General features: G+C 33.7%; 2 protein-coding genes across 2 annotated transcripts; both read left to right on the forward strand.

Moving 5' to 3' along the window:
• The first annotated feature begins 17,008 nt into the window (after positions 1–17,008).
• On the forward strand, positions 17,009–39,762 carry LOC137824203 (putative FBD-associated F-box protein At5g56440). The gene is made up of 4 exons (XM_068629725.1): positions 17,009–18,069; positions 35,127–35,270; positions 35,347–35,641; positions 39,300–39,762. The coding sequence occupies exons 1-3, from the start codon at positions 17,272–17,274 to the stop codon at positions 35,623–35,625; spliced, it is 1,221 nt and encodes a 406-aa protein (XP_068485826.1). The 5' UTR covers positions 17,009–17,271; the 3' UTR covers positions 35,626–35,641; positions 39,300–39,762.
• A 10,079-nt stretch (positions 39,763–49,841) lies between these two features.
• LOC137824052 (uncharacterized) lies at positions 49,842–51,036 on the forward strand. Its single transcript, XM_068629482.1, has 4 exons — positions 49,842–49,982; positions 50,084–50,142; positions 50,485–50,588; positions 50,716–51,036. Exons 2-4 carry the CDS (start codon positions 50,137–50,139, stop codon positions 50,798–50,800), a joined length of 195 nt encoding a protein of 64 aa, XP_068485583.1. The 5' UTR covers positions 49,842–49,982; positions 50,084–50,136; the 3' UTR covers positions 50,801–51,036.
• The last annotated feature ends 21,053 nt before the right edge of the window (positions 51,037–72,089 follow it).

Genomic DNA, 72,089 nt, shown 5'->3' on the forward strand with positions numbered 1-72,089 from the left:
ATCAAGGTCACTTTCTTGGTAGTGTTGTAAGTGATCTAGGTTTGATTGCATAGTGGAATTCCTCAATGGTTTCTGCGAAGACTGGATGTAGCTCTGGGTTTAGAGTGAACCAATATAAACATCTGTGTACATTCTCTCTATCCCTAACTCTTTAAATTCAGTTTTGATTTTGTAAACTGGTATAAACAACTGATTGTTTTACTGGTGTTGTGCTTTTAACTTTGTGTTTTGAAAAACTGATTTCTCAATCAAGGTATTCTCAAAGTAATTTCATTCAAGGCTTAAAAGTTTGCGAAAACCCTCTTTAAACAATTCACCCCCCCTTTAGTTTAAAGCCATATATTCTAACATAGAGTAGGTCTCCTCCTCGTCAGTAGGGGCGGGGGCTGTGTCGACAAAGACTTTAAGCTTAAGGTCCAAAGTGGGTAACACTTGGGCAATCGCCTTCATCTTCTTGGCCCTTGCTGCCAAATCCTTCTTGTTAAGCCGACCCAACATACTATCTGTAAGAAAAGAAAAGGAAGTTCAACAATAATAAAGCAAGTCCGCATCAGTAAGAGTAAAAGAAGAAAAGATACCAATGTACACTTTTAGTCCCCCTGGGAGAACTCTTGCCTTATGAGGGTGGCCGTATCAAAAATCACCTTCAGGGTGGAGAAGGAATGGCACACTTCTTAGTCCCGCTGCGACATGCTCTCCAGGCACCGAGCACCCTAGAAGGTTGGTTTCTAGGTCCAGTATAAGGGAAACCCATCTAGAAGAGTTAGGTCTCTTTTGTTGCAGCGTACCTTCAGAAACTTGCCTTTGAAACCTTTATAAGATTGCTAGAAGAGCGATAGCAATGCTCTCCCAGCCACTCCATTAAATGAAACCCACAATTGGCGGCCTAAACGCTTGGCCTCAAAGAAATACAAGAACACTTCCACATATGACAAAATGCCAAAATGTGTACAAAGGATGGAGAAACCTCGAACAAATGCCCAGCTATTGGGATGTAGCTAGGCTGGGGCGACATTGATTTCGGTAAGAAGCTCTTTTTCAAAGTTAAACAAAGGTAAGCGAAGGAGAGCTTTTTTAAATATAGTAGTATAGAAATAACAAAAGGGACCATTAGGGTTCGAGGACTCATACAACAAACTGGCTCGTTCTCTCTACATGGAAAGGGCTCTATCGTTTTTCCTACCACAAATACATTTCTTGGGGCGTTCGCTTTTCTTATAAATCACTATTTTTCATGAGAGGTATATATGGAGGTTTCCTCTAAAAGGTTCTCAGGTGCCTAGGGGTACATAGCTTGGTAATCCATCAAACTAAGTATCTATAACAAAAAATAACAAGCAAATGCATACACACATTCAAGCATACATCCGGGCAAAGAAAATCACACTTAAAGTTGCATTTCAGATTCAAGCATAGCTATTAGTAAAGTTAACGACGAGCATACGCAGAGAAAGATAAATCCAAAAAACATGTTGAGACCTTTTTGAAATTATATGTTTTTCCAACTAAGTGAAAAACAAGATGTTGTTTTGTCGAATCAACCAGTTGTTTTGCTCCTAGAGGTTTTGATAAAGGTTGAAAGCTGTTTGACTTGGTTGACTTAATTGTCAAACCAAATCAATCGGTTGTTTCGTGGTTTCAATCGATTGTTTCTTTGAAAATCCTAACAAAATTCAGTTTTTAATGGTGAATTTGTTTTAAATGATTTCTAACTAATACACTATTTCACTAAATGTTTTAACCAATCTTTGGAAAATATAAAAAGTTTGTTATATGTTTCTGAAGTGTAAGAAACAGTTTTGAGAAATTCAGTTTGACATATTTGATCTCAAATTTTCAAGATTCACATCAAGCTTTGGATTTTCAAGTGAGAGTGGAATAGGGTTGCAATTGTATTCTTTCCAGTTGTACTTTGATCAAGTGTAATCCTTTCTCAATCTTCTGTATTTCTGTTGTTGTATTTCCAAGGAGTGTTGTGTGTTCTTGAGGTGTTCAAGGTCACTACTTTGGTGTGTGGTGTTTGTAATCTGGTTTGATTGCTTAGTGGATTACCAGTGATTTTTGGGAACTGGATGTAACTCTTGTTGTAAGAGTGAACCAGTATAAACTGCTTGTGTGCATTTCTCTTTCTCTGAAATCCTTGAAATTCTATTTTTAAGTTGTTTAAGTTTTAGCTGGTATAAACAACCGATTGTTTCGAAGAAACAACCGATTGTTTTTCTATGTTTCACTTTAAAACAGATTGTGTTCTTAACTAACTTGATTCCTCTTCTGGATTTCTTCACTGAGTTTCATTAAACCTTCAAAAGTTTTTGAAAATCTCTTATAAACAATTCAGCCCCCTCTTGTTTATGGTCATATATTTTAACAAAACAGACCTAACTCAGGCAGTAAGATCACAACAGGTATTCCAAGTAGGTTATCATGCGAACAACAAGGTAATGGTTCGAGTAAGAAAAAATACTTGGGTTCGGGGAGCAATTGAGGGTGAGGAGGTTTCCCAGGTTGAGGAATGAGGTGCAAAGAGTTTGAGAGGAGAATGAAAGCTTCGTGAGAGTGAAAGAAATGAAACAGTATGAGGCAAGGGTTTTTGAACGATAACTTTTGCAAATGAAGGAAAAGCAAACGACAACGCCATTCCACCATCGATGAAAAGGCCACGTGTACGCTCCCAGTTAAGTATGGTGAAATGTCATCTCAGAAACGCTTCGTGCGTTGTGCCACGTCTGCCCATTGTGAGATTGACACGTAAGCCACCAATGCACACGAATAGCCTTTTCGCTGAAGCAAGCGCAGCTTGAACCTGAAGGGCTTGTATGCTGAACCAGAACACTCAAAACTCAGCATTCAGTGGTCAGATCTCGGTGCATGGCAGAGGCAGGTTAGCTCGGATTACGTTTAAAAAAAATATATAATCAATTATATATATAATCAATTTTATGTTAAGTTTAAAAACATCAATTATATATATATATATATCGATTATATACGGTATTATAATATATAATTAATTATATAATATAATAAAATAATATTAATAATTACTAATATAAAAATATAATATAGCAATTTTATTTTATAAATATATTTATATATTAAATTAATTTTAATAATTTCTTTATATTATTATTATTATATATAATATAATTTATTATATAATATAATATAATTACAATAAATAATATTATTTAAAGAATAATAATAAAAATATAAAATATTACATACATTTATTTTAAAAAACTATTTTATAATATTATTAAAAAAAATAATAATAATAATCAAACTAAATTATAATATAAAAAATGTATAGTTATTTATAATAAAAATTATATAATAATAATAATAATATTACTATTTAAATTAACTACAAAACTATTTTCTAATTATATTTTATAGGTATGATTACCTTATTCGTCCCTACTTTATGGGCCAATAGTCAATTTAGTATAGTGATTTTTAAAAAAATTAATTTTGTCCCTATGTTTGTTTAAATGTATGCAAAATAATCCTTTCTGTTAAGTCGCAGCAAACGACGTCAACTTGAGCTTATAATGTAGAGAGAAGAGGTTATGGGTTTAGGGTGAGATGTGAGTTGTCAAGTGACTTGGATGGTTGGATTAATTTAGTTAAAATTGAATTGGGGGTTAGGGTTTGTCTTTCTCTTTCAATCCTGCCTTCAAGCCACTGTGTCTCTCCCTAATACTCGTGCGGTCGCGCCACCCCCGCAGCCTCCACCATTGTCGGGTGCCTATACAAAATCGATTCCACCTCCACACTACTCAGGTTCTCACCGCTGCCGTCAATCTCCATCATGCCCACCGTCCTCACTCTCTGCCTCGCCTTCAGCCGCTCCCGCTCCGCCATCGGCCGCCGGTTCCACTTCTCCTTCCACGTGCACGAAACCATTGTACAATGTGTTAGAATATATGGCCTTAAACGAGAGGGGTTGAATTGTTTAAGAGGGGTTTTTGAAAACTTTTTCAGCTAGAACAAAATCCTTTGTATGAAACTCAATCAGAAATTCAGTTAGCCAAGATATTGAGCACAAAACAGCAAAGCACCAGAAAACACAATCGATTGTTTCTTCGAAACAATCGGTTGTTTATACCAGCAAAGTAATAACAACAGAATTTAAAGGAGTTTAAGAGAAGAAAGAGATACACAAACAGTTTATACTGGTTCACTCTTAAACCAAGAGCTACATCCACTCCCCAAAAGCCATTGGGCAATCCACTAAGCAATCAATACAGATTACACACAAACCACCAAAGAAGTGACCTTGAACCCTTCAAGAAACACACTTTCTTTGGCACAACACACACCAAGAATGTTGATCTTGACAACCTCAAGAGCACAAAACACTCCTTGGCAACAACACCAAAATTTACAAAATATTCAAAACGAATTACACTTGTTTACAGAACAATCTGAAATCAATACAGATGTAATCCTATTCTACTCTCTCTTGAGAAAACTCGAAGCTTGATGTGAAAGTTCAAAACTTGAAAGCAATCTTTCACAACTGAAAAACTCAAATTTGTTTTTCTTGTTTGTTATAAAACATAAACAAACTATTTATATCTTTCAAAGATTGGTCAAAGCATTTAATAGAGGAGCGTATTCAATTGGAAATCATTTAAATCACACTCAACTAACAAAACATAATTTTGTTAGGATTTTGAAAGAAACAATCGATTGTTTTGATTTGACAACAAGTCAACCAACCAAAACAGTTTTCAACATTTTCCAAAAACTCCTAAGAGTAAAACAATCGATTGTTTCGACAAAACAACAGGTTGTTTTTCACTTAGTTTGAAAAACACTTTAAACTCAAAAAGGTTTTAAAACACATTAGCTTTAGATTCAACAAAGAGTGGATTGCACATTTAAACTACCTAGATCCTATCCTAAACACAACAGCAACTCCAGCCTTGCATCAAACATTTGGATTTGGATTCTTCAAAGCCTTTGATCACTCTTGATAAACACAATGTCCATCGACTATTCCCCACCCTCACTGCCCTCCCTCCAATCCATTCGTCGCTCCCTCTCCAATATCTCCTCCCTGTAGCCCGACCACCACCCCTTTGACATCCCCGTTGCTTCGTCGCTTTCACCCACTACCTCTCCCAACAGTGATATGTTGAACTTGTAATATTAGCATTTGATGATATTTACTCCACTGGAAAACCATTATTGTTAGGCCTAACTTTTCAGGAATTTCCCCTCTTTTTTTGTTGGTGGAAATTCATCCATAGTGTCTTGGGTGCTAAATTTTTTATTGGTTTTGTCGGCATCGAAAGCAGAGGTGGATGAAGGAGAAGAAGAAGAAAAAGTAGACATGAAGGAATTGGAGGTTGCGATTGTGGCTGTGGCAGCAGTGGAACACGTGTGCGAGTGTCCCCAAACTTTCGTCGAACGGCTCCTCATCGTCGTCGTCACCTCTGAAGAAACTATACGCATCCAAAAATAGAACCCAAGTAGTATTAATTGATAAATGTATTTTGCATTTAAAACTCATTTTTAATTTAAATTGCTTTAGTTTTCCTTATTCCGGGATGCATCCTTATACCTAATATTAATTATATTCCTTACTTCATGGCAAACCCTAAGCATCCAATCTGACGTGTCGTTTAACTCACAATCCACATAACCTCTTCTCTCTACCACATAAGCAGCAGTTGACACCGTTTGGTGCGACTTAACAAAAATGATCATTTTGCATACATTCAAAAAAATAATGGGACTAAATTGATTTTTTTTAAACACACTATACTGAATTTACTATTGACCCAAAATGTAGGGACGAATAAGGTAATTATACCTATTTTATGACATTATAAATATTTAAATTTTTTATTTATATATGATAATATTTAAATTTTACACATACTAATTCAACCATTCCAGAAATAATTTACAAAATTTTCATTAACTCAAATCTACACAAAAATACCTCATATTTTACTATTTAATTTTATTTTTAAAGACAAGGGTGTGTGTTTGAATTAAGGATAGGATTTGATAGAGTGGATTTGAGAGGAAATTGTGAAGAAGATAAGGTTGTTTGGATTAAGGCACGTGGAGTGGATTTCAGAAGAGGCCTGATTAAAGTTTGTGAGTGATGTGATGGTTGTGATAGAATTTTAATTTCTTTAAAAAATACTTAAAATGTAAGTTTACAAATTTACCCTTACCTTTGAAAATTTTGAATAATAAAATATGAGGTATTTTTTTTTGTGTAGATTTGAGTTAATTAAAATTTTATAAATTATTTTCAACATAGTTGAATAATTATTTAAAAAAATATAAACAACTTATCATTGTTGAAATATATAATAATTTTCACTATAAATTAAACAATAATATTAAAAATTATAAAAATTATTTAAAAAATAATTTTATTTAATAAATATAATTAATTAGTTTTTTAATTAATGAAAATATAATAATATAATAAATTAAAAAAATTACTTAGTTACATATAAAATCTATTTTAAAATATTATTAATCAAATATTTCATTTAAAAAAATATAAATTATTTAATTATAAAATTATTAAAAATTATTATATTTTATATTTATTTTTTAATAATTAATACTATTATCGTATAAATTATCTTTTATTTTGAATAATTATATTTATTATTATTATTTTACCATTATAATTTTATTATTATAATTAATTATTATTATTAATGTTATTAAATATTTTTATAATATAATTTATTTAATATTTTATTTTTTAATGTTATTTTTATTTTTATTATTATATATTATATTATAAATCGATTATATTATATATAACCGATTTTACGTTATTATGTTATATATATAATTGATTATACGTTTATAATATAACGCATAATCGATTATATTATATATATAATCAATTATGTGTTATAATATAATATAATTGATTATATATATAATATAATTAATTATGTTATTTTTTTAGTTTTGATTTTCTTATGTGAATTATTTAAAAAAATAAAGAATAATATGGTTAATTAGTATAATTTATGTATTTTTTTTCGAAAATCTTTGAATAGATATGAAGATGGAGAAAATTTATTTTAATGCATTTTCATATTTATAAATTCATAAATATTAGTGGATACAAACAATCATAATTTGTGCTTTTCATTTTTCGTGTACGATAACTAATAAGAAATAAACACAACATAGAAAAATAAAGGTTCCTTAAAATTGTAAAAGAAATATTAAAATTAACATAAACATTTTATACTTGTTTACTCTTATTTTGAAAATTAGGTTTAGTTTTTTACAATCAATTATTGATAGAATGATTCAACTAATTGTATTACATGTAAATTTTGATAAACTCGATATCAATGACACTCACAAACGTTATTAGAGATATATAGATACAAACGTTATTAAACTTTTTTACATATTTTGTGATTATAATATGAATAAAAATGAGTTATTTCTAAATTTGTGTTAATTTCAAGATTTTAGAGGAAAATGGAGATGACAGGACTAAATGAGAATAAATAAGATGAAAAGGGAAAGTTGGAACACTCAAAACTCAACCAAGCAAGATTACTCTATAGAAGTTGAGTTTTTTTTACGTCCAACTCGCCCAAGCAAGTTATAGCTTGCCTAGGCGAGAAGTCATTTAGCTAAAGCCCAATTTGGTTAAATATGAGGCGTAAGGCATAACCCTAAACATCATTGAGAGAATAAAAGGTGATAGAAAATCCTAGAGGAGGCAACCGTTAAGGAGAAACATCCTTGATCTACTTTTCTTGTTTTCCATACTTGTAATGTCGAACATGAGTGACAAATTTTACCCTTTGAGATTGAGAATAATATGTTCAAACTCTTATGTATTGAGGTGATATTTAAATATAATTGTACTGGTATGGTCGACCGACACATATGACGTGGCTCGGTCTCCCTGACCGAGTTGACCAAGACACACGCTGACGTGGCTCGGTCTACTTGGACGAGTTGGTCGACCGACACACATAACCATTAACGCTCAAACTAATGTCAATGAAGCTAAACTACCATTAAGAATCAGGTAATGCAAACATAAGTGTGATCCATTCCACTAATCAGGCACAATGAGGTAATGCCATTAAAATAATATAAATAGCACACATTCCAAGGAGCAAGGTACATCATTATTATTGTACACCTACCCGAATACCGAACACCCTTTACTGACTTGAGCGTCGGAGTGTCTTCTGCAGGTACCTCCCCCATTTGGCATTCACCCGAGACCGAGAGCCGAAGGAGTAGCACGAAGGCGAGAAGGATCCCAGTGAAGCCCTAGCAACCTGCCCGATCGAAGGAAGAAGACAAGACTTCAATAGTTCTCTAGGTCCCGTCTCCCTAGCAGGAACAATTGGCGCCCACCGTGGGGTCGAGAGAAACTAGCTGAAGAGAGAAAGTATATGGTCTCAACCAGAAGCATGGAAATGATGACTGATGTCGACCAGGCAACACTGTTACTGTCTCTGCAGAGAGATATGGCCGAGATGAAGAGGAGGACAGAGGAAGTTGTCTAGAAAAATGAGCAAGAGATGAAGGCTCTCCGAAGGGAGAATGACAAGATGAAGAAGAAGCAGATGGAGGGAGGACCGTCCACTGGACCAACCAATGTGGTCGGCAGGTCCTTCGCCTCTCCTCCCAACCCGAGACCGGTGGAGGAGACAAGAGACAAGATTTTCACCCACGAGATGGAGGGAGAATCCTTTCTGAACAGGTCGACCAGGACGACCATCACCATGGACTCGACCCCCCGACACCTGTTCACCAACACTATAATCGAAGTCCCACTACCAGACAAGTGGAAGGGTTTCAACTGAGACCCATATGACGGGTCTACTGACCCGGACGAGCATATTGATGCATACACCACCCATATGAGTCTCACCTCGGACGATGCAGTGTTGTGTCGAGTGTTTCCTACATTACTGAAGGGGGTAGCCCTCAACTGGTTTACCAAGTTGTCACCCAACTCCATTGATAGCTTTGCCACACTCGTGACAAAGTTCGAGACTCAGTTCGCCACCAGCAGGCCACATCACATGACCTCCATCGCCTTGGTAGGCATCTGCCAAGAGAAGGGAGAGTCGCTTTTTAGCAAAGTGGCAACGAGCATCCGGAACCTCAGCCTGGACGTTGCCATGCATCACATGTTGATGGCCCTACGCCCAGAACCTTTTGCTGATAACTTGTGCATGCAGCCGGCCGACAGCCTGGACAAGCTGAGGAAGAGAGCTGCTAAGTATATGCAGCTGGAGGAACTCCTGTAACCAAGCCCGAGCCGAGGCTACTAAAGAGAAGAACAAGGAAGAGAAGGACCGCCAAGGCTGGTCAGTCCAGCGGGGCGACGGGCACTGAGATAATAGAGATCGACCAATTCGATTCTCGAGATACACACCCCTGACGGCAGAGAGGGGAAGAATTCTGGACGAGACACTCAACGCCGAGTTGATCCCTCCTCCCAGAAAGGTGGCCAGCCCAAACAATGCCGATCGAAGGAAGAAGTGTCGATATCACCAATACAGCGGACACTCCACTGAGGAATGCTAGACTTTGAAGGACAAGATTGAGGAACTCATCCAGGGCGAACACCTGCACCGATTCATTAAGAATGATTGAGACACAAGACGCTCACCTCACAGAGAAAAGCCCTCCAAGAGAACAAGATCACCTCCACGAGGTCGAGAGGACCGAGACCGTAGGGACGATCGCCAGTTTAGGAGAGACGACCCCCCCCCCTCGCAGGGACGATTTTCCCAGGGAGGCCGAAAGAGGAGGTAACCGAGAGGTTATCAACACCATATCCGGCGGCTTCGCCGGAGGAGGGAGCACCAACATCACCCGAAAGAAACACCTCCGGGTGGTGCACCAGGTGAATGCAGTGACATTTCGACCAAGGATGCCACCCATCACCTTCACAGATGAAGACTTCAAGGGTGTGGATTACCGCCAGGACGACCCCATGGTGATATCGGTCGATATAAACCGATTCACCATCAGGAAGACCCTTGTGGACCAAGGGAGTTCAGTAGACATCCTATACTGGAAAACTTTTAAAGCCATGAGGATACCCGATGTCGAGATGGTGCCTTACAACGACCATGTAGTCCGGTTCTCAGGTGAGAGTGTGGGTACCAAGGGCTACATTGAGCTCTACACCACCTTCGCCCAGAAGAAGAACAACAAGACCATAAGGATCTGGTATATGGTCATCGATGCCAACACATCCTACAACATCCTCCTCGGTCGACCGTCCATCAACCGGCTGATGGGACTTCTCACCTGGCAATGAAGTTCCCTTCGAAGACGCGGGATATTCTTACGGTCCACGTGGACCAGAAGGAGGAATGAGAGTGCTATGACGAAAGCCTTTGGGTGGAGCCTTTGAGGAACGACATCACTCTCAAGAGAAAATCCTCCCGGAAGGACCGCTCACCCCGGGAAGCCCGACCGATGTCAGTCGAGCCAATAGTTGCGTTGGTAGACCTAGATCCCCGGGCGACCGAGGACATACTAGAAGAGTGAGAATAGCTAAGGCGAGTACCGCTCCTGGATGAAGAACACAATATTGCAATGGGGACGACCATGGCAGTGGCCGAGGTCGAGATAATGCACGCCGCGCTAAAGAAGAACGCCGACATGCCAAGAGTGAACCAGAAGAAGAGGGATCTAGCCGACGAAAAATGCCTAGCGGTGAAGGTAAAGACCGAGAAGCTTCTGTCGGTCGAGTTCATACGGGAGGCCTGGTACACGACTTGGCTGGCCAACGTCGTCATGGTCACCAAGTCGAACGACAACTGGAGGAAGTGCGTCGACTACAGAAACCTCAACAGCGCATGTCTGAAAGACTCCTACCCCCTACCCAACATCGACCGCCTGGTGGAGGGGGCAGCCAACCATAAAATCTTGAGCTTCCTGGACATTTATTCTGGCTATAACCAGATAAGTATGCACCCCAAAGATAAGGAGAAGACGGTCTTCATTACGGCCGACACCAACTACTACTATGAGGTCATGCTGTTCAGCCTCAAGAACGCAAGGGTGACCTACCAGCGCCTCGTGGACAAGTTCTTTAAAGGGTTGATCGGCCGGTGTGTAGAGGTATACGTGGACGACATAGTGGTGAAGTCTGACTTTTTCGAATAGCACGTGGAGGACCTCCATGAGGTGTTCAAGGCCCTTAGAGGGGCCAACACGAAGCTCAATCCCAAGAAGTGCGTATTCGAGATCGAGGGAGGGAAGTTCCCAGGCTTCATGCTCACTCATATGGGGATAGAGGCCAAACCCGAAAAATGTCAGACCATAGTCGGCATGAGAAGTCCCCAAAACATGAAGGAGGTACAACAACTCCTAGGGCGCCTGACCGCCCTCTCAAGATTCGTCTCCCGACTGGCCGAGAGGACAAGACCGATGGTCCAGATACTTCGGAAGGCCTCCAAGTTCAGCTGGGACGACAGATGCGAGGAAATCTTCAAGCAGTTGAAGGATTTCCTAACTTTCCATCAATCATACAGAAATCGAGACCCGACCAACCCATCCTGGTCTACCTAGCGGCCTTAGAGGAAGCCACCAGCGTTGCATTAGTACAGGAGGACGAGGGTGAGGAACAACCAATATACTTCGTCAGCTGGACGTTCCACGCGACCAAGACGAGATACCAGATGATCGAGAAGGTGGCGCTCGCCCTGGTTTTCACGGCGAGGCGGATGCGCCCCTATTTCCAAAACCACTCAATCATTGTAAGGATCGACTACCCAATCTTTAAAATTTTGTGTAAATCGGACCTTGTAGGGAGGATGATAGGATGGTTGGTCGAGTTGTCCGAGTTCGACATTCGTTATCAGCCACGGGGGGCTATCAAGTCCCAGTGCCTGGCCGACTTCTCAGTCGAGCTGACACCACTACCCACCATGTCGCCCGGGTAGACACTCTATGTGGATGGCTCATCCAACAAAACAACCTATGGAGCAGGAGTCGTCCTGGAAGGGTCGCCCGACCTCCTCCTAGAGCAAGCACTCCAGTTCGAATTTAGGGCGACCAACAACCAGGCCGAGTACAAGGCCTTGCTCACTAGGCTAAACCTAGCCTACGACATGGGAGCACGCGAGGTCGTGTGCAATATCGACTCCTAGGTTATGGTCGGCCAAGTCAAGGGAGACTTCGAGGTGAAGGAGCCTTTACTACAACATTTCTATCATGTTGCCCGAAACAGCATTGCCCGATTCAACAAAGCACCCTTGGAGCACATACCGAGGGAGGAAACCAAAAAGGGCCAACGCCTTGTCCAGGCTGTCGGTCACTAAGAAGAAGAGCCACCAGAGATGAGTCATACAGATATGGTTGAGGCAACCTAGTGTGTCCGAGACCGAATGTCTTGCAATAGTCGAGGCCGAAACTGATAAATGAATGACACCCATCACCCAGTACCTAGAGGATGGCACATGCAAGCCAGAACGAGAAAAAACCATGAAGAAACAATGTGCCCGGTACACCATGATCAACGATGATTTATACTGAAGAAGATACTCGGCCCCCCTGTTAAAGTGTATCACCAACAAGCAAGCTGAGTACATCCTGACCGAGATCCACGAAGGTGTTTGTGGAAACCACTCAGGGGCACAGACGATGGCCTCAAAGGTCCTGAGGGCAGGCTACTACTGGTCGACCGTCCAGGGTGATTGTGCCGAGTATGTGAAGAAATGTGCCAAGTGCCAAGAGTTCGACCCTCTCCACCATGCTAAGCCAGAAGAGCTGCATAGCCTCATCTCCCCATGGTCGTTCGCCATCTGAGGGATGGACATTATAGGTCCTTTCGCACCGGGAAAAGGGCAGACCGAATTCCTCTTAGTCGCAGTCGACTACTTTACCAAATGGATCGAGGCCGAGCCACTTGCATCCATCTCGGCCAAAAATGTTCAGAATTTTGTCTGGAGAAGCATTGTTTGTCGATTCGGCGTGCCGAATACAATCATAACTGAAAATGGTTGACAATTCATTGACCGAGGTCTCTAGTCTTTTTATGACGACCTGGGCAAGGCAAAAGGTCGATGGATCGAGGAACTAATAGAAGTACTTTGGCGTACAGGTGCACCCCCAGACAACCATGTAGGAAACGTCATACAACCTGACGTACGGGACTGAGGCAATGATCCCGGTTGAAGTAGGCGAGCCACCATACGATGGCAAATGTTCGACCTCACCCTAAATGAGGAAAGCCTAGTGGTTAACCTCGATTTGGTAAGTGAGCTTCGAGACAAAAGCAAGATTTGGGAGACCGCGTGCAAGCTTCGGCGTCAAGACGGTACAACACAAAAGTTCGACCAAGGAGCTTCCAGAAGGGAGACCTCGTATAGAGAATGCGCAACGACGCGAGAAAAAGTGAAGGGAAGTTCTCGTCCAACTGGGAGAGACCTTTCCGAGTCCGAGAAGTCGCAAAGGGGGCAGTTTATCACTTATAATGGCTTTCGGACAAAAATGTACCAAGGACGTGGAATGCCACGCACCTTAAATTTTATTACAGCTGAATAAATAAAGTCACACACTCTTTCCTCACCGCACCAGGGAGGTTTTGACGAGACGTTCTTCTCAAAGTACTAGCATCGTTCTCCTGCAAATACTCGGCTCAGTCTGGATGAAGCCTTAACCGGCATACCCTGTCGAGGTCGGTCAACTAGGTTTGGTCTGGATGAAGCCTTAAATGGCATACCCTGTCAACACCTCTCACTCGGCTCGGTCTGGATGTAGCCTTAACCGACATACTCTGCCGAGACCAATCAATTAGGTTTGGTTTGGATGAAGCCTTAACCGGCATACCCTGCCAACACCTCTCACTTGGCTTGGTCTGGATGTAGCCTTAACCGTCATACCCTGCCGAGACCGATCAACTAGGTTTGGTCTGGATGAAGCCTTAACCGACATACCCTGCCAACACTTCTCACTCGACTGGGTCTGGATGCTAGGAATAAATTTGAAATGTTAATTGCTATCAACTTCTGCTTGTAACAATAAGGAGTTTTTATAAATATGCAAGAAATCAATATTTAGGAGGCTATCTTAATAATTTTATATATTAGGAATCAATATAAATGAATTTATATGGGCATCAATGTCAATCAAAGATAGAATATTATCATGCTTTTCAAAAATACAAAAGAGTAAGAAGGGTGAACCACTATTCCAATTTTTTCCAATTGAATCAACAACTCTTTACTTTGCTTTCTTTATATTCTTTCAATCTCATTGATGAGCATATATTTATTCACACTCACTAGCCTTATTCATAGATTATTGGACTATAATAATAAATAAATCCATTGTTTTAATTAATATTCTTATAATTGGGTTTATTTGGGCCTTAACTATTATTATTGTTAATTTTGTCTTTTTAGAGTAAATTATCCAGAGGAAGCATCTACCTTTGTGAATGGGCCAAATATGCAAAAGTCCAAGTTGCTTCTTGAACCAAAACAGAAAAAATATTCTAAGGAGAAGAAAGAGAAAATAAAAGCTACAAGATTCCAGAAACAGAATTGGAAGCAAATCTTCTGCAAAATAAAAAGAATTATGGAAAGTAAAACTGTTTACAAAATCTAAACTGCAATATTTTCCCAAGATCTTTGGAGCAGAAAAGCCTATAAAAGGACACAAGCATCAAGGAGAAAAGAGAGAGCTTCATAGGGTTTTCTTAGTTTATTTTCTTCTTGGTAACTCTTTTGTTTTGCCTCCGCATGGAAGGCTAAACCTTTTTGGTTGATTCTTTTGTAATTCCCCATTGAGGTCTGAGGTTTTGTTCAATAAAAGTTTCGATTTTTAATTCTCTATAGCAGTTGTTTTTATTGTCTAATCTCCTGGAAAACTGGTTTTTGTGAGAGGTTGTACTTGAACGCATGATTGAGAGTCTTCCTTATCTTAAACTTTGGTTTCTTAGTTAGTTCGCATTGTTCTAATTAATTTATTGGACGCATGATTCAAGGGAGAGGAGGTAAGCATTCCCATGGAGTATACGCATGGAACAAAGTGGGTATTGATTAAACAAGTAGACGCATGCTTTACTGGTGAGTTTCAGTTGAATCAGATCGGCGCATGTTCAATCTGGTTTAACTCTGTTGGAGAATTGAGAAAAGATTAATCTTTAGAGAACCTGTGAAGAATTCAATGGTGGAAGAACTTGGGATCAACCGCTTTTTATTTGTTATTTTAATTTTTTTTATATTTTCTGCACAACTATCTCAAACCCCCCTTTTCATCTTTATTGTTATTGCTAACTTTTATTGCTTGCAGATAGATTTTAAACCCTGATCAACTGATTTTACTATTGGATTCGTTGGGAGACGACTTGGGAACATTTGTCCACAATTATACTATCATCTCTCTAGTGTTAGACAAGTCTACGCTAGAATCATATTAATTTGACAGCAAAACGACAGCAATCACTCATACACAACAAACATCCAACAAACTTTAACTTATTGTTTTCTATTTAATGAATCTTATAATTGAGATTTCAATTGTTCCTTGTGATTCAATATTCATCCTTAGAGACAAATTATAGACAAATTATTACTTTTGACATGTTATATTTATCATAAAATAGTCATCAATAAATTTAACTTAAAGAGAAATAATTATGTCTAATCTCTTGACATTGACTCATGAAATGACCAAGGTGTTCCATCGTTGATTTGTCATTTTTGCTTGAAAATATGGCAAAGTATGGAATTTATAACCTCATAACGAATGAACGACTTGTTTACTCATTCAGGATATGACTTCTAATAGATTTACTTGTCTATTAGTTTATTTGGAACTCAATTTTTTTTATATAGCTTATAGTATCATATAATATATATATATACCACAATTGACAATAATCTACTAGAGTTGTATATGACAAGCTGAATCCCTCCAATTGTTATTTGCTCATATTCATATGCCAGTCTTATGTCAACTTCATGATTTAAGTTTTGGTCCCCATAATTAACAAAAAGTTAGTTTGATAACTATGTAGCAGTTGGTGGTCATATATATATATATATATATATATATATTTATTGTGCCATATTAGAATTAAAAGGATTTGGTAGCCTCCCTTATGCTTTGGGCAATGGTTGCTATGCTTGCTTAACGATTCCCTTACATAGAAGAAGATAATTTTTTCGGGGTTGCATTTGTTGGTACTCTTCTGTTATTGCTCTTTGAACATCATTATTTACTATGAGCTTCTTAATGTCCTAAAGTTCTTTGGAAATCTAAGTACATGACATCATGCACTCTTCATTTTGCTTATAAATGTACAAGGGAGTCATTATGGCATCATACTCCCTTTCACCACCAAGCTCATTGATGAGGATAAAGTTTGGTGAAGGTGGAGAAACCAATGTTTTAATGGGAGTGCCAAAAGTAAAATTGTTAATATGCTTTAATCACTTGTCAAAGTTGGGATGAGTTGAAAAAACAATAACTTCTTTGTACTATAGGTCAAATTTGATGTATCATCCGGGTGGAACCATGAATGGGGTAGCTAGTATTTTTTTTTTTAAAGAAAATTAAGACTTCTTTTATGAACTCATGAAAAATTAAGATAAGTAGCATGTAAATCTAGGTAGAAGATGTTAATCTCTTTTATTATGTATCTAAAGATATAAAATTTACTTATCTGAATATTTTCTTTTAATTGTAAATGTTAGAAATTAATTCAATATTGAGAAAATCACAATTGTACTAAGATTTTTTAACCCATCTCAGTAATTGAACTTGATCTTTGACCTTATCATTAAGTAACACTATTATTCAATGAAGTAATATGCGTATAAATTGTTGTAAACTCTAACGCATATTCAAAGCTTCTCCATAAATGCAAGCTGGTGAAATAATAATATAAAGAATATAACATGTTTACGTTTTACAGTAATATTTGACAGCAGAGTAAAAAGTCAGATTATGAGCAAAATTAGTATATCCGTTGTAAGAAAAAAACTGAAAAAGTTTAGAGAAAAAAAGGAAAATAAGAAACGAGTAAGAAAAGGGAAGAAATAGAGGAGAAATAGCAATGAATGAGGGTGACATGTGGTGGTAGAAACCAAAAAAATAGGAATGGGGTAAGGAAAGTTAGAGAAAAAAACAATTGTAACCGCTAGAGTGGCCACTGGAAGTATTAAGTGTGCAGTGCAAAGTGCCAATTCTTATTCAGAAAACAACAATACTAGACAATAGCTGCTTCGCTTGTTCCAATTAACCCCACCACCACGACCCATGGTGGAATCCTCCCAACCACCGTCCAAGCAACGGTCGCTACCCGGCGGGGACGACAGAATTAGTCAGCTCCCCGACGTCCTCCTTCTCCAAATCCTCTCCCTCCTTTCAACCAAACAGGCAGTGGTCACTGGCATTCTCGCGAAGCGGTGGCGCCCACTGTGGCCTGCCGTGTCGGTCCTCGACCTCGACGACGAGTCCTCTCCGGATTCCCGCCACGGTTCCGCGGGCTTTGCGGAGTTCGTGTACTCGGTGCTCCTCCTGCACGACGCGCCGGCAATCGAGCGGTTCCGGCTCCGGTGTGCGAACCCGAACTCCTCCGCGTGCGACATCGCCACGTGGCTATGTCACGTGGCGCGGCGGAGGGTGGAGTGCGTGGAGCTGTCGCTCTCGCTCTCGCGCTATGTGGCGCTTCCGCGTCGCCTCTTCAACTGCGACACGGTTTCGGCCATGAAGCTCAACGGCGTGTTCCTCAACGCGCTCGCCTCGTTCTCCGTGCGCTTGCCTCTGCTGAGGGCTTTGCACGTGGGGGATAGGGTTCTGTTCGGGTGCCACGATTACCTGGTGAAGCTTCTCTCTGGATGCCCTGCGCTGGAAGACTTGGTGCTGGAATCCACCTACAACGATGCCTGCGGAGGTGTCGTTTGTGCCGAGGGCAATTTCGAGCTTAGTTTGAAACACTTGTCGCGTGCCAAAATTGGGTTTTCTTGGAAGGAGAGGTGCCTCAAGTCCATGCTTCTCATTTTCCAAGCGCTCTCTCACGTTAGGTGCCTCTCCCTTTCTCCCTGTACAGTGGCGGTACGACGCTTCTCCACCCTACCCTTAGTTAAATACTATACATCATGTGTATATTTGTTTGTTTTTGGTTCAATTTGTTTCTTAAACTCACGGTTCATTCTGAGTTTAATTGTTTCTTGCATAAGAGAACATGATGTTGCATTGAATTTGGTGTTTATATGGGATGTATTGTGGAGATTATGAACGAGTTATTGCTACTCTGAGAAAATAGATATAGGTGGCAATTAGCGTTGTTTTTTTCAATATTTGTTGCCCAAAATAACATGGTGTTGCACTGAATTGGTATATTGTTTTGGATGTGGTAGTGGAATGGGATTTTCGTAGTGGTTAATAGTGGAAATAAAAAGGACTTACGTTAGACAAGCAAAACACATGAACTGGGAGGGAGAAAGATCCCAAGGAGGGGGATATGTGCACAGACAATTGTTTTGAAGAGCTGCAGATGACTGCGACGCCTCATCAATAGAAGGATAAGATGTATAGGTTAAAAAGCGACTGAGTTGTATGTAATACGGATTCTGGGGTTGAAAATGAAACAGAGCTAGGGCAAACACGGGTTGAAGTTATGTAAAACAGTGTTACAGACCTAAAGTTAGTTTCAATGAAGCAACTGTTTTCATGTGGCGCTCCTTCTAATTCTTAAATTAGTTTTAGGGTACCTAACTTAAGTCCCAAAGTTGGTGCTGTTGAAGAAAAAGTTGGGTTTCAATATTATTACAACAGGAAATTTGGCTCCCTATACAATCATTGGATATAGCCTGCTATTGAGGTGCTCTGTGTCTCAATAGTGAAGTCGAAAAGAACCTTGGGAGAACCACACCTCAAAAGGTAACTAATGCAGTTGTTGAGTGTCATAAGTCTACCCCACACCAGAATCCCATACTTCTGATGTGAGACTCAAGTCCCGTGCATGTATTACAATTGGATCCAAACTACAAATCAATCGTAACAAATGTTCTCTACCAATTGTGGAGTTGCTAATAGTGCCTTCCCTTCTTTGTGATGCAACCGGGGCCACCATACAAAAATACTGAACTTCATTAATGTATTTGTTTTGTATGAGGCAGTTATTATAGAATAATTTGTTATTTGGTATGAGTGAAGGTTTCAGAGTAATCTAGTATTATAATTGTTAAGTTTGCTAGACCAGTTAGCTTGTTAGGAAGGTTGTTGCTTCTTATATCATACAGGCATACAGCTAAGCTTGTGCTGCAAGCATTCTGCTTTTATAAATACTGTGCAGCACTTATTCAATCAAGTGGAATACATTTCATTTAGAAAAAGATATTGCAGATTACCCTCTCTTTCAGTTTTCTCACACTAAATCCTAACATGGTATCTGTTAAATGTATTTTCAATATATGGGCGTAGGCCCATCTCTATGTAATATACTGTACAATCTACACATAATATGTTCATTGGTTGTGCTCAAACACAAGGATTCATTTTATGGCTGTGCTCAAGCACAAGGATTCATCCTTATGAATATTCATCTTATGTTCTTGCATGGTATCTAGAGCCTAGTGAATCCTTGCCCTCTTGGTGAACCCCTTGTGTTTCTATCTAATTCCCGGCCTTCTCCTCACCGTGCCTCTCTTTCCCGAGATTTTGGCCACTGTCTTTACCGTCCGTGACTGCCTCTCTGACTGGTGGTCTCATTGCCTGAGTCGCCTTGCCCAGGCGACCACAACGTTGTTGGAGTCATAGTCATCGTAGCTCTGACGTGTTTGCACATGCACACGTGTTTGCACAACTTCTCTCTTTACCAACCACCAACAGTCATTCATGGCAATGTGTTTGTCCACCTTTTTGGTGGTTCGTACCAACGCCAAACTTGCCCTAACCTCCTCTCTTTGATTTGGTACCGCATTCTTGGTTGAATTGTTTGAAGGTTCCCCTCTCTTTGGGGGTGGTTTTTTTCTCTCTTGTAGGAACTTCTCTCTCTCCTACCATTGTTTTCACTCTCTTTCACAAGCCCATGACTTCTACTAGTTCTAGGTTTGATTCCTCAATCTTCACTTACTATGTCAATGTCCCACTCTCCATTGACAAGTTAGATGACACGAGTTATGAGACTTGGGCCTTTGATATCAAGCTAGGCTTGAGGGACAAGATTTTATTGATCATCTCACCTAGACAACAACCTCAATTGATTCAAAAGATCATCCTCGATGGTCCAAAGTTGATGTCCAAGTCTGTTGTGTTCTTAAGTCAACTATTCATCCTTCCCCCTAGGGTTTAGGAGCAAGCCTAGTTACTATGCACAAATGATACTTAATACCTCTATGTGTGTTTGCCATAATCTTCTAACTATCATCGCCCTAGATGCCTTGATAGCCCCATGACTGAATACTTGGGAAAGGTTCATGGTCTTCTACACGACATCAATGAATTATTGCCTCTTGCTGCCACTCCTACCTAGGAAATCGAGCAATGCCAAACCATTGTTATGTTGATGGCGTTGTATGGGATTCCTAAAGAGTATTCTTCAATTCATGATTAGATTTTGGAGTCTTTGACTGTGTGCACATTGAACTTTGCAAGGGCCACCTTGTTGTGTGTATCATGCAAGTTATCACTTAACATTCCTACTTCTGTCGTGATTCCTCTGCCTTAGTATCTTAGTGTGATGGCCACAATTTCTCTTGCAAACCAGGTAGAGGTTTTCCCTGGTGTGATCATTGTCACAAACTTGGTCACACCATCGACCAATGTTATGCCTTATATGGTTTCCCTGTTCGGTTGGTTACTATTGCTCAAGCTGCCCTTGTTCAACCTGATTCTGGTGCCCCTTCATCTAATAGTTTTGAACCTTCGACTTTCTTACATGACTTCTTAAAATGTTATGAGAAATGTTAGGCCTTGAGTTCCACTACTTCTGTTGTGTACACAAACACCTCATTTGCTGGTGTCACTCACTCTACCTCTCGGTCCTTTAGTCCTTGACTTTGGTGCCACCAATCATATATCTGGTAATATGTCTCTTTTCTTGTCTCTTTCCACTTCTTGTCTTTTACCCTCTGTCATTATGGTCAATGGCTCTTGTGCCCTCTATTGTGGTGTTGGTATTGTCCATCTTCTTCCTTTTCTCTCCCTTGACAATCTCCTCTATGTCCTTGGATGTTCATTTAATTTATTATCCCTTAATCATCTCACTCAATTGTCTTCTTTCTTTTACAAAGATTTTGTTTTCTTACAAGGCCAAAGTTCAAGATGGAGGATTGACACCACATGTGAGTCTCATGATCATGGCCTTTATATACTACGAACATATGCTCATGCTGGCTTGATGGTAGATTCACTTTCTGTCATCCTTGCAAAATTAGGTCATCCTGGCCTTATCAAACTTTAACACCTTGTACCACGTCTGTGCAATTGTTTACTTTGTTGTGAGTCATGTCAATTCAGAAAACATAGTCGTAGTTCATTTCCTAAAGGTGTGATATGAGTTGGATAGACACTTAACAAGAAACAACACTTTAAGGAGGCTTAAGGACAAATCAATGGAGGACAATGCCATCCAAATGAAGAGCCAAACTCATATACATCATGAGTGCCATGTCCTTATCACAAACACTTGGCGGAATTGAAAGGAAAGCAAGAACACAAATAGAAGCACAATTGAAATGTGTAAACTGACAAACTGGACAGAATTGAATCAAGAAATGAATCTACCGATTGAAATCATCAAAGGAACAAGATAAACCGAATAGAAACTTAAAACAGCACCTAGAACAAGAATAAACGGTAGAAATTGAAGAACAAGCTAAACTACCGATTGGAAATGAAAATGGAGATGAAAGAAGATGAAACTTAAGTGATTGAAGACCGCTGGAATGGAATTTGGAGTTGCTCACGCCACTTGGTGATGTAGTTCCAAGATGAGTGAAGGAAGCCGCCACTTGAAGCTCTCCAAAACCTCACAAGATGAGACTAAGCTAAGAGATCAAAATCTCACACAATTCTCTCCCCAAAAGAGTAGAGTTTCTCTATATCAATTATCCAATCTGAATTTACAAGAGCCCAACCTCTCTATTTATAATAGAAGAGGGCTGAAATGAAACACAAATGAAACTCAAAGTTCCCTCCAAATTCAAATGCAAATTGGTGCCACCTAGTCATGAAGTAAGTGTGACCCACTTCTTATTTTCAGCACCTCCTAAAATGCGTCTACACCCCCCTTAACTATTCACACCTCCTACAACTATACAAAATTAATTCAAATGATGCTCTTTTATTTAATGCGTGGCCTTGGGCTTCTTGGGCTTTGGCCTTCTTGGGCTTGGGCCTCATCTTTTGAAAAGACTAATAAGAAGAACTTTAAATGATTTGACCCTTGTCCATTCTTTGCTTTAGTTCACTTAGATATTTGTGGACCGATTCCTGATAGGTCTACTTTAAGATTGCAATATTTTGTAATCAATTAATGATTATTCTCGATGAAGTTGATTATTTTCAATGAAAAATTGTTTTGAGTTGTTTTCCATATTTCAATCTTTTTATAATAGTTAAAAATCATTTTGGTGTTTCTAATTGTACTTTTTGCAATGATAATGCTCGTGAGTACCTTTTCCATCCCTTTCAGACTTTCATGTCCTCCCATGGTATTCTTCACCTGACATTCCTATGCATATACCTCTCAACAAAATGGGGTGGCAAACTATAACAATCATCACTTTATTCAAACAACTCAAACTCTTTTACTTCACGATCATGTTCCTCAACACTTTTGGGGTGATGTTGTTCTCACCTCTTGTTATCTCATCAATTACATGCATTCTTCTGTCCTTAACAACCAATTTCCTCTTGCTATTTTGTTCCCTCATCAACCTCTCCTCCCATTAACTCCTGAGTCTTGGGATCTACCTATTTTTTTCATAATCTTAGTCTTGGACTTGATAAACTGCCATATGGGTCTCACAAGTGTGTCTTCTTAGGTTACCCTAGATCTCAAAAAGGGTATTAATGTTTCTCAACCCCCTTTTATGCTATTTGATCTTCGTTGATATCACCTTCTTTGAGTCTTCTCTTTACTTTGAGTTTAAGTCTGTACCTTCTAGAAGGCTATCTTAGGCCCTACAATCATGCCTTGTCTTTGATACCATCGACATCTTTGATTACTCTCGATGCCACCACCTGTGCCACCTTTTCAGGTTTGTCATTGCTGACAACATTTATGTCTTCCATTGTGCCAACTTCTAAATGTACTCTGATGCCACCTCTTTCATCCCTTCTTGCCCCGCCTCTTATGTATGACTTCCCTATTGCACTTCATAAATGTACACATTCCACCTGTAATCATTCCTCTTGCATTTCATGCTTGATGTTGTTTGTTCTTCAGAATAGTGGTACCTAGGATCTTGTTCCTTTGCCTGTTGGGAAATATGTTGTTGGTTGTCGATGGGTCTTTATAGTCAAGTTGACACTGATAACAATATTGATCAACTTAAAGGTCATTGGTTGCCAAAGGTTATACTTAAATCTTTGGGATAGATTATGGTGACGCCTTTACTCTAGTCACTGAGATGACCTTTGTCAAATTAGTTTTAGTTGTGACTGCTCTTAAACATTGGCCCTTCTATTAGTTGGATGTCAAAATGACTTCCACCATGGTGATTTGATGGAGAAAATTTATGTGTAGCAACCTCCTAGCTTTGTTGCTTAGGGGGAATATTCCCGCTTGATATAAAAAAGTTTCCCAAGGCATGGTTTGATAGATTCAGTGTAGTAGTTTAATAGTCTGGTATGAGATGGAATGAGGTTGACCATTCTTGTGTTTTTGTCATTTTGGGGTTTGGGTTATCCATTTGGTTGTGTGGATGGCACTGTTCTGATAATAAGTAGCAATTATCATGGCATTTTACGGATAAAACAACACCTTTGTCATAATTTTTCAGGCTAAAGACTTTAGTAAACTTCGATACTTATTGGGAATTGAGGTAGCACAATGGAATTATGATTTCTTGGAAGAAGTATGTTTTGGATATTTTAGGGGAGATTGGGTTAATGAATTCCAAGCCCCTTGACACACCTATGGTTCCTAGTGTTAAACTTCTACCAAGACAAGGGGAGCGACTTTCAAATCTCGAGAGATATATGAGATTGGTTGGAAAATCGAATTATCTCATAGTCACTTGCCCTTACATCTCTTTTGCCTTTAGTGTGGTATTCAGTTTCTAAATTCTCCATGTGTAAGACAATGGAAAGCTGTTCGCATTCTAAAGTACATGAAAGTAGCTACTGTAAAATGTTTGTTATATGGACATAATAATCATACTTGGGTTGTAGGATACTTAGATGTAGATTGGGCTGACTCTAACTTGTAGGAGATTCACTTTTAGATATTATGTCTTTATTGGTGACATCTTGATATCTTAGAAAAAAAAAACAAAAAGTAGTGGCAAGATTTAGTGAAGAAGCAAAGCATAGAGATATGACTTCTCCCACTTGTGAACTTATTTGGCTCAAACAACTTCTTAAAGAACTGTTATTTGGAGAGGTTACACAAATGTCTCTCATTTGTGATAATAAAGCTGCTTTTCATATTGCCTCAAATCTAGTATTTCACAAGAGGGTCAAATGTATTGAGATAGATTGTCACTTTTTTCGTGAAAAGATTGTATCTAGAGACATTACTATTCAGTTTGTTAATTCCAATGGTAAGTTGGTAAATGTCTTCACCAAATCATTGCGGGATCCTAGAATTGATTACATTTGTAAGAAACTTGGTGCATATGATTTATATGCACCAATTTGAGTGGGAGTGTTAAATGTATTTTCAATATATGGCCTAGGCCCATCTCTATATAATATATTGTACAGTATAATGTGTTCGTTGGTTGTGTTCAAACACACAAGGATTCAATCATACGAATATCCATCTTATCTTCTTACAATGTCATAGAGCTTCTTTCAATCCTCACCAATCATCATGGATTATACAAAATTAATTCCCTTCTCTTTATCTCACCATATGATTCTCTGCAAAATTTCAATCTCTGCAACCTCACCAATTACCTTCTCTCACCACACTCTATTCCTGTCATTTTCCACTGGAAAAACATCTTGTAGTGACTACAACAAATTGACCCAGTAATTAGAGGGCATGAACTTCAACTTTCTAATTCAATCTTAGCTTGCATTGCTGGAAATTTTCACTCCTACCAGGCTTGTTTGGAATGAAATTCATAGCCATTTTCATGTGCTCATGCATGCAAATTCCACTCAGTTCTACTTAAGAGATTCAAATGATTAAGTAATGAGCAAGTTTGTCTAAGAATTCTTGTGCACAAACCCCTGGTAGGACTCATTGTTGGCCATTTGCAATAATTTTGAGGCTATTTCAGTTGGCCTCTCTCTACCCTCTCAATGACTGAAATGGAGTGACTTCTCTTTGTGCTAGACCCATGATTTAAAATGAACATTTGGATGGTTAATGTTGCACATTTTGATGTTCAACCTTCATCCTTTGTTCAGCCATGTTTTTACCCTGCACCATCTCATTCTGGTGTTCAGCTGTTAGTGGCTAACCTGTCAACAAATGCCTATCACCTCCCTCTGGTTGATCCTAATAATAGTAGTTAATTTTGAGGAGTGGTGGTGGTAACTTGTAATGGAAGAGCTCGTGGCTGAGGTGGATGACACTTTGGTGGTTGTAGCTCAATCCAATGTCAGATGTGCCACAAAGCAGGTCACGGTGCTACTATGTTTTCACTGGCTTTACCTTTCTAAATGTTATGATGAGCTCAACACATGTGCTGGTAGTATGTTCAACCGCTGCCTCCTTTGCTACTCTCATGGCGTCATCAATTTATGCCAATATTCCTCATTGCGAAGCTGCCACATCAAATCATATTCATCCTTGTGCCAACACACAGGCTCCTATGGTTAAATCCATCCCTTCCTCTTCTGCACAGATGCCTCATGCCTTACTTACTGATTTTGTGACAAATTCCTCTTGGCCTGGCACTTGAACTTGGGTCCCATGCACCATGTTATTTTAGATCCATGGAGCCTTCTGCACAATACCTCTGAGTGACACATTAAATTCTGTTGGGAAAGGTTTTCCCTTTTTACCAATTGATTCGACATCATTTCAATCTTCCCTACAATCCTACACTTCACTCTCTAAAAAAGTAACATTTGGTTCCTAACATAACTAAAAGTCTGATCATTGTCACAAAATTTGCTCAAGATGGTCATGTATTCCTTTGAGTTTCTCCCTTTCACTGCCTACTTAAATTTTGAGGATGAACTGCATGAATTCTGAAATCTTGTCCTTTGAAGAGCTGCTGCCCCCAGTCCCAATTTGCCATTCTCTCCTTATCATTTTTTGCTATATAATAATACAGCTTCCCCTATTTGTTCTAGCTGTCAGTCAGTTGTCCTTGCACTCACTACACCGGACATCACTAGCTCATTAGTAAACACTGTACCTGTACCATATGCCATTGCAGATATCCTCATCATGAGTTCTTTGAAAAATCTTCAACTGTGTAAAATTTCATTACCAAATAAAAGTGACGGATCTCTGTACATGTTTAGGTTAAGCTCTTTGCATTCCCTCTTTATGGAAGATATGGTCATTGATGTTTGGGGACCAGCCGTAGTTGAATCATCAGTGATTCTTGTTACTTCTTGACCATTGTTGGTTCTCATACAAGGTTCACATGGTTGTATCCTATATGGCTATACATCAGATGCACTTTTCGAACAGTTTAAGTTTATGGCAGAGCTGCAAAATGGGAAATCTCTGAAGTCAGTTCAAATTGATCAGGGGCAAGTGGAGAGTTCAGAAACTTCACCTCTTGGCTTTCTCGGCTGGGTATCTCCTGTAGACTTGTCTCCATACCCATCATCAGAATGGTCAATTGAAACAGATTTCACACTTTTAATGCCCAACTACCACGTATGTTTTAGGATTATGCTGTCCCAGCTGTCACCTTCTTATCAAACAACTTCTTGCAGCATCTTGGACAATCAAATTCCATAGAATGCTCAAAGCTTAGATTCCAGATTTCAAGTCACTAGTGCTTGTTATCATTTCTTCTCGTCTTTTCAACTCCTTCAAATTTGAATTCATATGAAAGGAATGCATATTTATTAGCTACTTCTTGGTTCATAAAGGCTACAAGTACACGTGTATTGACCATGAAGGAAGGATTTTATTTTCCCAAGATTGTTGTTGTTTGTCAAGGATTTGTCTGAGATATTACTGCTAGCATAGGAATCTTCTTGCCTAAAAATGTGTAATTTTTTCCAATTTATATTGTAGAAATACAAAATGACAGGAAATCTGGAATCTGCCTATTAATTGTATTAATAGGGATTCTAGTATAGAGCCAAATTAGGACATAGGAATTAGAATAATACCTTCGTTATTTGTTGTAAATGGTAAATCTTCCCATCCGTAGAGAATTTTGTACTATTTATTGAGATGAATAGAATCAGGAATGCACAAGCGATTCGCTCAAATATTATTCTAATATGGTATTAGAGTCTCCTTTTGGCATAAATGAGTTCTCAATTTCTTTGTTCTTGGCCATGCTATTTTCTATGTATTTTAGTCATCTTTGAGCTCTTGGACCTCAGTTCTTCATCCTTCGAGGTTCTTTTTTTGTTCTCTGTAAAGGTTATTTGATTTCCCATTTTTTTTTTGTGGCAATTAATAATTTGATTGTTCATTTTAAAGGGAAAACTGTGCTTCTTGAGAGTTATAGTTTAAAGTTGTTTGTGAAAGGGAATGAATGTGGGGTCATTGATGGGCGGTATGAATTGGTAAGCGAATAATTTTGGTGTTCATATCGCACTATGAATTGCATGAATCAGATTATTGCAAGAATCATGATTTGGGGAAGAATTGCACAATTTTTTGTTCTTCTCTTGGCTGTGTAGGCATCTAGTGGGTCAGAAAAAATAGATGTTCCAAATTACAACCAGAATTGGCCTAACCCTAAATTACAACTTACTGTATTTCTTTTAAAACTTTAGCATGTTAGGGTGATTAGGGGTTCAACTTGAAGCATTTGATCTTGCTAGCTCAAATCAAATTGCCACGAACTTGATTCCAAGGAAGCACCACCTGAAATTGGATCTAGAAATGGTAGGTATGGAAAGAATTTGGTGTATGAAAAGATGGTTAAATGTCATCCCTGAACTGATACATATCCAAGAGGCCAATCCAACTCTCGTACATGGATCAGATGAAAAATTCTAATATTCCAGGTTATGATTTTTCAGCCTCTCAAAATGAAACAGTAATCCCAGTAGTTAAGGATAATCATGACCTCTCTATTGAATAAATCAAGGTATTGGAGAAGAATAAATCATGTTTGTCAATTATTTGAAGAAAAAACTCTCTTCGTTCTGAATGGGTTTATTCAGTAAAATATAAAGTAAATTTGTCAATTTAGAGGTATAGTGCAAGTCCGGTTGCTAAGTGTTAGATATTATTAGATATAATTAGATATTATTTGATATTATGAGATATTATAGATATGGTTAGATATCTCATATTTATGTAATGGGCTTAGCCCATATGTTTCTTTTTCCTATATAAACATAACCCTATGTGTTCAATATACACAAGGGATTTACCCTATTCTTTCTTTTCCTTTAATATGGTATCTAGAGCATAAGGTTAGGGTTTAAGGTTCAATTCACTAGAATTTTCTAGCCACCACCCCCACTGCTTCGCCGGACCTTCGCCGGACCTTCACCGGAACTTCGCCGGACCTTTGCCGGAGCCGCCGTCGGAATCGCTGTCGGAGCCTTCATCTTTGTTGCTCCCGCCAATTAACCGGTGACTGGATTTGTCCTTATTTTTTATGGCTTCTTCCGCTTCCGCTGCCACTATGGCTTCTTCTTCAGTCATTATGCCGGATTCATCTATTTATACTAATTACGTCAATGTTCATCTTTCCATTGACAAATTGGATGGAACCAATTATGACACTTGGGCATCAGATATTAAATTATGGCTTAAGAGTCAAGGTTATGTTGATCATCTTACTCATCCTACTCTTGCTGAAAATGAGGTTGTTCGTTGGTCGAAAATTGATGCTCAATTATGCATTGTTATCAAATCGACCATTCACTCATCTTTAAAACAAATTTTTCGTACCTATGAGACATGTTCAAAAGTTTGGGAACAAGCAAAATTATTATACACCAATGATACTCAACGTCTTTATGGTGTGTGTCAAAATCTTCTCACAATTGTTGCTCCCAAACGTCTTGATGGTACAATGGCAGAATATCTAGGTAAACTTCATGCTCTTCTTCATGATTTTAATGAGTTATTACCTCCTGCCTCTACTCCTTCTCAAGAACTAGAACAAAGATCCAAGTTCTTTATGTTATTGGGTTTACATGGTCTTCCTGATGATTATTCTCACGTTCGTGATCAAATTTTGGGATCTCCTATTGTGCCCAATTTTACTTCCACTTGTTCTACCCTTTTGCGCGTGCCAGGTAAACACACCGCTGATATAACGTCTCATGTTGATGACTCTTCTGCTTTAGTATCTCAGCATAATGATCGTACTCGCCCTCACAAGCCGGGCAAAGGGCGTCACAAGTGTGACCATTGTGGCAAACTTGGCCACAAAATTGACAGATGTTATGCCTTACATGGTCATCCTCCTAGATCTGTTGCGGTTGCTCAAATTGCCCCTGTGCAACCTTCTACCATGGACCATACTTCAATTGATACCCCAAGCCAGCCTGCTATTTTCAATGAATTTCTTAAATGGTATGAGGATCGTCAGAACCCTAGTTCCACGGCTTCTGTTGCACATTCAGGTACATCTTTTGTTGGCCTCACTCACTCCACTTCCCATGGCCCTTGGGTTCTAGATTCAGGTGCCACTGATCACATTACTGGTAATAAATCTTTTTTCTCTTCCCTATCTACTACGGGTTATTTACCTTCAGTTACCATGGCCAATGGATATAGGGTACCATCACATGGTGTTGGTACTATTAATCTTTTTTCATCTTTATCTATTGATAATGTTCTTTATGTCCCTGGGTCTCCATTTAACTTATTATCCATTAGTCGTCTCACTCGTTCCCTTGACTGTGTTATTTCTTTTACCAAAGATTCTGTTACTTTACAGGACCGGAGTTCGGGACGGATGATTGGCACCGGATGTGAGTCTCATGGACTTTATCAACTATAGATCTCTGCACATGTTGGCGCAATTATGGATTCTCCATCTCTCATTCATGCTCGGTTGGGTCATCCTAGTCTTGCCAAGATGCAACAGCTTGTTCCAAGTTTGTCTAATGTGTCTACTTTATCGTGTGAGTCGTGTCAGTTAGGGAAACACATTCGTAGTTCTTTTCCTCGTAGTGTCTCACAACGTGCTTCATCTCCTTTTGCCTTAGTTCACTCTGACATTTGGGGACCAAGTCGTATTAAGTCTAATTTAGGATTTCAGTATTTTGTTACTTTTATTGATGATTATTCAAGATGTACTTGGGTATTTTTAATGAAAAACCGTTCTGAGTTGTTTTTCTATATTTCAAATATTTTACAATGAAATTAAAAATCAATTTGGAATTTCCATCCGAATTTTGCGCAGTGATAATGGACGTGAGTATCTTTCTCATTCTTTTAAAAATTTTATGGCTTCTCATGGTATTCTTCATCAAACTTCATGTGCTTATACACCTCAACAAAATGGGGTAGCTGAGCGCAAGAATAGACATCTTGTTGAAACAACTCGTACTATTTTAATCCATGGTGATGTTCCTCAACGTTTTTGGGGTGATGCTGTTCTTAGTGCCTGTTATCTCATTAATCGCATGCCATCTTCAGTTTTAGATAACAAAATTCCTCATTCTATTTTATTTCCACATGACCCTCTCCACTCTTTACCTCCCAAAGTTTTTGGGTCCACATGTTTTGTTCATAATTTTAGTCCTGGTCTTGATAAATTATCTCCTAAGTCACACAAATGTGTCTTTTTAGGGTTCACTAGATCACAAAAAGGATATAAATGTTTCTCACCGTCTTTAAACCGTTATTTTATTTCAGTAGACGTCACCTTCAGTGAATCTTCCCTTTACTTTAAGTCTTGTCCTTCTCCTTCAATTTCTTCATCTAATCAAGTTAATATTCCTCTTGTTGTGCCTAGTGCACCTAACAATTCACCACCGCCGCCAACTCTTCAGGTGTATAGTTGTCGTCAACCGTCTCATCGTCCATCAGCAGACTCTATTCTGGTGCCAACACCTCATCCCCCTCCGGCTCCTATAGTTGAACCTCCGACTGTTGAACCTGATCTTCCTATTGCTATCCGTAAAGGTATACGTTCTACTCGTAATCCCTCTCCACGTTATACTGCTTTGAGTTACCATAGACTATCTCAACCCTTTTATACCTGCCTTTCGTCTATTTCTTCTGTATCCATTCCAAAATCTGTAGGTGATGCCTTAGCCCATCCTGGTTGGCGTCAGGCCATGCTTGATGAAATGAATGCGCTTCAGAATAATGGAACTTGGGAACTTGTTCCTTTACCATCTAGGAAATCTGTTGTTGGTTGCAGGTGGATTTTTGCTATCAAAGTTGGTCCTGATGGTACTATTGATCGTCTCAAAGCTCGTCTTGTGGCTAAGGGTTATACCCAAATTTTTGGTTTAGACTATGGTGATACTTTTTCTCCAGTAGCAAAGATGGCCTCTGTTCGCTTATTCATAGCTATGACTGCTCTTCAACAATGGCCTCTTTATCAACTGGATGTTAAAAATGCTTTTCTTAATGGGGATTTGCAGGAAGAAATTTATATGGAGCAACCTCCCGGTTTTGTTGCTCAGGGGGAGTCTTCTGGATTGGTATGTCGTCTTCGCAAATCCTTATATGGCCTCAAGCAGTCTCCTAGGGCTTGGTTTGGAAAATTTAGCAATGTTGTTCAACAATTTGGTATGACTCGCAGTGAAGGCGATCATTCAGTTTTTTATCGTCACTCGAGTGCTGTGTGTATCTATCTTGTAGTATATGTTGATGACATTGTTCTCACAGGCAGTGATCACCATGGCATCTCACAAGTCAAACAACACCTTTGTCAACACTTTCAGACCAAAGATCTTGGCAAACTCAGATATTTCTTGGGGATTGAGGTAGCACAATTCAATACTGGTATTGTTATCTCTCAAAGAAAATACGCATTAGATATTTTGGAGGAAATTGGGTTGATGAATTCGAAATCTGTTGATATTCCCATGGATCCCAACGTCAAGCTTCTACCCAATCAGGGGGAGCCTCTTTCAGATCCTGAGAAGTACAGGAGATTAGTTGGAAGATTGAACTATCTCACTGTTACTCGTCCTGATATTTCCTTTGCAGTCAGTGTGGTGAGTCAATTTCTTAATTCTCCATGTGAAGATCATTGGAATGCAGTCATTCGTATAGTGAAGTACATTAAAGGCTCTCCTGGAAAAGGTTTGTTATATGGTCATAATAACCATACTAAAGTCGTTTGTTATTCAGATGCTGATTGGGCAGGATCTCCATCTGATAGAAGGTCAACTTCTGGTTATTGTGTCTCCATTGGTGATAACTTGATCTCTTGGAAGAGCAAGAAACAAAGTGTTGTGGCAAGATCTAGTGCAGAAGCAGAATATAGAGCAATGGCCTCGGCTACTTGTGAGCTTATTTGGCTTAAACGGTTACTTAAAGAATTGCAATTTGGAGAGGTTACTCAAATGACACTGATATGTGATAATCAGGCTGCTCTTCATATTAGCTCAAATCCAGTTTTTCATGAAAGGACAAAACATATTGAGATTGATTGTCATTTCATTCGAGAAAAGATTATATCAGGAGATATCAAGACTGAGTTTGTTAATTCAAATAATCAATTAGCAGATATTTTTACTAAACCCTTACGAGGACCTAGGATTGATTACATTTGTAACAAGCTGGGTACATATGATCTATATGCACCAGCTTGAGGGGGAGTGTTAGATATTATTAGATATTATTAGATATAATTAGATATTATTTGATATTATGAGATATTATAGATATTGTTAGATATCTCATATTTATGTAATGGGCTTAGCCCATATGTTTCTTTTTCCTATATAAACATAACCCTATGTGTTCAATATACACAAGGGATTTACCTATTCTTTCTTTTCCTTTAATACTAAGGTTTTGCATAAACTAATGGTATCTATTGTAAACTTGTGAGTAGTCCTATAGGTTGGAGCTATAACTTGGGTAATGTAGATGATGGTGCAATGACAGATAATAAGATGTATTAGCATTTGTTGCAGATTAGTTTGCCTAATACTAAATTGGACATTGCATTTGTAAGTTTGGTTACTCAGTTTATGCATAACCTAAGAGGTGATCATTTATAGGCAGCTCAAAGAATTTTGCAGTATTTCAAGGGAACTCCTGCAAGAGTAATTTTATTTAAAAGGAATGGTAATGCAACTCTTAAAGCTTATACTGATGCTTATTATGTAGGTTCAGCCATTAACTTGAGAACCAGTACATCATGGTACTGTACTTTCTTGAATGACACCTTGTAATTTGGAGTAGTAAAAGGTGTAATATAGTGGCTTGTTCTATTGTTTAAGATATGGCACAAGGTATTTGTTCTTTGGCTTGTGACTATTTTTGAAGATTTGAATTTTAAATAGGATTGATTTATGAATCTCTACTCTGATAATAAGTCAGCAATTAGCATTACTTAGATTCCAGTTCAACATATGAAGAAACTAATCTCATTGAAGTGGTTAGACATTTTATCGAAGAATAATATCTAAGCTAGGAATGTAGAATGCCTATTCGTGGGCTTGACGGGGTAGTGTTGGAAATTGAATCATTAATATTCAATTAGAATATGTTTAGTGTATATAGGATATGGGGTTATCTAATTTGTCCGTAAATTGTAATGTATTGATTATAATGTAATCCTGATACTTATAATTTGGAGCATACTGTTGGGTGAAACTCGTAATAGGAATGACTTTTAGAAGGACAGGGTTTATAGAACTCAACCCACCAACCTAGAACCAGTCCAAAATGAGTTTATAATGGGTCGGGGCTGATCAGCCCATAGGGCATTTTCGGTTGGAAAACCCAAAATAGTAGAAAATATGTTTATTTTGTATAGAAATATTTATAAGATTCTATGTAACTATTATGTGCTACAAGTTGTGAAGGTAATAAACGAGACTTGGAAGTAGCAATAACAAACAAGATTGTTGTTTTTTGGCTTAATTACCTTTTTAGTCCCTATACTAGGGCCAATAGTCAATTAAGTCCCAAGAATTTTGAAAAGTTCAATATGGTCCCAATTTTTTTAAAGCAATTCAATCTTGTTCCATCGGTTAGATTGCCCTAGTTAAAACAGATTTACCTCAGTGATTGTGCTACTTCACATTGAATTACATGTATTGTTACCACATTGAATTGTTTTAAAAAGTTAGGATCACCACATTGAATTGTTTTAAAAAAATTAGGATCACACTTAACTTTTTCAAAAACGTTGGGACCAAAATAAAATTTAAAAAAGAAATTGGGACGACATTGAACTTTTTAAAATCTGAGGGATGAAATTGATTTTTGGCCCTTAATATAAGGACTAAAAGGGTAAGCCTTTTTTTTTTCTTTTTTATTTAGAAGTTTTCTATTCTTGTTGTCCCATTCTCTTATGTTATTTTGGTGACCATGGCGGACTGATGATGGGACAAGTTGGCCTGTATTGTCACCTGGTAATCTCACTCTGGGCAATTTCAGAAAAATTCTCATACTTTCTTATTGTTCAAAATGGTGCTAAATATTTGTTGACTTTGAGATTGAGATTGAAATTGAAGTAGAAGTTATGCTTTGGTTAGTAAGACAATTCTCTACAAGCCAAAGAAACATAGGAAGACCTTTGCCTTCTATTGTTTTCCTTGCTTTAGTTACTTGTCAGTTTAATTTTGGTTTTAATTTTCTGACTGAATGTAATGATTTCCTGGGTTGGTGTCAGTTTTTTTAAACTCCATTTATTTTTGTTTTTTAAATATTCTTTTCTCGTAACTTTTATATGCAGTGTTTGAAGCATGCTTCTGCCATTGATATTCCGGTGTTTGACAAGTTAATCCAGCTGGAAATTTCATTTGGAAGCTATTCATGGGATTTGTTAGCAAACTTGCTTCAACGTTCCCACAAGCTGGAAGTTCTTATGATTAACAAGGTTTGCTGAGTTGAAAAGTGAATTCTATTTTCTATTTTTTAACTTCTATTTGAGAACATTTGGTGTGTTATTGCAGGAATCACAAAAATATGCAAAGGGACAAGAGTCACGATGGAGCCATCCACTGCTTGTTCCTGAATGCCTTTTACATCTCAAAACGTTTTGCCTAAGAGAATATCAAGGATTGGAAACTGAGCTGGATTTTGTAGGGTATATTATGCAAAATGCTAGAGTGTTAGAGACAATGACTATCTTCTTATCAAGCTCCTTAGGTTCAGAGGAAAAACTCCAAATCCGCAGGCATTTATCTATACTTCAAAGGAACTTTGAAACCTGTCAAATTGTATTCCATTGAATCTTATTCTCAAAAGGTATGTTTTTGCTGGGCCTATATTGGGAAGCTTTGCTCAATTAATTTTCTCTTTTCTCTTAGTTGCTTTCTGTTTTAGTTCTTTGTTTAGGAGGTCCCTTATCCTCCTCCCCCTAGTATACCATAGTAGTATCACTTGAACTTATGTAAGGAAATAAAGAATTATATAATTGATAACAATCACACAACTTATATTCTCATCAGCTTTTTTTGTAACAATCAAACTCTCTAAAATAAGGAAATAAAAATATCTTGAAATGAAAGAAGATTCTAAAAATATTTTTCTTCCAATTACTATGGAGATATTGAGGATATTTTTATCCTAATAATCCTCTATTTACAAAACTCCTGTTCAATTTGGTAAATGAATATCAATCATTCTCAATTTGCCTACAAGATCCTGAAATTTGTCCCTCGGAAGAACCTTAGTGAAAGTGTCCGGTATCTAAAGTTTATCTTTGATGAAGCGCTTGCTAATTTCAACATGTTTGGTCTTGTCATGTACTTATTATCCCATTATAATTGCATAGAAATGTCAAAATTTATTTTAAGGTCATCAATTATGATTTTCATTCATAGTCCTTCATACACACCTTGAGCAAGGGTTCAAAATTCTGCTTCTGCATTAAAATGAGATGCTCTCTCTTGTTTTTTGGTTCTTAAGGTTCTACATCTTAGCTTACCTATTTGTTTGAGGAGATCAAATACATATTTTCTTTGGCAGATGAAAATTTCTTTTTTTTGAATAAACAACCTCTATTCCTAGAAAATACTTGAGTTTTCCCATATCTTTCATATCAAATTGGGCTGTCAATTTTTCCTTTAAAGCCAATTTCCCTATATCATCATCTCCTGCAATAATCATATTATCTTCATAGACTAGCAATATATTGAGTTTACTTGTAATGAAGTGTTTTATGAATGAAGTACGTTCTCCTTGGCTTTGCTTATATCCTAAATAAATCATTGCTTTCATAAGTCTTTCAAACCTTGCTTTTGGAGACGGTTTAAGATCGTATAAGGCCTTTTTTAGGAGACATACCTTATTCCTTCAACTATGAGTTTCAAAACCTAGAGGAATCTTCATGTACACTTCTTCTAAAACATTCTTCACGTACAACTGGTGTATGTCCCAACTAAATTAGTTTTTAGAGAAATAACAACTTAAACTATATTCATTTTTTTTATTAGATTTGTCTTTTCATAGTCAATTCTATAAGTTTGGGTGTATTTCATTGCTACCAATTTGGCTTCAAATTTGTCTATTGTCTCATCTGCTTTATATTTGACTATCAATATCCATTTGCACCCTACAACACTTGTCTCTTGGTTTTGTCAACAATCTCTTATGTTGAGCTTCTTTCTAATTCATTCATCTCTTGTCTCATGGCTCGAGTCCAATGTTCACTTTTCATAGCTTCTTGGACTAGGATATGTTGTTGCATCAATGATAGTAATAAAGCTTCGATGTTTGTTAGGGAGACTGTAAGCACAAACATATTAAGAAATAGGATACTTGAACAAATGAGTGGACTAAAAGACAATGTATTCAACCTACAGTGTTGTACTTTTATTGATGTATATGTAGGATACAAAGAAAAGGAAATTCACTTGTATAAAACCCTAACCCTAAATTTGGGTACACAAAAGAAAAATTAATTAAAAAAGAAAATAAAATTATATTTCAACATTCCCTCTCAAGCTGGAGCATATAGATCATATGCACCAAGCTTAGAACATATAAATTAAATCCTGAGTTGTTCATTAGAGCTAACAAACTCAGTGATTAGATCTTTGGACAACAAATTCTCTCTAACAAAATGACAGTCAATATCGATATGGTTAGTTCTCTCATGAAATGTCGGATTGGAAGCAATATGAAGAGCTGCCTAGTTGTCACAATACAACTTCATCCACTCATTTTCACAAAATTTCAACTCTTGAAGGAGTTGTTTATTCCACACAAGTTCACATGTCATCGATATTTAGCTTTTGCACTAGATCAAGCAATAGCATTTTGTTTTTTACTTTTCCAAAATACAAGGTTCCTTCCAAGGAATACATAGTATCTTGTGGTAGATCTCGTGTGAATGGGACAACCAACCCAATCTGCATCACAATATCCTAAGACTTAAGTACTTTCTTTGTTCTCGTACAATATTTCTTGTCTCGAGTCCCCTTTTCCATATCTAAGAATGTTAATCACAACATTCCAATGATCAATGTGGGAGTTTTGCATAAATTGACTCACAACTCCCACTAGATGACAAAGATGAGGTCTTGTTATAGTAAGATATATGAGTTTTCCAATCAACCTTCTCTATATAAAGTTCACCTTGGTTTCTCATTAACTTCTGATTGGAGTCCATATGACTATTAATGGGCTTGCAATTTTTCATGCCTGTTTCCTCAAAAATATCAAGCATATTTTTTTTGCGAAATGATGACACCTTTTGTTTGTGCCACTTCAATATCAAGAAAATACTCTAGATAGCTCAAATCTTTGATATAAAAGTGATTAAATAAATACTTATTTAATTGAGTAATTTTAATTATATCATTTCCTGTAATAACAATATCATCAACATAAATCATAGGATAAACACACTTTCAAGAAATATGACAGTAAAACACAGAATGATCTGCCTCACTACTACGTGTCAATTCAAAAATCTGCACAATATGAATAAATTTATCAATATCTTGGGAACCATAGAATGTCACGTCCAAGTCATGATTAGTGAATCTTCACTTAATTATCCCAAATTCCAAAATTAGAGTAATTTGACCTTGGTCCTCCACCATCAATGTGATTTAATCTTGACCGTCTCTTCAAAATCATCCAAAGTACTGGCTCCACTGCAGATAATTTTGGCAATCAAACTGTTAGACACCCACCACATTTGGAAAGATCATTAGGACCTAAAGATAGATTTCACCTCAAACAATTGGTCTTATGAGCCAAACGATGGGAGTTTGATCCTTGTTGGAGCTAGGAGTGTGGGTTCATGTGTCGATATTGATGGTTGTGCTTGACGACTTTGTTAGCTATGCGGATTGCCCGTGCACCTTTTTGGTCCACCATACTGCACTGGACAACGACGGTGACAACTGTTTACGTGACAGCAGAAATAGAACTTTCAAACTTAGGAGTTCAGATATTAATTTATTGAGGAAATAAATAATTATTTTATTGATAACAACCACCACACAAATTACATTCTCATCACCTCTTTCTAATAATCAACCTCTTTAAAATAAGGAAATAAAAATATCCTAAAATGAATTGGAAAATTTAAAGATATTGTTTTCCTAACTAATATTGAGGATACTTTTATCCTGATAATCCAACATTATATAAATAGGACCCTTGTGTTAGTATTCGTATCACACCATTACACCTTATTGGTCTAGAATACTGTTGAAGTATTCTTTCTCCTTTTCTCTTCCACATGAACCTTTTAATTCCAACAAATAAACCTTTGTATGTGGAAATTTGCCAATTTATGAAATGAATATACAACAAAGCTGTTTAGAGCTGTAGTAGAAACACTGATTCTATTTAGGCTTGCCTCTGGGTAATACAGTTTGCTTTTCATTTTAATATATTTTAATTGTTAATTAAAATTAACTATCCTGTTCTTATGAATGTTTTTCAGAGCAGGAAGGTTCCAGCAGTTTCAAGTGCAGCAATTTGTAATCATTGAAGTTTGACGTAGCCTATTTTGATTAGAGAGCATTTTTGTTTCAGGGTCTTTCATTTTGTTGTTAGGGATGCTTTACAGTGTATTAGTGTTTTTTTGTTATTGTGAATACTTCTAATTGGTCTAATAAGACTGAAAACTTGGCTGACTAAGGCTCGTTATGGGCTGTAACATGAATACCTGTCCCACCTGGGGAATTCATCCTGACATGTTGCTATGAGGGAAAAATCTATAACCGACTCTTCTTTTGCATACTTCAAAGTTCGGAGCAGCTTTCTCTTGAGAAATTGTGACTGCTCTGCAAGATCTTGTGTAAGTCTATAACAACATTTGTAAGCTGTTTTGTGGTGTTCAGTTTCTGACATTTATTTAATATAGTAATGGCAATGAATATACCTGAATTTTGTTTTTGTTCAAAGTTATCTTCAAACGAATTGTATAAATATGGTAGCTTCCGGGAAACAGGTTCTGAGTCATAAAAGCAAGTAACTGCATTACGACAATGGCAGGTGTAACCCCGGCTTCTTCAGGGATTGAAAAGGAAAAGCCTTCTTTTAAATTGGAAATTGTTAAATACGTATATCCATTGGCATTAGTCCCTATTTATGTTAAACAATAGATTATGGGTTGCTTGTCGTCAAGAGGGTAAGGTCTAAACAGCCAGATGGACCAAATTAGAGTGACTTCGAATGGGTTGCCATAATGTACATTGCTGCTGGGTTTTTGCTTCCTATACTTCCATAATTTTTAAAATTATCATTCTGCTCTATATTTCAGTGGTGTGCCCTTCATATGTAACTTTTCTTGCTATCGTTTTATTTCTTTAGTCTATTGTAAGTTTTTACTTTATTGCTACAAGTTTAAGGATTTTAGGAGTTTTCGTGATAATTTAAAGTTGGTTAACTTTTGATAGGTGCAAAAGGTTGAGTAACATAAACAAAGTTTTTTTTTCTTGTTAACAAGTTTTTGACTCATCCAATCCAGAAATGAACTTTTGAAACACACAACATGGAATATATGTATAAAAACATAAGCATTCTCGATTGGATTATTTGGAATATGAATTTTGACTTTCAAATAAACCATTCCGGAACAGTAAGGTCATTTTTCTGGATGACTTATTCTTTTAAAAAAAAATATTTAGAACATATAATATATATTACACTATTTTAAAACACCTAATTCAGAATATATGATATGATTTGTAGATTTTCCATTATGTACTCTAAATTTGGCTATATTATTTGCTTTCTGGAATACTTAATTCAAAATGTGAAATATTAGATATTGTGAAAAGTAAATAATGTATGTAGGAATGTAATTCAAAATACATATTTTAATTTGGTTTTTTAAAAGATAAATAATATATATGATTATTTTCATATGATGAATTTATCAACGTATATAATGTTGTATTGTGTTGTTAATGTTTTTGTTATTTAGGATGACTTGTCACAATGGACAAGATGTGTTGTTTTTAATCTTTGATTTATGATTGTCATATTAAAGTTAAATATAATAAATGTGTTTTAGGAAGGAAGACATATGTATTGACAAGTAGGAATTAGAAACAACTATTAGTGGAAGTAGGAAAAATTTGTGTCATTTTAGGTTACAAGAGAAAACGGTGAAAGATGGTGAATGATGAATTGTGAAATTAGTTTGTTCCTCTCATAATCACAACTTAACAAATACATTGCTAGGTCATTCATATGTTGGTAGATTAACACATAACAAGAAGTTAATGTTTTTTTATATGACAAAGAGTTTGGTCAAACTTAGAAATATTGTGTTAACATTGAAAAAGCATAATGAAAAATGTGACAACCATAAAACACGTGTATATGGTAAGGTATACATATTATTATAAGTGTCTAATTTTAGTAATATTTCATATTAAAATATAGACACTTATGAAGATTTATTGCTAATTTACATATAAAATAATTTCTAATTTATGAATTTATACCTTTTCATATATTTTATGAGCTTTATTTGAATAAGAGCATTTTATTCCAAATTTGGTGTTAATTGCAAATTTGTAGGGAGGATTGAAGATTTGGAGTAAAGGAGAAAAAATTGAGTTAAAAAGAGAAAGCTGGAAGGTTTCAGAATGGAAAAAGATGCAAAGAAATATTGGACATTTTTTTATGTTTTATCCCTTAGCCCATTAACACGGCACAAGAAGCGACCTAACCCTAGAAAACTAGGATAAATAGGGGCTAGAGGTTCAAACCTAGTGTGTCAGATTAAGAGGAAAACACCATAAAGTGAATTGTAACCCAATTGGGAGAATGGAAGGTGCTAGAAGTATGCGTGATTAATTCTACCCTTTGGAACTGGGAGTAATCTGCTCAAACTCTTATGTATTGAGGTGATATCTTATATATTAATATTCAGTTCTTTATTGATTATTGGTATTGTTGTTTTACTTTTAATTTTCGTGACAAATTGAGAATCTTAAATTTGACTGAGAGGTATTTTTAGGGTTCAGACCTAAACAACAATACTTAACATATTTGAGTGTTAGAGATAGACTTGAAATGTTAATTGCCATTAACGTCTGAGTGTGATTATTCTAAGTTGTTTTTATAAGTATGCGAGAGATAGATATTTAGGAAATATTTAACATACTAATCAAAATACATGAGAGTGAGAGAGATGAAACTTAATCCCTATTTTTCCAATTGAAGTAACTAATTCTTGGTTTGTTTTCTTATTGATCAGTGCCAACATAACCAACTCAAAACTCTAAACTCTTTTTATTGTTTTATTGTTATATTTAGAGAATATTGTACTCGATAATTCATTGTTGTTCCTTGTGGGGTCGATATCCGTTCTTAGGGACAATTATTACTTCTGACAAACGCGTTGCACATGCCGTAAAAGTCATCAATTATAAAACAAATCAAAGCCATAGAATCAAAATACAATAACTAATAGTGTCACTTGAAAGACATGTATATGTGTAGGTTCAATGAGAGTACAAATATGTGGTGGTAGATATATCTTGCTCACACCTTGATGCGATGAAATTATTGAATTCTTTTAACATAGTATTTGATGAATAGTACATGCAAAACTAACAACTATAGGATGTCCTTATTTGAGATTGTTGGTGTAATCTCCACTAGATTACCTTCTTTGTTGCATTTGTTTTATTTGCATCTGAACATGAAAAGAAGTTAATGTGGGCTCTTGAAAAACTTAAAATTTTTCTTTTGAGAGTTGATTATCTCTCTTGTCATAATTAATAATAGAGATATTTCTTTAATGAATACAATAAAGATCATATTTCCAAAAGCCTCAAATCTCTTATGTTGATGTGAAAGCAAAGTGTAAACTGTTAATCTATCTAAAAAATTTGGGATCAATATTTAGAAAACTGTTATGGATTGTGATGATGTAGAAGGCTTTGAACATTGTTTTGTTGCGTTTGAATTTTTTTGTTTTCCTATATTTGTTTAATATGTGAATGTTGTATGGTTAATTTTGCACAAATAAGTTTGTTAAGGCATAGATTGATAAGGTGATGCACTTAGGGAAGCCAACAAGTAATATGTGTGAATATTTTTCACATGTAATTTGTGTCATGTAGTGTAAAGCTTTATTCATCATTGTTTTGATATGCATGGTTCAGACTTCATATTGGAGTCTGAAAAGGATGTTTTAGACCTCTATGGGAGAGAATAAGTTTTTTAGATTACCTAACAAATTAAATATTTACATGATTGAATACTCAAAATTACATGACAAAAAATAAATAATAAAATATTAAAAAGAAAAATAAATGATCAAATATGTATCTTAAAAATGATTTAATTTGATAAGATCTACTTCCTAAAATGCAATACATCATTTGAAAAAAAAATTGTACAAAGAAAAACAATGTGTAATTAAGATTGTGATGAGAAAGAAAGTACCTTAGGGATTTGAGTTAATTTGATTAAAAGTGAATGAGTCAAATAATTGAGAGAGAATAAAAAATTGTGTAGCAAAAAAAATCCAGGTTATCCCATATCGCAAGCAATAGATGATCTTCATCAGATGTTGAATCATTTCGACTCATAGTAACTACACAATATTTGCTTCTTGTCTCAAGGGAATTTTTCTTCTAATGACTTGGTTCTTCATAGTAATTGTAGATGTCCCTAAGATTAATTTTGATCCTACCTTTCTTCTTGTGTCTTTTCCTCTCTACAATATTAGATGTTATCGATCTAAATGATCCAACCTTGTCAATTTAACCATTTGCCTTGTACTAAATCTCATGGTCATAGAGGAAAGACTTTACCCTTGTGAAGAGTTGTAATCTTTACCAACATTAGAATAAATAAAAGTCTCAAATGAAGGAGGAAGACTGACTATAAGAATCACCACCAGTTTTTTATTTTTCATTTTTACATTTATGTCTTTCAATTCCAATAAAATTGAATTCATCTCATTAAAATGTTCCTTTAGAGATGAATAATCCTTCAAGTGAAGTTCAAACAAGCATTTCACGAGAAAAAACTTACTACATAAAAACTTTTTCATAAATTTTTTTTTCAGCTTTAACCACAACTTAGAAGTTGTTTCTTCATTCACTGTCTCATAAAGAAATTGATTTGAGAGAGATGATTGTTGGAGATCCCACATCGACAAGAGATTAGAGCCTTTCATAGTATATAAGTGGGTGCAAACCTCACTTCATCGAGCCGATTTTATGGAATTGAGTTAGGCTTAAAGTCCACTTCTTAACATGGTATCAGAGTCATTTCAAGCCTATCCTAGCGAGTATTTGTTGGGTTTATCAGGCCACCCGCTATCGGGCCGTTATCGGATCACCCATAACATATATCTCCACATTAGGATATAAATTTCAACAATACATACTTCTTAATCCTTTAGAGGTTGAAATTTCACTTTTTGTAAACTTATCAATGTTCTTGAAGATTTTCTTCATGATAAAAAATATTAAAATGGAATGGTGTTGATTAAGGATCAACCACTAATGGATACTAGATACCAATTTATTGGAATTAGATCAAGAAGTTCATACATAAAAATGCATATAAAGCACTTTATTAGAAATGATGATATATCTGTTAATTATTTTTTTATGAACACTATAAGAAATGAATGTAATGATTACCAAATATTACACTAAGATCACATGCTTAAATGGAAGAGTAAGTTATACATTACAAGAGACAAAAATTTTCAAATTTTTGATAGTTAGATGACGACACTATGTTTAAGCTAGTAACAATGTAATTAACACTATAATCACTACAAGAAAATCATTAAAAAAATAATTTTAGAAATAAAAAATAATTAGTTATTATATTGTAGGGATGACAAAACGGGTCGGACCAAATGCGTCCGCCTTTTCTTATTTTTGGCACTTTTAAAGAGGATCTCATGCTTTAAGAATGAAATTTGGTGGTGATCAATATTTTATATAGAAGTTTATTTACATTAATTTTTTTATACAACATTTGATTCATTGAAATATTGTTAATATTTATTTTATTTTGTTAGATATTAATTATTATAATCAAGTAAAAATATCTAAAACAAAAAAAATATATAAAAAAATATAAAAAATTGAAAAGTGTTAGGCCAATTCGTCGACCCGCCATGAAGGGACGAATTACTATTTCCAACACGCACAACCTTGACAAGCCAACGACAGGTGATACAATTCTAGCTTTCATCTTCATTTGTAAATCTTCTTCTTCATTGTTTTAATTTGAATATCTTCTACAAATGATGAACAATATTGCGGAAGCATGAAGAATTGTAGAAATTTGAAAAAAAATAAAAATTGTGTCGGTGAATCTAAGTGAGAGTCTAAAAAATTGTCTAGCAAGAAGACAACTCTATAGAGAACTTTGAACAAGTAAAAGTGTCTCAAATTGGACACCATTTTATTACTCAATCAAAGTTAAAAGTCATGTACAAGAGACTCCTATTTATAAGATTTAGGATTTATAAAAGAAAGTATCTCAAAACCTCTCAAATGAGAGTGTGACAAGTGTCACCGCCTTATTGGTGCAAATCTTCTCCATTGGGAGAGTGACAAATGGCATGCCTTCATTGAAGTAAAATCCTCTCCATTGAGGGACATGTGGAGCCTCATGCCTTCTTTGCATACATTTCTCTCTACACCCCTATTTTACTATTTTACACTCTACTTTCTTTTCTATTTATACCCTTCTCTTTGGCCCAAAATACAAGGTCCAAAACTTTCTAACTACTCTATACAATTTTTACAAGACTAAGAATAAGAAAAATACTTTACAATCTCTTCATTAAGGCTTGATCTTCATCTATCTTTTTAGTCAAATATTTTGAGATTGGATAGTTTTCATCAAGTTCGGCCAAAACAGGTTGAACTGATTAAAGTATAAACGATTTTATAGACTAAAAAATTATTGATGTATAAAATATTTTTTATTATTAATAAAACTTTATAATTTCCTTTTCGATCCCTGCATTTGGGGTCATATTCAATTTAATACAGTGATTTTAAAAATTCAAGTTGGTCCCTTTGTTTTTTAAAACGTACTCAAATTGGTCCTTTCTGTTAACTTTCCCCAACGACGTCAAGTGTTGTTGTTGATGCGGCATAGATAACTATAGATGTGGATTGTGAGACACATGGGGTTGGGTGTTGTGTTAGGTGGCAGGTGGAGGGGTTGGTAGATTAGTAAAATCAATAAAACAACAAAATGTCTTAACTAACTAACATAATATTAATAATAAAATAATAATAATAATAATAAAATGATAACGGTAGCGATAAGGGTAATTATAATAGTAACAATAGTAACAGTAACGATAACAACAACGTTAACGGTAACGATAATGTTAATGATACTAATGATAATGATAACGATAATGATAACTATAACGATAATAACTAACCACAAAGAGGATAAATATTATAATCCGACTACTAAATGAGATACTTTAAGCCAAATGTTATAACGGTCCACAAATGTAGCACAAGATATATTCCACACTTTTTATAACACTCTAAAAGGTTTAAAATGTTAAAAAATTTGTTAGAGAAATATGTAAAGATTTTAAAGATTGAAGCAAGGTGTGAAGAAGGACAATTGGTAAAAGATATGGAAGGTGGTAGTGAGGGAGGAATATTTAAGGAACTTAAGAAGATAAAAATGAATGCAGAAGAAAGTTCAAAGTTGTAGTGGAAACTAGAGTTGAATATTTAATATAAGAGTTTGTGACTTGGATGTGAGCTACAATTGTGAAGTACCATTAATTTGAAGCTAGTGGTATTGGTATGAGATACAACAAATCCAAGAATGTCATTAAGGAAAAAAAACTATTAGATGGGAAAATAAGTCAATAAAAAAAGTAGTTTAAAGATGTTTTTATTATTAAGCATGTAATTATATAGAATATTGATGTGTTAGAGTGATTGAAAGGTTGAAACAATTTTCTATGGTTTTTATTTGTAGTATGATTGATGTTCTAACTACTAAGATTTGAAATTTCATGCTCCACTCATTATTAGACAAATTACTATTTTAGCTTGCAGGTTTAACATGTATATGTGCATTCTAAAAGATGGTGTGGTGATTTAAAGTTTATAGGTTTGAATAGCTTTAAGAATTTTGGGTAAAGCAGAATCTAGTAGGTGGAATAGAAAAAAAATGTTAACATAAGTGATTGAAATATAGGTAGTGATTTAATTTGTAATAGTAATATGATATAGTTTGAATGGCATTAGAAACCATTTTGAAGGAGAATGAATTAGAATTTTGTTAAGATACAATTGTAATATAGTAAATTTGAACATATTTAAAATTACAATTGTGAGTAATTTTGCATAAATGAATTTAGTTAAGTTTTTGGGAACAAACCTCATAACCTTATATTGGAAAATAGAGTAAGTTGGAAATTAACATGAATAACACAATAATTGTTATGGAGTGATAAGTTAGCCTATAAAAGATGCATAACCACTTATTATCTAGTGCTAGTGAATTCAGGTGACGAAATTTTCAAAAGGAAAAAAGAATTGTAACACCTTTTATAAATATTTAAATTAATAGTTAAAACACTAAAAAAATCATTAGATAAAAAATTCAACTAGTAGAAGTTAGTGCACTCAACAAATCCTAAATTACATAGCAAAATAAGAAGGCTAACCAATTATTCCCAGTAAAAATATTTTAAAATTAATTTTGAAAAAGACTAAATTAATTTTGTACCTACTACCTAAAGAGTATATGCCACAAGAGTTACTTCTATGCATATCAACTAATTATTGGGATTTTTACTAACTTCTCTATTTTTTTACGTAATTTATCAAAATAGTTTAACTTTTAAAATAACATATTGATTAAATATAATTAAATATTTGAAATATTTCAAGTCCTTAAAATTTGAAACAATAAATATTTAAAATATTTAATTTATTAAATATTTATTCGTATTTAGAAATTATACATTTTTTTACTGTCAAACTGTTTTGAGTAACTTTGTAAAGAAAAAAAAAGATGAGAGCCCATCATGATAGCTTAGGAAGATATATAGGCCTAATTCAGCTCTAATGTTCAGGTTCCATTCCTACACCGGCATCACTTTAAATTACACTTTATTATCTTCTAAATTTTCTAAAAATTACTCTCTATTTTGAATTTGAAATTTCGAAATAAAAAATACAATTCAAAAATCAAATTTCATTTCAGAAAAGAAAATTCAAAAATACAAAAAATACATTCTAAAATTGAAAATAGTACACAAAATCTGAAAATATATTTCGAAAGAGAATTTCCAAAATTTAGATATGTGTTTTGGAAATTCAAATCCAAAAATATATTTCAAAAAAGGAGTTCTAAAATCCTAAAGTATATTTTTTTTTCTACACTCTCCTTTTATATAAAATCATTTTCGTTATTTCATGACATTTTTGTTATTTTAATGACAAATCGGATGCAATTGAAATTGATACAGTACAGAAATATTTTTTTTCTCTTTTCAAATTGGAAGAAAATGTTTTTTTTCCCTTTTCTTCTCTATTACAAGCTCAAAAATATAGTTATGACAATTTTTTTTTTTATTTTTGACAAAAATAAATTAGAAAAGAATAAGTAAATAAGTAAATAAAAGTCATGAATGACTTAAAAAAACACACTGTTAGATATAATGTTGAAAACAAATCCATCTATTTTGTTAAGAGAGAACACAAAGAACACCATGGAAAAAAATCAACATAAGAACATAAAATTATCATATGCTTCAATTTCTCTTGTTTATGTCTACCAAACATCTCAATATTTATTCACTGTCAAATCATATTTATAGTTTTCTCATAAAATTCTCCTTTGCAATTTAAGGAAGTGATCCCATTTATAGGTTCAATGACTTTTTTTCATCTTAGGAATCTTTATTTAATAAAACTTTCATGCCATGTTAAAGAAGAAACAAATCCTTAAAATAAAGATAATATAACATCAAATAATATGTTTTAATCTAAATAATGTATTTCATATCGGTGGTTTTAAAAACCACCATTATTTGTAATATCTTAAGTTTATCTTTTTCAAAAGTACTAAATTATTATAGTTATTATCACTATTTTTAATCCTTAATAGCAATTTAACACTGTTGTGAAAATATAAATACGTTATGTTTGCTAATGTCATTAATTTAATTTTGATACAAGGATAATATTGATTCTTTCTATTTAGAAAAAAACAAGAACAATAATATAACAATAACAATGATAAAAAAAAATAGGATACAAAATGGTTAGCATACTGAATTAAAAAACAAAAAGAATTTTTTGAGTAAACTTTACTTACTACTGGGACAAGATAATAACATACCAATATTTATTTTTGTTATTCTATATATATTTTCTAAAAATTTGACTAAATGTACTTATGCAATATTGTTTGAATTTGGTTTTACAATTTTATTATTTTATAAATAATTAACTAAAAAAATAAAACAATTTAATATATATATATATATAATTTTGTAAGAGTAATATTAAAAATATTATATAATCATTATTTAAAAAAATAAATTATTAAATTATTTTTAAAAAAAGTTATTTAATTAGTTTTTATTTATTAAACGTAAAAATTATCTAATTAAAAGATATCATTATAAAAAGAAGTTACAAAATGATATATCTCATGTAGTGTACAATTTATACATTTAGAAATACTCAATAATGAAGTTAGTTAATTATAATATAAGTAAGAGGTAATAATTTTCAATTCTTATAAATGTGAATATTTTTAATTGAGTATCCGTTAAACTTTTTGTTGATTGAGAATTCAAAATTTGTGTTTTTAATCAAATATTAGTTTATTCATCTTAGTTACTTGTTTTCTGGTATTAAAAAATATAAAATTTTGTATAAAATAATATATATATATATATATATATTTTTTTTTTTAAATAATAAAATAGTTTAATTAGAAAATTGTATAAATAGTATGTACCAAATATAAAATAAACATGTGTTGGGATCTGAACATCCTAGTTGGAGGAAGTAATATTTTATTAGTCAACCTATATTCTCTCCAACCCTTCCTTTCTTCTTTTCTTCCTTCTCTTTTCAACATTTTCATACTTTTGCATCTTTCTGCTTTCTCTCTCCATCAGGTACATTTTCCTTCTCAGTTTTTCCTTTTCGCCTCTCTCTCCGTTCCTTTTTTCTTCTAATTCGTTAATTCTATTTATTGTTTCCCGATTTCCATATTTAGGGTTTCCCCTCGTCTCCGAGCTCGTTTCGTTCTCGAACAATCGATCTGCGATAATGACTCATATCCTTTCTTATCTTCAAAATTTACTGCTAATTTTTTCCGAATTCTTGTTGATTTAGCGATGGGGTTGACTTTTAGTTAGGAAATCCGAGGAAAAAATAAAGCTCATTTCACGCTCCCAAACCCATTTTTGATGTTGATCGTTTAGGTTTTGTGGAATTAATAGTTTCATTCAGTTTGGATCCTTGGGAAGGAACAGTTTTTCTCGTAATTTTACGTATTTGTATAATTTTTAATGTGTTTCCTTTGCAACTATTCAAATGGGTATCTTCGGATTGGTTTTTGAAGCCTGGTTTGTGAGTTTTGTGTGTGTTATTGTTTACACTTAACATTGAGGCGCACGCGGTAATCAGAGGGATCGTGATCGTGAAAGGGCTCAGTCTAGAACCGGTGCTAAAGGCAAGCAGAAAGGGGATGGGTTGACCCCTGAACAGCGCAGAGAAAGGTTGGGTTGTTGATTTGATTTATCACAATACTTTGCAATTTATATCTAGGTTTTTGTTTTAGATTTTAAATGATTTGTTCTTAACTTTTTATTTCTGCGTGAAATCATTGTATTTCTTCATGGGCAGAGATGCGAAGGCGCTGCAGGAGAAGGCTGCAAAGAAAGCAGGACAGGATGCAGGAGGCAATAATGCAGGTGGAAGCAAAAAATAAGCCATAATTCAATGAGTGGTTTCAGATTTGATGCGTTGGTTGCAGGCATGGAATCTATGGAAATTTTATGTTGAATTATTTGTGGAGTATGATGTGTTTATTAATGTAATTTGATATAATGAACAAATAATCAGTGCTTTCAGAGGTGTTGACGCTGGGGGCTGAATCAATTCCTGGTTTCTTTGTTTGGAATAATATTATCTTGGCTATGATATTGTATTCACTCCTCTGTCTTATTGCATGAGTCGCTATTGCTACTTTTGTGATGACTTGCTGTGTGCCAAATGCAGTTCTCCGAATCAGCAATGTTTAATTTGTAAATGCAAAGCTCTTTGTATGAAATTTTTGTTGTTGGTGATTGTGGAGATGAGAATTATTTCACTGCATGTTCTGATAATGGTTTCTTGTTTAGTTATTAGTGTTGGGATAAAATGTTTTTACTATTGATTCAAATTTGTTGAAGATCATAAATTTTGGTGGTCTCTCTCACTACTGTAGTTTTGAATAAATTTTAACCAGTAGTTAAGTGTATATTAGAAAGATAATGTTGCAAACACACCTTTTGAATAGCCTGTTTGGGAGCAAATTTAGAAGTATGGTTAATTAAAGATCAGAATTGAAGGTTTATAAATAAGGATGTTTTTTATAGCTAAGGTGTAGAAATGGCGCATTAGCAAAACCCAAGAGCTTCATAGTAGTGGGAATCCAGGAGTGGTATTTGGCTTTGAAATGAATCCACTCCCAGGGTCTATTATAATGTTTAAACCTTTAAGAAGATTTTGGTGATGTTTTATTATTTCGTTAACCTATAGGATTATCAAATTTAGAGTTCGATCTCGGTAATTATCAACGTGAAACTTTGAATATTGTTGAAGAACAACGTCTATATTACAGTAGGTGAGTTTTCTAAAAATTAGGCTAGTTCTAGATGAATTTTTGGAACTTTTACACTTGCATGAAAAAAACTTAGAAATTGTTTCAATAAGTTTTATTTGTTTTTCATCTTATTGTTCTTCTAAAGTGTCCTAGTATTGACTCCTTTGTAAGAGTCATTCATTGGTTGTTTTCACGAGGAACTTTTTTTAGTTGCCTCAATCCTGGTAGTAATGAGTTAAAAATCAGAAAATAGAGAAAAAGAAGTCTCTTTTTGTAGTTGCTCAATGGAAAAGGGAGAAAAACAGTTATAGTACTTTATATTTTACAAAATGTTTCTCTCTCTTTGTTAATAGACAAAAGAGACATGTAAATCTCCACAAAATAAGGATCACTAATATAAAGGATTATCATTAATTTCAACTTAACGAGATAGACCAATAAAAAATAATAAGAGTTATTAAAGTATCTTAAAAAGTCTTAATTTCTAACTAATCTTTTTGAGAATTTTCTTAAATACTCCCATCTTTGATCTCAACTTTCAAAATTTCTTGTTCTTCAAAAGTGACTTATAATGACATGATATTTTGCCTTGACGTGCTTATGTTTATGTTTGCATTGTTGGACATGATTTTTTATTTATTTGAATGGTTGACATATTATCAATCCGTTTTTTGTTATTTGAATGGTTGGCATATATTCAACCCGTATGATGATAATAGATTCATGACGTAATTGTCTCACATCATATAAAACTTTTTTAAGCCAAATTTTTACCTGTTATAACTGAAATATACTTGGCTTCAATTGTCAGACTGTTTCTTCCTGCACCTCCATACCTTCTTCTCTCACCTCCATAAGTTTTCAAATTTCCAAAACTGCCCCTTCCTAACCAATCACTATCTGCATATCCTTGAAGATGTTCACTTTCATCTTTTAAAAAACATGAACCATAATCAATTTTGTCTGTTATGTATCTCAATACTCGTTTTGGAGCATAATAATGAGCTTGACTAGGACGATGTATAGATTCAGACAACAAACTTGCAATAAACATTATGTCTATTTTATGGTCCAAGATATAATAATCTTCCAATTAAGCATCTATAAACAAAAGCTTCTACTTTACTACTAGCATCATTAAGTGATAACTCCTCGTGTTCACTGGTTTATAATTCTGCTTTCGAAACTTCTTCAATATTTTTAAAGCATATTTTCTTTTTCTTTCTGTAATGAAGATTCTTGCATCACATTGGTATATATCCATTTCAAGAAAATAATTCATTTCTCCTATATCAATAATTTCACATTGAGTTTCCATGTCATGCTTAAATTTGCTGATGGAATCTAAATTCGCCAACAATTAGAAAATCATTAACCTACAAGGACTCACTCCAACTATTATAAAAATAATTGTTATTTAATTTTAGATTGGGAGTAATTTATTTTGTAAAAAGATTTTCTCATAAACAACATTAATCATAACATAATCTCATAGATATAAATGTATGTGAATATTTTACATCTTTATGATTATTCATAATATATTACAAAAACATATAAGTTTTACACAATAGTTAGAGTTATACACTATAATAAAGACTTATTTATCTATTTTATACATACTAAAGATATTGAAACTAAGTTCTCCATGCGCCAACATTTTAGAGAAGATTTTCTGAAATGCAGGTTCTACTTCTACTCGTACATATGAAAGAAAGAAAGATACGAAAATAAGTAAGATCTTTGTAAGTCTATATATATAAATACACACACACATATATATATATATATACACACACACACACAATTTAACCTTGGTGATATTGAGCATGTATCAGATAATGGTAAATACTTTCCTAGATCACACCATGGTCCCTGTCTTTCATCCCGCAATGTATCAAACCGTGACTTCTTAAACACAAACACTCATACATTATCATGATCTCAACTCATTGCAACGAAATCTATTACTCTTGGTAAATACTTTCCTAGATCACACCATGGTCTCTGCTTTTCAGTGTATCAAATTGTGACTTCTTAAACATAAACACTCATACATTATCATGATCCCAACTCATTGCAACGAAATCTATTACTTTCTCAATTGGCATACTCTTTAACATTTTTAATGATCTCATAACATGATGACTATTCAGATACATTATATGTCTTATCCAATACACCATTCAAACATGGTTTATAAGGTGAGGTTTGTACCCACTTATATACTATGAAATGTCCTAATCTCAAGTCGATGTAAGATCTCTAACACACCTCCCTCACGCCGAGATCGTCAACTCATGTGTGAGACTATATATTTATGGGTGGTGTGATAGCAATTAGATAGTCGATGATCTGATAAGCCTAATAAACTTCGCAAGGATATACTTTAAATGACTCTAAAGTTATTTTAAGAAGTAAACTTTAAGCCTAAAAAAATAAAATAAAAATAATAATAGAGCATATATGTAAAATTCTTCAAATTATAAACAATGATGTATAAAATAAGAATAAAAACAATGAATTTAAATAAATAATTAGCAAATAAAATAATAAAAATATAAATTAATAAAGAGGATCAATGTCTAAGTGAATATAAGTTAAATGACAAATATAAATAAATAAATAGGACCAGTGTGTATATATATGAAGATTAAATTAAATAATAATAAAAACAAAAATAATAAAAAAAATAATATAGTTTAAAATAAATAAAAAGTTAAGATTAATTTAAAAAGAGCCTAACCTGACACCCTTTACTTTTCATTGGATTCACACACTAGAACTAAAGTTACAAAATACTTTTAGAAGATTTAAAATATCTTAAAATCTCTTGCTTCAAATTCTTTCTCTCTCTCTTCTTCCTCTCCTTCACATTCTCTTTCATCCATCTATTTATAAGATAAAATTTAATTTTAAACTTTTTTTAAGTCATGATTACATTTATTAAATATACTCTTATCGCTTCTTATTTTTTTTCTAATATATTAAAAATTTATTTTAAATAATTAATTATATATAATAATTAATTATTTTTATTTTTATTATTTATTTTCATTTTATTTAGTCGCAATGTTTCTTTAAAATTACTTGATTTATTTTCTAATATTTAGAGTTTATCTAATTAAAATATAATTTAAAAAAAATATGAATTTAATTATAAAAGTTAAAGCATATTCCTAACTTTTATTTTCAAATTAATAATAAAATAAATAAGATACTAATTTAAAAGGAGAATTCTTACACTTTACACCCAACATCATTTTCAACTAGGCTTGAAATTTTGAAAAACAATAAACACTTCTAAATTTTGTTTTAAAAAAATATATTTAACTCATCCTTATAAATTGTCTAAAATATAATTAACTCACACATGGAGAGATAAAATATAATGCATATCATATTTTCAAAATGTAAAGTATAATTTCTTTCAAGCCTTTGTTTCAAACTCAAAAAACTTTCACTTAGGCACAAATAAAACACCTGAAATGTATTTTGTACTTCAAGGAGTTTCAACAAAACCATTAGTTTGCCTTTAACATCAACACTTTCTCTAGCATCATGAGTCATATATGATGGGTGCACCAATTGTTTATGAGCCAAACTTCTTTAACTTTTTTGTACTACTTCCAGAATAACAAGCAACTAACTATTAAAGGATACCAATACCAAAATTATAGAAGGATCTTAATATTAATTGAGTGTCTTTTCTAATTATCAGTTGTTTCTCTTTATAGAGGAGAATAATTGAGTTTCTTTTCTAATTATCAGTTGTTTCTCTTTATAGAGGTGAATAACCTTTATTTTTTCTTTGTGTGTGTTATGATTCTAGTATTTAATTATTGATTCTTTTCCTCTTTAGTTAAACCTAGAATCAGTGTACTACTTGTATATATTCAGACCATTTGTTTTGATTTCAATAACAATAAAAGAGAGATATTCATTCTCATATCTTTTACCTTCCTTTTACTCTTTTGTTCATCTTTTGTTCTCTTTTATTCATCTCTGTTCTATTTTGTAATATGGTATCAGAGCTCTAATGGTTGCTACATTTATCTATGGGTGAAGTTGTTGATCTCTCACAAGATCTTTGTTCACCTTACAATGTTAGTTCATTAGATAATTCATCCTTGAATAGAGTTTACTCTCTCATTACACAACAAGAGAGGCAAGTTTTTGGTGATCAATCCAAGATAATGATTGCTACTAGCAAAGAAGGTTATAATAACAATGCTACGACCTATGACATGGGTGGTGGATATGGAAGAGGAAGTTATGGAGGAGGATATACTTCCAAAATTTGCAGTTATTGTGGAAAGACAGGGCATACCATTGATACATGCTATAAAAAGTGTGGTTTTCCACCTCATTTCAAATTTAAAAATCAGAACCATCATCAGAGTCATGCAGCCTTTCACAATACAAATTTTAACAATAATGAGCAGAATCATGAAGGTTCAAAGTCAGAAGTGGAGTCTCAACAAATTGGTTTTACTCCTGAGCATTATCAAACATTGTTAGCTCTTTTACAGCAGGTCAAATCCAGTGACAATGTTTCCAGTCAAGTCTTTGTTATTCCTTCCAACATGACAACACAAACTGGTAATAACTTTATTTCTTCTTTTAGTTCTTGGATTATTGATAGTGGTGCTACTAATCACATTTTTTCATCCTTAACTTACTTCACTTCGTATCATCAAATTGATCCTATTTATGTCAAATTACCAAATGGAAATCAAGTCATTGCAAATTATTCTAGAAGTGTTTTTCTCAATCAAAATCATGTCATAAACAATGTTTTGTATATTCCTTGCTTCACTTTTAATCTTCTTTCAGTAACAAAATTGATTGATAGACTATCCTGTGTTCTTACCTTTGATTCTAATGGTTGTCACATTCAAGACAAAAACTCCTTGAAAATAATTGGTTCTGCTAAGATGCAAGATAGACTTTATATACTCAGGATCCCATCTTACTAGAAATTTCAAATTAAACCCCTTGAATCTACACACATCATCAATACTGTTAATGTCAGTGCTAGTGATCTAGAAACCCTTTGGCATTTTCGATTATGTCATATTTCAAATAAATGTATTGATGTTATCAATAATAAATTTCCTTATGTTAAATATAACAAATCTTTTGTTTGTGATGTTTGTCATTTTGCAAAGCAAAAAAGACTTTCTTTTCCTATTAGTACATCTAAATCCAAAAAATGTTTTGATTTGATTCATGTAGATATTTGGGGACCATACTCAATACCATCAATTTCATGGTCATAAATATTTCTTGACCATAGTTGATGACTATTCGAGGTACACATGGATTTTTCTTTTGAAACAAAAATCTGAAGTTGTTAAGGTTTTGGAACATTTTGTTATTTTTATTCAAACACAGTTTGAGACAATAATAAAAATAATAAGAAGTGATAATGGAACTGAGTTTGTCATGACTAATTTTTTTGTTAGTAAAGGAATAATACATCAAACATCATGTGTCAATACTCCACAACAAAATAGTATAGTTGAAAAGAAACATGGTCATTTATTAGATGTAGCAAGAGCTCTTATGATACAATCTCATTTACCCAAAATTTATTGGTCATATTCTGTGATACATGCTGCGCATATTATAAACATGCTTCTCACACCTGTTTTAAACTATTCTTCTCCTCATGAAATGCTTTTCAAAACTGATGCAGATTTTAATGGATTAAAGGTGTTTGGTTCTTTATGTTATGCTAGCACTTTGTCAACAAATAGAAGAAAATTTGATCTAAGAGCATCAAAATGTGTTTTTATTGGTTTTCAAAGGGGGACAAAAGGATATATTTTGTTGAACATTCAATCAAGAGAAATTTTTGTGTCTAGGGATGTTGTCTTTTATGAACATGTTTTTCCATACCAAAGGGTTCAGGATACTAGCAATGAAACTAACAGTTCTGACATTAATGATCAAATTTTGTTTGTTGAAGATCAATTTGTCTTAAGTCAGCCATCACAAGCCATTCTTGCACCTTGTTATAATACACCTTGTCATAATGTTGAAAATAGCAGTGATAATAATTGTGAGTCAGAAATTGAGGTTTCAGAATAAGATTGTTTCCATATAGATTAAAACCTCAATGAAAATCATGATATAGAACAAAGTTCTGAATAAGATCCATCTGTCATAATGAGCACAAGAATAAAAAGGCCACCTGAGTATTTAAAGGATTATCATTGTAATCTTAATGTGTCCAATACATCTTCAAGAGTTAAATATCCTTTGAATTCTGTTTTGTCTTATAGCAATTTATCACCTTCTTACAAATCTTTTGTTATGTCTCTTTCTTCACATGTTGAGCCAAACACTTATTCTGAAGCTGTGAAACATGACTGTTGGAGAAAAGTTATACAATGTGAGATATCTGCTTTAGAGTCAAATCAAACTTGGAAGGCTTCTCTTCTGCCTAAGAACAAAGCTGCCATAGGTTGCAAATGGGTATTCAAAATAAAATATAAGGCTGATGGGACAATTAAAAGGTATAAAGCAAGGTTAGTGGCAAAAGGATATACACAAACATAAGGCATTGACTACCTTGATACTCTTTCTCCAGTAGCAAAGATGACCACCATAAGGTTGCTTCTTTCTTTAGCTTCTATTTATAATTGGGAATTGAAACAATTAGACATAAACAATGCCTTTTTACATGGAGATTTGAAAGAAGATGTATACATGGTTGCTCCTCCTTGATTGACTTCTATTCCACCAGGAAAAGTTTGTAAACTAAAAAAGGCTTTATATGGCCTTAAGCAAGCCAACAGAGAATGGTTTGCCAAACTGTCATCATTTTTGCTTTCTATAGGATATACTCAATCTATGAATGATCATTCCTTGTTCATTAATTCTTCTGAAGGATCTTTTACAGCTTTATTGGTATATGTGGATGATATAATATTGGCAGGAAATGATAAAGAAGAGATTGATCGAATCAAACAAGCCTTGAATTAGACATTCAAGATTAAAGATCTTGGGAATTTAAGATATTTTCTTGGTCTAGAAGTAGCAAGAAGTAAGACAGGAATAATGGTAAATCAAAGGAAATATGCATTGGAATTATTAACAGATGCAGGTCTTTTAGCCTGCAAACCTGCACCCACTCCTATTGATACTGGAAGTGTTCCTTTCACAGGTATTCAAGCCTACAGAAGATTGATTGGAAGACTTATGTATCTCACTAATACCCGACCTGATATAACATTTTCTGTACAACAACTTTCTCAGTTTCTTGCTAAGCCTACAATTGCTCACTATAATGCAGCGATTAGAATTCTCAAATATATCAAAGGGGCTCCAAGTCTTGGTCTATTTTTCTCTTCCACTACATTTGTTCATCTGAAAGCCTTTTGTGATAGTGATTGGGGCACCTGTAGTGATTCAAGACAATCAGTGACTGGTTTTAGTGTGTATCTTGGGAATTCTCTCATCCTTGGAAATCAAAGAAGCAAGGAACAATATCAAAGAGTTCTTGTGAAGCTGAATACAGGGCAATGACCATTGTTACATGTGAAATTCAATGGCTAACTTATCTTCTTCAAGATTTCAAAGTTCCTTTTGAGCAACCATCTCTTTTATACTGTGACAATGACTCAACAAGATATTTATACCAAAGCTTTAAGTCCTCAATTTAAGAATATTTGTTCCAAGCTGGGTCTCAACAATATTTGCTCCCCAGCTTGTGGCGGGGTATTAAAGGATACAGATACCAAAGTTATAGAAGGATCCTAATATTAATTGGGTGTCTTTTCTAATTATCAGTTGTTTCTCTTTATAGAGGTGAATCTCCAACACACACCCCTCACGTCGAGAGTGACAACTTGTGCGTGGGATAACATATTATAGGTGGTCCGATAACGGCCTGATAGCGGGTGGCCTGATAAAACCACCAAACACTCGCTAGGATAGGCTTTAAATGGCTCTGATACCATATTACGAAGTGGACTTTAAGCCTAACTCAACCCCATAAAACCGACTCAAGAGGTTGAGGTTTGCACCCACTTATATACAATGAAATGTCCTAATCTCTAGTCGATGTGGGATCTCCAACACTAACAACTTCTTCTCAATATATTCTTGGTGCTCAACCCATTGAGATTGTTGTCATCGCTTTTTGTCTTTTTTTTTGTTTTTGCAAACTTTTCTACATGACCAAGCTGTTTGCAAGCCCTACATTTTGCTTTAGGCTTGAACCAACAATATTTTGTGTTTGCAGATTGTCATTTTATAATGAGGGCAAGGTGGAAACTTGTCTTCTCAAACTCCTCTTTTGTTGTTATCTTCTTTCATTTTTTCCTTTACCTTTCTTCCCACCAAATGGCTTTTCTTTATAGCTGTAACTTCCCTGAGGATTGCCTTTGGTGTTAGCCACCAAAGAACCTTCAATATTTTCTTCCATTCTTAGAGATCTTTTATGTTCAGTGGCTTCCAAAGAATGAACAAGTTCTGCAAGTGAAATATGAGAAAAATCCTTATTTTCTTCAAGACATGAGATTTTGGACTCAAACTTCTTTAGAAGACACACCAAAATTTTCTCCAACACCCTTTGATCTTTAAGCTTTTCACCTAACAATCAAATTTGTGTAACCACTTTAGAAAGCCTGTTAGAGAACTCCTTCACTGTTTTAAACTCCTTCAATTTGATTGCTTCAAATTATCTTCTTATATTCTGTTAGAATTAAAGGCTTTAAACAAGAGGGGGGTGAATTGTTTAATGAAAGATTTTCGAAAATACTGGAAAAGGATGAAGATTAATGAAGAATAAAAAAAGAAGCAATTAGATCAGCCAAGAAGCAAAACTGTTTTAAATTGATTCCAGAAAATCAATTGGTTGTTTATGTGAATCAACCGATTGTTTTTATCAGTAGTTTATAAAAACACAGTTCAAACAGTTTTAAGGAGTGAATGATAGATAGATTCACACACAATGTTTATACTGATTCACTCTTACACCAAGAGCTACATCTAGTCCCTAGAAACCCCTGGGTATTCCACTAAGTAATCAACCATAGATTGCAAAACACAAACACCAAAGAGGTGATCTTGAATCCTTCAAGAACACTCACCCTCTTTGATACACAAACACTACAAGTCAGAACACCCTCTGACTGTAGACACCAGTACCTTACAAGTTTTACAAATATGAAATTATTACAAGTAAGAACATGAAAGATCACACCTGATACAAAAGGATTACAACAGTTCCCTATTCCACTCTTAACCAAAGCAAAACCTTAAGCAATCTTGAAAAACTTTAATCTTTTCGGTAATATGATCTCTCTTAATTTCAGAGATATAAACACTAGTTTTATAGCCTAAAAAATATCCGTTTAAGACTTTTAATCAAGGCCTAAAACAGTTTAGAATGATGGAAAACAAATTTACCAGACTTAACCAATTCTGTTAAGATATTTAAAAAACAATCGATTGAAACCCTCTGACTGTAGACACCAGTACCTTGACTGTGAGATCAATCAATTTTAGCTTTTTCAAATCCTTTTCAAAACCACTCAGTGTAAAACAACCGATTGAAACGATAAATCAACAAGTTATTTTTCACTACTTTGAAAAACACTTTTGTTTTGAAAGAACTTGATTGATTCAGTTTTGGATTAAGCTAAGAGTGGATTGACAAATTCTAATCTACCCATAAACCATGCCTATAAGCAAAAACCTAGTCTTCAAGTAATCTTCATGAATTCGGAGACATCAAAGCTTTAAGTTCAATATATTCAACACTAGGGATGACAAATTAACCCACCCTTGTGGGTATTGTCCAAATCAATCTAAATTTGACAGAGAATCTCGCATTAATTAGGTATGGATATAAGTAATACTCAATTTTTTAAATTTGATATGAGTCTGTAAGAAATAACAGAGGAGAGAGAGTGACATGCAGAAGGAAAAGAAGATGAGAGAGATAGCTGAAAACAAAGTATGTATTCTTATTAACAAGAAATGTAAATACAGTGTTTTATATAGTGCATGGAAACAAAAACATATTAACAAATAACAAAGTTTGTTGTTAACTAATATCCCCCTTTAAACTCATGGTTGGAGCAACAATCAATGGCTTGATGAGAATATAAGCTATTTGAGTGGTTCCAGGAATATGAGTAAGATGAAGGTGCTTCTGCTGAATAGAGTCACATACAAAGTGAAGATCTAAATCAAAATGTTTTGTTTTGGAGTTCATGACAAGATTAACAACAAGGAGAGCAACTCTAAGATTATCAGTGTATATGGATGGAGTATGAATGGGAACGCATAACTCATGAAGTAGATTGGTTGTCCACTTGATTTCTGCGGGTTGTTGCTATAATGCGGTATTAAACTTCAGTAGTGCTTCGTGAGACTACCTTTTGTTTGTTGGATGCTCAAGCTATAGGATTGAGACTAAGAAAAACTGTATACCCAGTGGTGGATTTTCTATCATTTAAGTATGAACCCCAATCAACATCAGCATAGACTTGAAGATGAAGGTGTGAAGACTTGCGAAGGAGAAGACCATGAGTCTGAGAGCCTGCAAGGTAGCGAAGAATTCACTTCACGACCTTCCAATAATGTTGTTGAGGATGGTGCATAAATTGGAAGACCTTATTGACACTGTAGAAGAGTTCAGGATGTGTGATAAGAATATATTGAAGGGAGCCAATGACAAAGCGATAGAGTGAGGCATTGCCAAACGCAATGGTGCCATCTCGAGATAAATGAGGAGAAGAGATCATGGGTGTGGGTTGAGATTCTGACAAAAGCATGTTGGATTTATGAAAGATATCTTTAATATATTTATTTTATGAAAGATGAAGAAAGCCATTAGCTGTCCACGAAGTTTCTACACTAAGAAAGTAATGAAGCTTGCCAAGATCCTTTATGCCAAAATGTTGTTGAAGGGAATGAATAAGAGATTGGATAGCAGTATACGAACTTCCTTTGATGATAATATCATCCACATAAATGAGGAAAATATAATGTAATGTTATTCTGATACTTGATGAAGAATGATGAGTCAGATTTAGTAGGTGAAAAACCAAAGGATGAAAGAACAACACTTAACTTTTGAAACCATGATTGTGTAAGGTGCCATCAAGATTCTAATTATTTTTAAAAATCCACTTGCAACCAACTGGTTGAATGCCAGGAGGTAAAGTAGTCAAGGTCCAGGTTTGGTTTGTGCATAAATCTTTGTATTCTTCATGCATGGCAACATACCAGTGGGGTTGGTGAAGAACATCGTTAACTGTTGTGGGAATAGAAAAAGAACTAATAGATGTATTGTATGTTCTGGATTTGAATACACCAGACTTCCCACATGTAATCACGGGATGATTATTTTCAATATGAGGAGAAGATGGTGAATCTGCATAAGAGGTTGGAGATGGAGATACAAATAAAGAATGAGTGATATTAGGAATGACAACAGAAGAAGAAATAGGAGTAGAAGATAGTATTAAGGCAAGAGTTGAAGGAGAAGAAGAGAGTATATATATCAGGTTCAAGAGGAGATATAGGAGAAAGATATGAGAGAAAAGGAAAAACATTTTCATCAAATATAACATAACGAATAATATAAATTTTACCAGTGGGTGATAAGCATAGGTAGCCTTTATGTGTAGGACTGTAACCAATAAACATGCAAATAGTGGAATGAAAAACAAGCTTATATTTGTTATATGGACAAAGTAAAGGATAACATACACAACAAATTCTTTTAAATACTATTGTTAGGTTGTTTGTTGAAAAGCTTATGATATGGATTCTCATAGTGAATGGTAGAAGAAGGTAAAAACATTGCTTATAGAGGTTAATATGGTGAAGGCTTCACCCCAGAATGTCATCGAAAGAGATGTAATGGCGAGCAGAGCAAGACCCACATCAATTATATGGCAGTGTTTTCTTTCAATAGAGTCATTTTGCTCATGGGTGTGAGCACATGTAAGGCGATGAAGAATGTCATGAATAGCAAGATAAGGTTTAAAATAGAGAAATTCTTTAGCATTGTCAGACTAAGTACATTTGAGTTGAAAACCAATTTGTTTTTCAACAAATTTGTGAAATGTTTGAAAAATGGTATATGTTTGAAATTTATGTTGAAGAAGATATATCCATATATATCTGGAATAAGCATCTAAAAAAGTAATGTAGTAGAAAGAATCATTAGAAGCAAGAACAGGTGCAGGACCCCAAATATCAAGATAAACAAGTTGAAAAGGTGCACTGAAAACAATAGTAGAATCAGAAAATGGTAGTTGATGCATTTTGCCAAGCACGCAGGAGTCACAAAAATTGTGATTAATATTGTGAGGAACATTACACTGTTTCAATATTCTATGAATGATATTCGCATGTGCACGACTGAAACGATGATTCCATAAAGTAAAAGTTTGTGGCAAAGATTGAACAGAGGAAGTGTTAGCAGAACACTGAGAAAGTGGAAAAAAGTCATCAAACACATATAAACCATCTTTAAGGCTTCCTTGAAGTAATATTTCCTTTGTTTCCTCTTTTTGACATAGCATACGTTAGAATGAAATTCAAGAAAGACATTATTGCCACGAGAAAATTTAAAAACGCTAGATTTTTTGTGATATGAGGAACATGTAAAATTTGATATAGAGAAAAAAATATTTGAAGAAGAGGAATCGGTATAGGTAGCGGAGCCAATGTGTTTGATAGGCAAGCCAACACCATTACCTATGGTTACAATATCAGAACTTGTGTATGGAGTCTTGTTTGTGAAGGATGATTCATCACGAGTGAGATGATGGGTTGCGCTACTGTTCGAATACCAAGAATGGAGGGTTCACTGTCATCACAAACTGAAGGAGCAAAGTGAGAGGTATTAGCACTTATTACAGATTGAGAGGACCTATCATACCTGTGCCAACAACTATCAGCAGAGTGGCCCAGTTTCTTGCATATATGGCACATGATTTTGGGAAAATTGGAATAAGTATAAGGAGACAACAGTATATTCTTGGAATGATATGAGTGTTGAGAAGAACATTGAGATGGTTTGGAAGAAGACGAACGAGACTGTCCACGACCTTGTTTATTGTAGGAACGAAAATGGGAGGAGACGTAGGTATTATAGGCTTGAATAAGATACTCAGTATGGGTGTGGCAAAGATATGAGGAGGAAAAACATGTGATGCAGTGTTTGCAATAGAGGTTGAAGAGATTGTAGTATTGGCAGCTGAGGTAGAAGAAACCATGAATGACTCTGATGCCATGTAAGAAATAAGAAAGGAGATGAATATAATCAAATTCACACTCGTTTTTTTACTATGTCTATTCAACACTTTCAGCATGCTTATTCTTTCTCTGCCTTGGAACTCCTCATTAAGCTTGTCCAAAACCTTTTTTTGTCTCGAGATTCAAGATCTTGATAAAAACATCATCGTGTATTATTGCATGTATGTTGGTAAATGTTCTGCCATTGTTTGCCACTTCTTCATTATAGAGCCTTATTAGAGTCACTAATAGTTTGGTAAATGCTCTTGATTACTTCCATTTCTCACCATTTCCCATTGAGTTTGAGCTCTGAAAAACTTCTCATTTCATTTTGTTGCCCATCATAATTTTCTCCAACAAGAATTGGAGATGGAGGTAGAGAAGTGTTATTGGATGTCATTCTTTCGATACATTTTTTGGTTTGTATGAGAATTTCTAACTAGTTTTCACTGCCTCAAAGACCCTTAAAAATAAAGGATATCTTGATACCATGTTATAAAACCAGAAAAATAATAAAAATAGTTAAAAACCAGAAAAAACAAAAACAATTATACTTACATTTCTTGAGTACATTAGTTCATATTTTCCAAAAGAATTTTTTCAAGTTAATATACAAGAGAGATGAAGATCTATAGAAAACCAGGACCAATACCTTTTTTTCACCTAAAGAGTGACCATACAACTACCTCTCCCACAAAAACAAGGACTATCACTAATTTGAACCAAACACGATAGAGAAAAAAGAAATAACAAACTTGATTTTAAAAGTACTAGTACGTTGACCCGTGCAACGCACGTGGATTTTTCTAATATTTTATATTTAAATATTAATATTAAAAATAATAAATTTATTTAGATATATATAAATTATTAAGTTGATGAAATGAAATTAAATATATTGCAATAGTATAAGTTTCTTTTAGTATATTAATGAATTTAATATAATATAACATAAATAATTAAAAATTCATGAATATATTTTTGCCATAATAAATACATTACAATACAATATCAATATAATAAAATAATTTGAACAAATACATTATTCTATAAACAATTATTTAATACTATGTATCTATTACGTATTTATGGTGAAGTCCTCTTCACCAACCTCATGTTATCTTCATACTATAATTTAATCTGCAAAAAAAAACTCTCCAAAAAATCTTTGCAATTAAAAAATAGAATTCAATAGATTATACCAAGTACAATTATTAAAAAAACTATCAGTAAATGTGTGTTTCTTCCAGTAACAGATAGGCAAAATCATATTAAATTATGAATTCACCTTTTATGATATAAATTAAATTCAAATGTAATGTAATATAACACAAATAAAACATAATGAAATATAAATACAATGAAATACTATTATATAAATAACTAAAGATCTTAAAAACCATACAACAATAATAAACATATATACATTATCAGGTTTCTAGATAAAAAAAGCAACAATTATAAATAATTTGAACAAATTTACATTATATAAATAATTATCTAATATTATGTTCCCATAAGATATTTACGAAGAAAATGAAGTATTGTTCACCAACTTCAAGCTAAGTTAATATGCAAAAATCTCTCAGAATAATTATTGCAAATAAAAAATTAATTCATTATATTATACCAAGTACAGTTATAATAAAAGTAATAAAAAAATGTGTGTTTCTTCCAGAAACATATTGTAGGCGAAAATCATATTAAATTATGAAGTCACATTTTGTCATATAAATTAATACTTGTGCACATAAATCTTTATTGTCAATTTATATAATTCATAATTATATAATATATAGATTTGTGTCTCCGCGTCCCCGTGTCAGTGTCTATGCTACATAGATTAGTAGTCCACAAATTAATTATAAATAAAAAGGAATGAATAAATTTTTGCCATATCAAACACATTACAATAGAACAAAATAATTTGAACAAATTTACATTATATAAATAATTATCTAATATTATGTTCCCATAAGATATTTACGAAGAAAATGAAGTACTATTCATCAACTTCATGCTAAGTTAATATGCAAAAATCTCTCAGAATAATTATAGCAATTAAAAAATTAATTCATTATATTATACCAATTACAGTTATAGTAAAAGTAATAAAAAAAAGGTGTGTTTCGTCTAGAAACATATTGTAGGCTAAAATCATATTAAATTATGAAGTCACATTTTGTCATATAAATTAATATTTGTGCACATAAATCTTTATTGTCGATTTATATAATTCATAATTATATAATATATAGATATGTGTCCCCGTGTCCCGTGTCCCGTGTCCCCATGTCCCGTGTCCACCCGTGTCCCCGTGTCAGTGTCTATGCTACATAGATTAGTAGTCAAAAAATTAATTATAAATAAAAAGAAATGAATAAATTTTTGGCATAACTAATACATTACAATAAAAAAAAATAATTTGAACAAATTTACACTATATAAATAATTATCTAATATTATGTTCCCATAAGATATTTACGAAGAAAATGAAGTATTGTTCACCAACTTCATGCTACATTAATATGCAATAATCTCTCAGAATAATTATTGCAATTAAAAAATTAATTCATTATATTATACCAAATACAGTTATAGTAAAAGTAATAAAAAATGTGTGTTTCTTTCAGAAACATATTGTAGGTGAAAATCATATTAAATTATGAAGTCACATTTTGTGATATAAATTAATACTTGTGCACATAAATCTTTACAGTCAATTTATATAATTCATAATTATATAATATATAGATTTGTGTTTTTGTGTCCCCATGTCAGTGTCTATGCTACATAGATTAGTAGTCTACAAATTATTTATAAATAAAAATGAATGAATAAGTTTTTGTCATAACAAATACATTACAATAAAAAATATTGAACAAATTTACATTATATATATAATTATTTAATATTATGTTCCCATAAGATATTTACGAAGAAAATGAAGTATTGTTAACCAACTTCATGCTAAGTTAATATGCAAATATCTCTCAGAATAAATATTGCAATTAAAAAATTAATTCATTATATTATACCAAGTAAAGTTATGGTAAAAGTAATAAAAAAAATGTGTTTCTTCCAGAAACATATTGTAGGCGAAAATTATATTAAATTATGAAATCACATTTGGTCATATAAATTAATACTTATGCACATTAATCTATATAGTCAATTTCTATAATTCATAATTATTTAATATATAGATATGTGTCTCGTGTCCCTGTGTCAGTGTCTATGCTACATAGATTAGTAGTCTACAAATTAATTATAAATAAAAAAGAATGAATAAATTTTTGCCATAACAAATACATTACAATAGAAAAAAAAATAATTTGAACAAATTTACATTATATAAATAATTATCTAATATTATGTTCTCATAAGATATTTACGAAGAAAATGAAGTATTGTTCACCAACTTCATGCTAAGTTAATATGCAAAAATCTTTCAGAATAATTATTGCAATTAAAAAATTAAGTAATTATATTATACCATTTAACGTTATAATAAAAGTAATAAAAAATGTGTGTTTCCTCCAGAAACATATTGTAGGAGAAAATCATATTAAATTATGAAGTCACATTTTGTCATATAAATTAATACTTGTGCACATAAATCTTTATTTTCAATTTATAAAATTCATAATTATATAATATATAGATCTCTGTACCCGTGTCCCTATGTCAGTGTCTATGCTACATAGATTAGTAGTGCACAAATTAATTATAAATAAAAAGGAATGAATAAATTTTTGTCATAACAAATACATTACAATAGAAAAAAAGTAATTTAAACAAATTTACATTATATAAATAATTATCTAATATTATGTTCCCATAAGATATTTAAGAAGAAAATGAAGTATGTTCACCAACTTCATGCTAAGTTAATATGCAAAAATCTCTCAGAATAATTATTGCAATTAAAAAATTAATTCATTATATTATACCAAGCACTGTTATAGTAAAAGTAATAAAAATTGTGTATTTCTTCCAGAAACATATTGTAGGCGAAAATCATATTAAATTATGAAGTCACATTTTGTCATATAAATTAATACTTGTGCACATAAATCTTTATTGTCATGTTATATAATTCATAATTATATAATATATAGATTTGTGTCCCCGTGTCCCGTGTCAGTGTTTATGCTACATAGATTAGTAGTGTAAAAATTAATTATAAATAAAAAGGAATGAATAAATTTTTGTCATAAAAAATACATTACAATAGAAAAAAATAATTTGAACAAATTTACATTATATAAATAATTATATAATATTATGTTCCCATAAGATATTTACGAAGAAAATGAAGTATTGTTCACCAACTTCATGCTAAGTTAATATACAAATATCTCTCATAATAATTATTGCAATTAAAAAATTAATTCATTATATTATACCAAGTACAGTTATAGCAAAAGTAATAAAAAAATGTGCGTTTCTTCCAGAAACATATTTTAGGCGAATATCATATTAAATTATGAAGTCACATTTTGTCATATAAATTAATACCACATAAATCTTTATTATCAATTTCTATAATTTATAATTATTTAATATATAGATCTGTGTCCACGTGTCCCTGTCTATGCTACATAGATTAGTAGTCCACAAATTAATTATAAATAAAAAGGAATGAATAAATTTTTGGCTTAACAAATACATTACAATAGAAAAAATAATTTGAACAAATTTACATTATATAAATAATTATCTAATATTATGTAACCATAAGATATTTACGAAGAAAATGAAGTATTGTTCACCATCTTCATGCTAAGTTAATACACAAAAATCTCTCAGAATAATTATTCCAATTAAAAAATTAATTCATTATATTATACCAATTAAAGTTATAATAAAAATAATAAAAAATGTGTGTTTCTTCCATAAACATATTGTAGGCCAAAATCATATTACATTATGAAGTCACATTTTGTCATATAAATTAATACTTCTGCACATAAATATTTATTGTCAATTTATATAATTCATAATTATATAATATATAGATTTGTGTCCCCGTGTCTATGCTACATAAATTAGTAGTGCACAAATTAATAATAAATAAAAAAGAATGAATAAATTTTTGTCATAACAAATACATTACAATAGAAAAAAATAATTTGAAGAAATTTACATTATATAAATAATTATCAAATATTATATTCCCATAATATATTTACGAAGAAAATGAAGTACTGTTTCCCAACTTCATGCTAACTTAATATGCAAAAATCTCTCTGAATAATTAATGCAATTAAAAAATTAATTCATTATATTATACCAAGTAGTGTAATAGTAAAAGTAATAAAAAATGTGTATTTCTTCCCAATACATATTGTAGGTGAGAATCATATTAAATTAAGAAGTCACATTTAGTCATATAAATTAATACTTGTGCACATAAGTCTTTATTGTTAAGTTATATAATTCATAATTATATAATATATAGATTCGTGTCCCTGTCTCCGTGTTTCCCCGTGTCCCGTGTCCCCGTGTCAATGTCTATGCTACATAGATTAGTACACCATAAATTAATTATAAATAAAAATGAATGCATAAATTTTTGCCATAACAAATACATTACAATAGAAAAAAATAATTTGAACAAATTTAAATTATATAAAGAATTATCTAATATTATGTTCTCATAAGATATTTAGGAAGAAAATAAAGTTCTATTCACCAATTTCATGCTAAGTTAATATGCAATAATCTCTCCGAAGAATTATTGCAATTAAAAAATTAGTTGATTATATTATACCAATTACAGTTATAATAAAAGTAATAAAAAATGTGTGTTTCTCCCAGAAACATATTGTAGGGGAAAATCATATTAAATTATGAAGTCACATTTTGTCATATAAATTAATACTTGTGCAATAAATCTTTATTGTCAATTTATATAATTCATAATTATATAATATATAGATTCGTGTCCCAGTGTCCCGTTTCCCCGTTTCAATGTCTATGCTACATAGATTAGTAGTTTACAAATTAATTATAAATAAAAAGGAATGAATAAGTTTTTGCCATAACAAATACATTACAATAAAAAAAATAATTTGAACAAATTACATTATATAAATAATTATATAATATTATGTTCCCATAAGATATTTACGAAGAAAATGAAGTATTGTTCACCAACTTCATGCTAAGTTAATATGCAAATATCTCTGAGAATAATTATTGCAATTAAAAAATTAATTCATTATATTATGCCAAGTACAGTTATAGCAAAAGTAATAAAAAATGTGTGTTTCTTCCAGAAACATATTGTAGGCGAAAATCATATTAAATTATGAAGTCACATTTTGTCATATAAATTAATACTTGTGCACATAAATCTTTATTGTCAATTTCTAGAATTCATAATTATTTAATATATAGATCTGTGTCCACGTGTCCCCGTGTCACTGTCTATGCTACATAGATTAGTAGTCAACAAATTAATTATAAATAAAAAGGAAAGAATAAATTTTTGCCTTAACAAATACATTACAATAGAAAAAAATAATTTGAACAAATTTACATTATATAAATAATTATCGAATATTATGTTCCCATAAGAAATTTACGAAGAAAATGAAGTACTGTTCACCAACTTCATGCTAAGTTAATTTGCAAAAATCTCTCAGAATAATTGTTGCAATTAAAAACTTAATTCTTTATATTATATCAAGTATTGTTATCGTAAAAGTAATAAAAAAGGTGTATTTCTTCCATAAACATATTATAAGCGAAAATGATATTAAATTATGAAGTCACATTTTGTCATATAAATTAATACTTGTCCACATATATCTTTATTGTCAATTTATATAATTCATAATTATATAATATATAAATCTGTGTCTCTGTGTCCCCGTGTCCTTGTTTCCCTGTGTCCCGTGTCTCTCTGTCAGTGTCTATGCTACATAGATTAGTAGTTCACAAATTGGTTATAAATAAAAAGGAATGAATAAATTTTTGTCATAACAAATACATTACCACAGAAAAAAAAATAATTTGAACAAATTTACAATATATAAATAATTATCTCATATTATGTTCCCATAAGATATTTACGAAGAAAATGAAGTACTGTTCACCAACTTCATGCTAAGTTAATATGCAAGAATCTCTC

This window comes from Phaseolus vulgaris, chromosome 8, assembly GCF_000499845.2.
Source record: "Phaseolus vulgaris cultivar G19833 chromosome 8, P. vulgaris v2.0, whole genome shotgun sequence".
NCBI lineage: Eukaryota > Viridiplantae > Streptophyta > Magnoliopsida > Fabales > Fabaceae > Phaseolus > Phaseolus vulgaris.

Excerpts from the sequence above, each read along its gene's own strand:
- LOC137824203 (XM_068629725.1), top strand. The coding sequence starts at position 17,272 with ATGGTGGAATCCTCCCAACCACCGTCCAAGCAACGGTCGCTACCCGGC. Across the intron at positions 18,070-35,126 it reads TTTCTCCCTGTACAGTGGCG|TGTTTGAAGCATGCTTCTGC; the intron begins GTACGACGCTTC and ends TTTTATATGCAG. Across the intron at positions 35,271-35,346 it reads AAGTTCTTATGATTAACAAG|GAATCACAAAAATATGCAAA; the intron begins GTTTGCTGAGTT and ends GTGTTATTGCAG.
- LOC137824052 (XM_068629482.1), top strand. Across the intron at positions 50,589-50,715 it reads CCTGAACAGCGCAGAGAAAG|AGATGCGAAGGCGCTGCAGG; the intron begins GTTGGGTTGTTG and ends CTTCATGGGCAG.